At 37.6% G+C, this 72,089-nt stretch overlaps 2 protein-coding genes across 5 annotated transcripts; both read right to left on the bottom strand.

Annotated features, from left to right (window-relative positions):
- Window positions 1-2,521: 2,521 nt before the first annotated feature.
- On the bottom strand, window positions 2,522-46,465 carry NAB1 (NGFI-A binding protein 1). 4 transcript variants are annotated; one of them, XM_082630750.1, is made up of 9 exons: window positions 46,377-46,460; window positions 41,469-41,617; window positions 35,557-36,394; window positions 24,874-25,007; window positions 22,407-22,458; window positions 11,405-11,494; window positions 9,020-9,179; window positions 6,597-6,713; window positions 2,522-5,037 (listed from the first exon to the last, which is right to left on the bottom strand). In XM_082630750.1, exons 2-9 carry the CDS (start codon window positions 41,489-41,491, stop codon window positions 4,949-4,951), a joined length of 1,503 nt encoding a protein of 500 aa, XP_082486876.1. In that variant the 5' UTR covers window positions 41,492-41,617; window positions 46,377-46,460; the 3' UTR covers window positions 2,522-4,948. The 4 variants fall into 4 exon arrangements, with proteins under 4 accessions (XP_082486876.1, XP_082486874.1, XP_082486875.1 ...); XM_082630748.1 differs by having other exon boundaries at window positions 9,020-9,182; XM_082630749.1 differs by lacking the exon at window positions 46,377-46,460 and adding an exon at window positions 44,058-44,244 and having other exon boundaries at window positions 9,020-9,182.
- Window positions 45,106-46,364, bottom strand: LOC309809551 (uncharacterized protein). Its single transcript, XM_082630754.1, has one exon. The coding sequence runs from the start codon at window positions 46,341-46,343 to the stop codon at window positions 45,936-45,938; it is 408 nt and encodes a 135-aa protein (XP_082486880.1). The 5' UTR covers window positions 46,344-46,364; the 3' UTR covers window positions 45,106-45,935.
- Window positions 46,466-72,089: the final 25,624 nt, after the last annotated feature.

Below are 72,089 nucleotides of genomic sequence, written 5' to 3' on the forward strand. Positions count from 1 at the left end.
AGTCAATTCTTTTGAGAAGTTACACTGGAAAACTTAAACAGACAGCAATTGTATAATACAGTAAAAAAAAATTAGAGGCAACAGAAAAAGGATCATAACTAAACATTTGATATGGATGTTGAAATAAAACTAAGATCAGCATTTTTGTGATTCATTTCTGATGAATCACAAAACTCACATTTCTCTTGCGAGTTTTATGCAATTGCTACAAAAATGTCATAAAAATTTCCTTTAACTGAAGATGAACTGGTAAAGAATAGACCTTTAACCTTATTGGGAGCAATACTTGGAAGTAGATTATTTAGCTGTCAGAATAATAAAACCTTGGAAACAACAGATACAACCAGAAGACCCAGAATTCAACAGGATATTGTTTTAATACTTCAAAATGTTGTGGCCCTTAGAAGACAGGAAGAATATGAAAGAATAAAAATATAAAGGATCTTAACCAATTTTGTAAATGGAATCAACCATTATTCATAGTTCCCTTAAAATTGCTATTGATACTATGTATAAAATAGATAACTAATGAGAACCTACTGTATAGCACAGGGAACTCTACTCAGTGCTCTGTGGTGACCTAAATGGGAAGGAAATCCAAAAAAGAGGGGATAGATGTATACATATAGCTGATTCACTTTGCTGTGCAGCAGAAACTAACACAACATTGTAAAGCAACTATAATAAAAAATTTAAAATAAATAAACTTATGGATAGAAAAAGATTTATTTATAAGTTGAACTTAAAAAGTTAAACACAGTAAGTTTTTGGGTTCTAACTTTATCAGTTGATTGTGACCTCACAAAATAAATTTCTGATTAGCTCTGCATAAAAAATTTAAAACACCATAGAGGTGTTTGTTTCCTTTTTTAAAAAATTTTGTAGGTCAGTAGAAACAAAGGCCAGAGAAGAGGTTTTAAAGCTTTAACTACTGCATACTCAGAAAGTAAGAAAAACACTGGCATTTAGCTTTTGATCACTTCTATGTAAAATAAGAATCATAGAGTCACTAAAGAAACAGTCGACAGGAAGGATTTTTGAGATTAAACATATTTACAATAAAAACAAATTTCTGGACATTGGATCATTCTTTTATTAACTTTGGAAGCCCACTTGAGAATCTCATTTATGAGAACACCCACAGATAACAAATAAATAAGCCTGTATTCCCTGAAACACCACCCATGCACACAGCTGGACCATAAGTTGGTTTTTAGTTAAATAGCAGCTACCATATTTGGTCTTATGCTTCAAGCTGTTACAAACACAACACGTTTGCTCAATTCTAACTTCAGCTTTTTACTGAATTCATTTCCTATAAGAGATAGACCTCCTAGTTTCATTAGGTTAATGTCTTGTTGATTTTCTTTTGAAGACTCAGTGCAGTATTAAGTGAAGTCACCAGCAAAATGGGTACTGTGTCAGTAATACTTAAAAACATTTGAGTAGCCAAGTGAGCAGACCATATGTTAGGAAATTCCTTGCATGCTTATTTAGGTTTCAAGTCTTTCAATACCATCAACTATCATTGTAAAGGTACACTAGGTGCTCATAATCATCAAATCTTAAAGCTTTTACCCAAGTGGTTTTACTAATTAAGGACAGGAAAAAGCACTTTTCCCCCCTGCCTTCTGATAGGTTCAACGGGACTGTCAAAAGAATGATTATTCATGGCAAGCATTATTTTCAAGCATTCAGCTTAATAATTTTTTAAAAAGTGACCTCAAGGTGAAATGTACTACCATTATGACTTTATAAGCACACCCCACCTCTTTCTGTTAACTATTCCAGTCCTGGCTGATCTCGAGTCTCACTCACTAAATGTGCTTTCTTTCACCTATAAAGTATCTACTACCATAATGCCTACTGCACACAGAATGCAGTTAAATGTCAGTTCCCTATTCATCCCTCTGTAACACACTGAAATTTGGATTTTATCTGAGTGGTAATAGTTCCCATTCAACTAGGTATTGGGCTCCCAAAAGGCAAAGACCATGTCTTATGTTTCTTCTGTGGCCTCCACCCTCACCTGAGTGCGTGGCTCAGCACTGAAGCTCTTTACTAATCTACCAAACTCATCAATTACAATTTTGTTGCAAAGCTTCTGCTCATTCTCTACCACAGGTTAGTTGAACTTCATATACTTAGCCCTTAATACTGAAACCAAATCACATTAACACTTTGCAAATATTAACATATCATGAATGTTAAATCCTAATGTTCTCCCTTTTATTTATCAATGTAGTTGGTTAGACATGGTGGGTAGTTTTCAAAATGTCTTTGTAACATTCTCTTAAGTGAGAAGAAAATAAACCAAATTCTCTCTCTGACAGACCAGAGTACCTGTCTGCCAAAAAACTTTATAAAAATGAAGGTAGCTGACAATAATATTTAGTCTCAAGGTATAATAAGCCCCTGGCCCCTAACACTCAAGCCCAGACCAAATGAGAGAGGGGAGACAGGTAGGCTAATACTACTGTGAGGAGTGCTACGCAGAAAGCTCTATAAACAGAGATAAACGTGGGGCACACAAAGTCTTTATTGCCACAGGAAGCAGCTGCACTCATCCCACCTCACCAACAGCTTTAATAGTCACAGAAACGCAGACTTCACGTAACAAAGTACAAAACAGACTTGGGGAGAAATGGTCCCTTGGACTATATTGGTTGTAATACTGAGGTAACCAATTGACCTTGTTCAGTGAAAATACCTCTAACACAATGAAAAAAAATCAACTAGTTATAACATCCAATTCATATATACAATTCAAATAAAAATATATATTATTTGCTTCAATGTATAGCAGGTTTAATACATTAGTGTTTACAAAATAAAAACTGTATTCTACTGAAATTTTTCTTGTGCTTCCCCCTTATCACTAAGCATGAAAGACCAGAAAAGTATGATACTAAGGAAACTTATTTATGATTTAAAGATGCAGTTTGTGCGGTCATGAAAGATAAATATTAGTTGTAAGATTACCACATCTTTAAAAATTTTTGCTTATTAAAATCTACAAACTTGAACCATAAGACACAATTAAAAAAAACCCCACAGAATTTCTCAAAATAGATTAGAATACGGGAAACGTTTCATGAAACTACTGAGATACTAACCAGTTCTATGGCTAATATTAAAAACTGAACAATCTATGTAAATTGTATTCATACTATTTCTACGCACAGTGAACAATACAATCACAATAATCAATCTCAAGCTAGCAACAAAGTTGCAAGGTCCATAAAAAGCTTCTTCAGTGGGCAAAACACTATGATACAATTAAAACATTTAGGAAGGAAAAAAAGCCTTTTAATAGTATAAAAGTTGTTTACTGGTGTTTCTACTGTAAAGCTATTCTACAAATCAAAATGAAAAAGCAATTATATACGTGACAGTGATCAGAGACTACAGTGCAGACATTTCATCTAACATTTGGCTGATGAATTTTAGTATAATAGATTATAATTTAATATTTTTTACATAGTTATGACCTAGAGCAGAACCGAAAACAACACAAAAAACACATATTCCAAGTCAATACACTCTTCTCAGCAATATCTGGGTTTAGATGAATCTGGAGGAAGTAGGTAAAGCTGTCAAACATCTTCTCTTAAACCAACAGAAAAAATGTAAATTGGTAGAAGTAGTATTTGTTTTTCACTATGGATTCCAATGTGAAATTCTAGTAAGTATGCAAGTATGTTATTAACATTTAAGCACACCCTCATATATAGGCATACAACCCATTAATTAAATAGGGAGAATTAAAACAGATTTTCAAGTTAAAATGAGTTTTAAGAAAAAACTGCATTCATAAATCTGAAAAGTATACGAAAATGAAATTGTAAAATAAATAATATGTGTCAACTAAACCTCCATAGAAATATGCCTGCAAATGTGGATGCACTGATTGTCTAAATTTGTGATGGTCTGCATGGGAAGACGTTCCCCAGGGAGAGCCATCTAGCTTCTCTGACTCTGGTGTGTAGAGAAGAATTTCTGGATATAAAACAGTACTTTACTATATATTATAGCCTTTGTTAACAGTCACCATCCTTATCACATTTAGGGTTAACTTACTATGTCTTAATCTATATAACACATTCTGAAATAATAATTTTAAGTCAAGGCTTTTACACATCTGTCCACTTGTTTCTAGTTCTCTGTCCAACTAATAGCTTCCTATTTTTGTTATACCTTAAGTAGCTATCATAAAATGTAACCTGGGTCAACTAGGTAAGAGAGGTTTTTCTACTCTATTGCTCATTTTTTGGACCTTACTCCAGTATTTATTAACTATGTGCCTAATTAAGCCAGTAAGAATGACATTTGACTACTAAGAAATGACACATTTCCTATTAAACAAAATCAATTTTATCAGATATTAAATCTACAACATTTTCCTGACTTAAATTGAGTATTTGCTTTCCATTTTTCCAAAGTCATTGCAACTTTGCCAGTAACTACATCACTTAAACTTTCTTTTTTATGACTGCAAAGATTCTAAACTCTGACATACAATAATATTTACGCAAAACACACTTAAAGTAGACAATGAAATTTCAAGTAAGATAAACTGTATCCACACCTATTGGCCCAAACAGGTCTCAACATCTAGATTTTACTTCTATAAATTATACAAATACATTGTACATTCTTAAATAATTAATGCTTACAATATTAATTTGTAAGCCTTTCCACATAAAATGACTTACAGAGGAATGTGGATCAGTATTTCTGTTACAGATTATAACATTCTCTTAATTTTCTTTTGTGGCTGTAGTTCTGTCTTCCTGGTTTCCACAGATTACTGTATCAGTCCTTAAGCTTTGGCTATGAAATCTGTTTGTGCTGAATGAGGCAACATTGGTTATTAAGGCTTATTTCTATGATGGAGCATTATCCTTAAATCTGATGCCATTTCCAGAGAACAGTGGGAGAATCATAGCTATCTTGAATCTTCAGGCTCTGTTTTGATGACTTTCTTTTCTAAAGTAAAAGCTGAGTGAGGGTAGTCTTTTAAAATCCCCAGGCTCTCTGTATAGAAAGAGAAACACAAAATGTATTGATACTTTAAATCAATGGTCACAAAAAAACAAACTCAAACAAACTTATAAACAAACCCCCAACCTCCAAAGCAAGCAGTATCAATTATTCATGACTCTGCAATTCCATATAAAATTTTTATGTTTACAGAGTTGAGGTTAAGAGTTTGGATTCTGGATTTATATTCCATTTCTGCCAATTACTAGCTGTATACTCTCTGGGCAAGTTACACACCTCTCTAAGCCTTAGTGTCTTCATCTATAAAATGGGGATAGTATCTATACAGGGTGATATGAGACTTAAATCATAAAATGTATGTAAAGCACACAGCATATAGAACCTACTGAATTTTATTTAATGCTTGGTCCAAAGTGATACATAAAATATATAAAATAAAACTGGTCACTCGTATACAACAAAGTTACTGTCTAAAATATTTACTATCTATCAATGAAGACATGAGGCAGAGAAACAACTTCCATGTTTAAACATGGAACTATTTTTAAAAGTTTCTCTAGCCATGAAACCTTAAGGTGGGAGAAATAGGGATAAAAGAATGAAGATTCTATTTTCCTAAGGACTCATTCCTTGGAGTTACATGAATAATTATTTCAACCTCAAACAAATACTACAGAATGACAATAAAATGTAATATTTACATGAAGTACTAATACTGGGGGATACACACACACACACATACACACACACACACACCTTAAAAAGGATTCTAGAAAAGTAACCAACATTAATAGCTTATCTGAAATTAGGCAGTTCACTTTATGAATTCCCTTTCTATACAGAAATTCAGCATAAGAAGAGGAATAAAAATAGTAGCTACCATTTACTGAGTTCCCATCAGCCAGGCAATGCATATAGGCTATCTTGTTTAATCCTCATAACTATTCTATGAGGCAGAAATTATTTCTATTTTACAGATGAAACAACTGACTTCAAGTAACTCCTAAAGTTACTTTAACTCAAAGATTGGATGATACCAGATTCTTTCAAATGGTGTTGGTGTCTAATACTTTAAGTCTGTATAACTCATTTTACTTGGATAAAAACATGAAAACACCGAACTATAATAAGGAACAGTTTGTCCTTTTATGGAGTTCAGTTTACTTCTGAAATACAAATATCATCCCCCAAATGCAGCTGCAGGAAAAGTTGAGATTTTGGTACACAAGGTTTTCTTAGCAGGACAGCAAACAGTCCATATTATGAAAGGCTGGAAAAGGGAATTACATAACTGAAACCAGCCATTTATTATCTGGTTCAGTATTGTGTATAAAGTCACCATTCATGTAATAGCTAATCAAAATAATCTCAATCTTCAAGAGCTTTTCCCTGTCAGTCCTTTGGAATATCATGTTCTCAAAAAGACTGGCTATTAATATGGCAATCTATTACTTCCAAGGGGAGAAAACGGACTAGTAACATTATTAGTAATGACCCTTTTTTAAGGAGGGGGACAGTGGAAGTTAGGAGATTAGAATGGAAAGATGCTTTATTCAACTATTACTCCCTCTAATCACATTCCACATTCTCACCTGATGAGTGGGACTTCGCCTCACTGGAGTAATGTCTACTCAGCTCCCCATCCACCACAAAATGATGGATTTGTCTGTTCTGTAAATTAGGCATTCGGAGGTTCAAAGGTCTTTCGCCTAACGAAAAGAAAAAAAAGCAATATGAGTAATTAAATACGCATCATGGTTTTTCTTAAAAATAAGTTTTCACAAATCGCCTGAACACTCCTTAGGAAATAAGTAAGGAAAGTCAACAGGCACTGGAAGAATTTAAATAGCTGGAGAAATATCTAAAATAATAGTTTAGGAGGAAAATGGCAACTCATGCTAGTCTCAAGATTTACCATTCTGCCAGGATATTTTGAAGAGCTAATCACAAACTAAACAAAAGACTGAGATTTCCAGTATGCACTCCAACTCTGGCAGATAATGCATCACCTCTGTAGGGCATTTTCTTACTAGTGCAACCATTTTACCAAGCCAGGTCATTAACCACATAACAACAAATACTACAGAGACAGAGATGGCTTCAAGCCAATTGCCCATTACTAGAACAACAACAACAACAAAACCTATGGCAAATCCACGAAAAAATATAATTAGAACAGATATGGTAAAAAAGGTTTCATATGCCAAATCATACTCTATCATAAACCTAAATCCATCATACTTAGCAAATTGTTGCCCTACACTGGATTATCCTGGGGTCACAAATTAGAGTCATCCAATCTTTCATTAATGCCTATGCATCTTAACTCCAGTTTTTTTTAAAAAAAATTAACTAATTAATTAATTAATTTTTGGCTGTGTTGGGTCTTCGTTGCTGCGCGTGGGCTTTCTCTAGCTGTGGCGAGCAGGGGCTACTCTTCATTGCAGTGCGCGGGCTTCTCGTGGTGGCTTCTCTTGTTGCAGAGCACAGGCTCCAGGCACAAGGGCCTCAGTAGTTATGGCTCGCAGGCTCTTGAGCCCAGGCTTAGCAGTTGTGGCGCACGGGCTTAGTTGCTCCACGGCATGTGGGATCTTCCCGGACCAGGGCTCGAACCTGTGTCCCCTGCATGGCAGGCGGATTCTTAACCACTGCGCCACTAGGGAAGTCCCTTAACTCCAGTCTTAACTGTCAAGGATGACTGGAGAAGTTAAACAAGACTTCTACTAAAAAGTTTCTGTAATATTTTAAAAAGGAAGAATGTTCTTTGCCAGTACTCTGATCTGCTGATGTGTAATGTTTTACTCTATAGTTGAAGAATGTTGGTTAAGATGGTATTCTTACTTAGAAACAAATCTTATTTTTTTGACTACAGTAACCACTCTCTGACAAAAGTATAATAATACATAAAAAAAGGTCCTACAAAATTGTTTTTCTTCAAACACTATCACTATTTGAAACTAGAGGATCTATTTCTATACCTATATGCTATACATCTCCCTACACTCAAGTGCAAGCTCCAAGGGAGCAGGGACTTTATCTTATTCACTGCTGCATTTTCAGTGCCTAAAAGTGTGCCTGGCACATAGGAGATACTAAAAAAATATTTGTTGAATGAGTGAATGACAATGACTTGAGATTTTCTTCACATGTGGATACAAAAAGAATGAAATAATTTTTAAAGTAGTAAAAATGCTCATGAATCAAAACTTTCTACACCTGTGTTTAAGAGAACAATTTCCGGGCCTCCCTGGTGGCGCAGTGGTTGAGAGTCCGCCTGCCGATGCAGGGGATACGGGTTCGTGCCCCGGTCTGGGAGGATCCCATATGCCGCGGAGCGGCTGGGCCCGTGAGCCATGGCCGCTGAGCCTGCGCATCCGGAGCCTGTGCTCCGCAACGGGAGAGGCCACAACAGTGAGAGGCCCGCGTACGGAAAAAAAAAAAAAAAAAAGAGAACAATTTCCAAAGTATACACCACACAAAATATTTTCATAGGGACTACAGGCCAATGTGAAGCCTGAAAGACAAAATTTCTACAAGTCTCTCCATTCTTATACTGTCTCTTCAAATCTCTGTACTCTGTCGTAGTACTTTAGAAGCAGTCACCACATTCTCTTAGGAACCAAATGTTATAAATTTCAGACAAATCTGTTTATGAAGTCTAAAAAAATCCAAAGTTTTAATCTTTTAAAAAACGATAAACATCTCCCATGGAATCCATTTCTTCAGGAAAAATGATCTGTACTGTTTACATCTCCCATTCCCATCCACCCTCTACAAAATACATGTCAATCACATGTGCCAGCTATTGTTTAGGGATAATAAGGTTAAAAAAAAAACTCTACAAGTTATATTTGCAGGAAGAATTCTTTCCTTTTTAGAAAAAGGGACAATTTAAAAATAAATTTTGATAGAGAACCTATAAAATATCAAGTTTAAAAAATCAGCAATTTTTTGTTTCCCTTGGAAGTGCACAGAGTAGCTGGCTCTAAAGGTGTGGGTCACTCTAAAGATGTACCTTGTCCATCAGCATTATCAGAAGTCAAGCCATTAGGGCTGTGCTCTTCTGAGCTTTGCCTGTAAAGTCCTGCACACAGTCTTCTTTCAGCATGCTGCAGTCTGTCATAGCCAGCTTGGGTGCAAAGGAACTCCATCTGCTTTGCCATCACCTTTTCAGGCTGCTAGTAAGTAAAGTGAAAATAAAGTAACTAAAACATTCTAGGTTTTTTAATGGTTTAAAGATGCCAATTTCAGACTGCAGCAAATATATTTAGTAGTCATTAAAATTAGTTCATACTTCATGTGGTATACACGTTCCATAAATATGCACTGATGTCTATATCATCATGTTAAAACACAGAATGTTAGATTTTGTATGAAAGGAGAAAAGCTTTCTGCGCAATCCTGTAAAGAGAATTCCATTCTAGCTCAAAAGCAAAATAACCTTAGCTTTGTTTTCTAAGATACCGAGTCCTTTTAAAGATTTTTTTAAAAAGGAACCTCAGAGCAACAGCAACATCTGTTATAAACTGCTTCTAAAACACAGGGTGAAGTCTTGGCATTTTTATTTTAGGATCTGGCACTACACAAACTCTGATATGATGACAGTATATTTGGGGGAGAAAAGGTGTAAAACGGCTGTATAGAAGAACAAGACAAACACACCTCCCTCTAAAATTAAGCAATGCAAATTATGCAGAAAAACACCAGTGCCAATGAGGATCTTCACCTTCATCATGGAATGAAACTGCAGTATTTTCCAACCCATCATAAAAAGACGTTTTAAAGTACACAATTAGTTGGCTGACATATAAATTTATCTCTACATGTGTTCTCTAAGTCCCTTCTCTATACACTGCTCTTAATTACCTATGTGTGATAATACCTATAATAGTCAAAGCAGTGATATTCTGCCAAGGAGGTAATAGTCAAAATACACAGACAGGAATCACTGCCATGCTATATAGAAGAGCAATACAAGGCATCTACTATATAAAATTATATATATGTTACAAACAATCCTGATTCACAGTAGTAAAAATCAATAGGTGAAATATATTAACTCACAGAATAGGATGAAAGCTTATACTATTATTCTGAATCAAATAAACAAATGGATAAAGAAGATGTGACACATATATACAATGGAATATTACTCAGCCATAAAAAGAAACGAAGTTGAGTTATTTGTAGTGAGGTGGATGGACCCAGAGTCTGTCATACAGAGTGAAGAAAATCAGAAAGAGAAAAACAAATACCGTATGCTAACACATATATATGGAATCTAAAAAAAAAAAAAAGGTTCTGAAGAACCTAGGGGCAGGACAGGAATAAAGACGCAGGTGTAGAGAATGGACTTGAGGATACGGGGAGGGGGAAGGGTAAGCTGGGACAAAGTGAGAGAGTGGCATGGACATATATACACTACCAAATGTAAAACAGATAGCTAGTGGGAAGCAGCCGCATAGCACAGGGAGATCAGCTCAGTGCTTTGTGACCACCTAGAAGGGTGGGATAGGGAGGGTGGGAGGGAAGAGCAAGAGGGAGGAGATATGGGGATTTATGTATATGTATAGCTGATTCACTTTGTTATAAAGCAGAAACTAACACACCATTGTAAAGCAATTACACTCCAATAAAGATGTTAAAATAAATAAATAAATAAATAAATAAATAAATAAATAAATAAATAAATAAATGAGATCAAAAGGAACCATAATTTTAATCCATTTAAATTTGTTACTAATTAATTAATAAAATTTCAGTAAGATTTCTGAGGGGGGAATGTATTTTTCATCCTCTTAACATGAAAACACAAAACTTGGCACTACTAAATCTGACCAAAAGCAGTCACTAGTGAGAAGATCAACAGGAATAAAACTTACAGTACTTTCTAAAAGGCAAAAATGACTTTTTAAAATGTTAATTTCTCTGTACACGATTAAATAACTTAGCAGCAAAAGCACCTGAAGCTACATATTAATTAATTTTTCATTATACATGAATTGAAATGATTCAACAATAGTTACAATGTTGACTATTAATATATTATTGAGAACTAGAACTATTTTATCTCAGAGTTGTATTACACACATAATCAACATGGCTGTTTTCCTGGTATCAAGTTGCTTCTTTCTTAAGTAGAGAATCTGTATTAATTCCTACAAAACTTCAAAGAATAAATAAGTAGCAGATGTCGGGTTCTGCTCACAAAGCAAACTAAACCTAGTTGATACTGCTATCTCACTGATACAGCTGTGGATCAGATGACATTGTAAAAACAACCAGAAATAAATTCAGTCTTTGGATGAAACTGAATTTAAAACTGAAGCTAGTCGAAGCAGCCATTTATTTTTTAACCTACAGATGCTGTTATGAAATAGTAACTGGTGGCTGACGTTACCTGTGAACTAAGAGCAGCGAGTTCCTCACTCTTAGCTTTAGCCTGCTGGAAGAGTGTCTGCACGGAGTCCTGGAAATCTGGAAACCCATCCTGTGGGTCAAAGAATATGTCCTTTTTACTTTAAAATAACCATATTATCAAAAACTCAGAAAATAAAGTAGAGAAATCCACCTTAATCCTATTACCTGAATAATCGTGATTAAGATTTTAATGTACAATACTTGATTTCAGTCTCTCAAGGTATAATTACCTTATTTCTACAGTTGTAACCTCAATAAAAACATAAATGAAAAAGATTAAAAAGTTTACACATCCACAGTGTTTTACACTGGAACATAGATTTTATGATCATTGATAATAATGATTATATAACATTTCATCTGGTGGTTTGACAGTTTAATCACTATCTTCATATTGGACTTTTAGATTATTTGCCTTATTTTTGGTTTTATGAAAAACACTGCAAAAATATTTTCATGGAGACAGCATTTTCCATAGTTTAGATGATCTAATATAATAGGTTCCCAGAAGTAGAATTAGTGCAAAGGGATGAACATTTTTATGTCCTTTACATATGTTACTCAAGGGCCTTTATTGCTTTATTGTATCATAAGCAATATATGACAGTTTTCCTTGCCAGTACTGGGTGTTGTTTTCCTAATTGTTGCCAATTTATACTTTTGTTTTGATAATCAAAAAAATTTTTAATTTTGTATACTATAGTTGTATATACTTATATTTTACTTTGTGATTACTTCTATTACTATACAATTCAAAAAGACATTCTCCTTTAGAGATTTGAGAAGTACTCAAATCTACCCTCTAGTTTTCTAAAGCTTTATTTTATTGCTTCTTTTGTTTTTTAAATTTAACTCTCTATCCCATCTGGAATTTATTTTGTTATATGTAATGTGGTAAAAGTCCAAGGTAAATTCCCAATCTGAATTTCTGCGGAATTCTTCCATGCTGACTTGTGATTTCTCCTTTACCAGTTCAAAGGACATGCGATAGGGCTTTGGAATTAGAAAGACCTGCACTTGTGTTCCGATTCCACCACCACTTACTAGCTACATGACACTGGATGAGTAACTTAACCTTTCTGAACTTTAGTTCCTTCATATGAATAATAAGAATAAGAGAACCTATCTATTAGGGTTGTTGTGAGATAAAGTAAATGAGATATTGCCTTTAGCATATAATAACTGCTGAGTATCAGTGTGTATTCTTATATATTCTTATTTATATGTATTCTTATATTAACTAGTATATTCTTATATTAAATATAAGCATATTCTTTTTTTTTTCTTTTTTTTTCTTTTTGCGGTATGCGGGCCTCTCACTGTTGTGGCCTTTCCCTTGCGGAGCACAGGCTCCGGATGCGCAGGCTCAGCGGCCATGGCTCACGGGCCCAGCCGCTCCGCGGCATGTGGGATCCTCCCGGACCGGGGCACGAACCCATATCCCCTGCATCGGCAGGCGGACTCTCAACCACTGCGCCACCAGGGAAGCCCGTATAAGTATATTCTTATATTAAGTAGAGTGTACTTGGGGCACTGTACTCCTGCACAACACTTCAACTTAAGTTATTTCCATTTTATACCATACACACACACACACACATATATGCAAATCCGTTTACTAATTTTATCAAGGTTTTTTTTGGCCTGTTTAGTGCTCCACATGAAATTTATAACTACAAACATCATGATAGCATGGTTTTACTAACTTTACTGAAACCTACTCAAGGAACCCTCAAAGACATTGTCATTAACCTCCAAAACATTTCTCTCCTTGTTTGATAAAGCTGTATATTTGTAGCAAAGGGTGAATAATGAAAAACTGAAGTTGTTATATAATAACAGAGCAGAAAAAGTTGTAATAATAACAAAATATGTACCTTATTTGAAATATGAAACACTGGTTCAAAGATTTTCCCCATTGGGGTTTTTTCAAAAAATTATTTCTCCACTGCAAATCTCATGTTTTCAAATACTTCATCTACCAAAATTCATTTCCTAGGTAATAATTAATTTCCCATTTTTTAAAATTCAAAGACATGAAATAAATAATTAGAATCAAGAGCAAATAAATTTAACATCTTGAAATAGTCTTATGTAGCTCCATGGTGGGTTATACAATCAGCCTTTTTAAATTATTAAAAATAGCCACCTTTCTAGGCCCCTATAAGACCAAGGACCCTGGGCTTAGAGGAATGTATAGAATATAATCATTAACTGAGCTAGAATGAATTTTATACAAGTGTATGTACTTGAAATCTAAATGAAAAGTGCACTTTTCTTAGTCATTCCATTTTTCTCCTAAGAATTTACTTAGGCCTAAAAATCCAGCTTTATCTTTAACAAACTCTCCTTTAATTTAAGTTCTAAAGTTCAGTGAGGCAAGCTAGTAGGAGATTTAGAAAACGACATCAATAAGAGCAGCTATCATTTTTCAGGTGCCTACAACGAACCAGTTCCTGACTATGTTCTGTAATTTACTTATATTGTCTCATTTAATCCTCACACAAACAACCCTGGGTTTCCCTCATTTTATAGCTACAGAGATTAGCTTCAAAGCCTATGCTAAAATCACAAAATTCTTGAGTTGCCACCTTTATGAGACTCACAACAGTAAATAGGGGCATTTCTTTTATTTCCTTTACTTTAGAAGACAGATCCAAAAAAATATTGCTGTGATTTATGTCAAGGAGTGTTCTGCCTGTGTTTTCTTCTAGGAATTTTATAGTATCTGGTCTTACATTTAGATCTTTAATCCATTTTGAGCTTATTGTTGTATATGGTGTTAGAGAATGTTCTGATTTCATTCTTTTACATGTAGTTGTCCAGTTTTCACAGCACCACTTACTGAAGAGACTGTCTTTCTCCACTGTATAGTCTTGCCTCCTTTCTCGTAGATTAACTGGCCATAACTATGTGGGTTTATTTCTGGGCTCTCTATCCTATTCCATTGATCTCTGTGTCTATTTTTGTGCCAATACCATACTGTTTTGATTACTGCAGCTTTGTAGTATAGAACTACCATATGACCCAGCACTTCCACTCCTGCTTATATATTCGAAAGAAACAAAGACACTATTTTGAAAAGATACATGCACCCCAATGTTCACAGCAGCATTATTTACAATTGCCAAGATACAGAAGCAACCTAAGTGTCTACCAACAGATGAATGGATAAAGAAGATGTGGTATATATATATACAATGGACTATTACTCAGCCATAAAAAAGAATGAAATTTTGCCATTTGCAGCAACATGGATGGATGTGGAGAGCATTATGCTAAGTAAGTCAGACAGAGAAAGACAAATACTGTGTATCACTTATATGTGGAATCTAAGAAAATATAACGAACTAGTGAATATAACAAAAAAGAAGCAGATTCATAGATATAGAGAACAAACTAGTGGTTACCAGTTAGTGGGGGCATAATATAGGCGTGGGGAGTAAAGGTACAAACTCTCGGGTATAAGACAGACTCAAGGATATATTGTAAAACATGGGGATATAGCCAATAATTTTATAATAACTCTAAATGGAAAGCAACCTTTAAAAACTGTATAAAAAATAATTTTTAAAATAAATTTAAAAAATTCTTTAAGAAAATTTTTAAAAATGGGGGTTACCACAGTACCCAGCTAACTTCAGAACAATTTTAAAGAAGCAAAAAGTTCTTGAAAAACACTCAGCACAATGTGTGGCATGCAGAAATTAACCCAATAAATGTTTGTTACTGATACTTACTAGGTTAACCCAAAAAGCCACCAGATTTAATCAGAGTAAAACAATAGCATGCTGTAAGTGATATTACTATATCTCTGTGATACAGGGGGAATAAGATAAATTTTAGAAATATTTACATAGTATAGATATCTTAGAGAATGAGCTAGGCATTTAACACTAAAACCACCAAGAGAATATTGACTATATTGGTGGGGAACTATTTTAGTGAAAAAACAATGGAAATCTAGAAACACTTGTTTATTCACTCAATCTTGTTTGCCTAACAGGTTCTATCCTCTGAACTCAGTGATGGGGATACAATGACTCCTGCCCTCCCGACAAATACAGTGTAGAAAGGGAAATGGACAAAGTGATCCAGAGCACAGGGGAGTCACTGTGTCAGGGAAGGCTTCCCAGAGGGCATGATGTCTTGGTTGAGACTTGAAAGAAAAGAGATCTCTAGGGAAAGAGAGCAGCTTTATATAAAGGCCTAGAGGCAAAAAGAACAAGATACCCTTGAGAAACTGGAAAATACTTAATACGGTAATATAGGTAACACAGGGAATACACTAAGAGGGAGTGGTCTGAGAAGCTGGAAACCCAGGGCCAAATTCTATGAGGCCTTGTAAGTCATGTTAAGAATTTTAGATTTTATCCTAAATGCAAACAGAAGTCCTTGAAGGTCTAGGGAAAAGACTGATCAGATCTGCATTAGAAAACCCAATCAGAATGAGATGGGGACAATGTACTGGGGGAGGGGCGTCCAGGATGGTGGTTAGAGGGCTGTAGTGAAGACAGAGACTAGTGGCCTAGTCCCACACAATGGCAGATGCAACAGAGAAATACAAGAATTCCTGAGATATGGCTTAGGCAACTGTGAGTTTGGTGATAACATTCACTAGACTCAGAAACTCAAGACCAGGAGGTTTGAGGAGAGAGCAGAAAGTTGATGAATTTCGCTGGGGACATACTGAGTCCGATCTGCTGCTGGTGAGACCTCCGGTAGGCAGATGCACTGACTCTGGAACCTGGGGTAAGGTCAGGGCTGGAGAACCAGATTGGAGAGTTCCAGCCCATGAGGCCCTGAGTGGAGTGAGCCCAGGCCAGAACCCCCAGGAGCTCGAATATCTCAATATTATCTTTGATGGAGCTTGCAGAAGGAGAAAGGAGTGATCTAATCTTCTCATGTTAGGAACCAGAAGTGTAATATCAGGCAAGAAAATTAACCTCATTATTTCCGGTGTTCCCAGTTTTTAAATGGAGATTAAAACACAGCTTAACTGCCCAATGGAGATTTGTGGGGATTAAATAAAGTAATGCAAATAATAAAGTTTGAAAAAGTATACACTGCTATACAAATATATGGTTGTACCATTATTAGGATTATTAACCATGAGAATATTGAAAAGCTGGAAGGGGGAACTTCAAGCTCTACATGCGAAAGTTTTTAGAAAATGGACACTGCTCCATCATTAATAGAGAGAAATACAAGCATGCAATAAGAAATAAATAACAATAAATAACACAGATCAGTGGTCTCTCTGCAACTGGGTACATTACTCATTCCGATTTTCTCTCAATCTTCGACAGTTCATAGTGCATGGGAAGACTACTGGACTGAGTAGCTGTTACTTCATGACATATAAAGTAGGTTTGTACCCCAAAATATAGGACTTAGAAATAAAAGTGAGAACATTCCCAAGAAAATGGTCTCTTTCACATTATGTTTGCTACAGGACTCTTTTTATATGTCTCTGAAGCCTTTTTCCCAGGAACCAGCTGTACCATGCTATGAGCAATTTATCTTCTTGTCATATTCTTGGCTGCTGCCATTAATCACAGTGTTCCCTTATGAGACTCTGAGGCTAAGCACTGAGAAAATAAAAGATATAGGGTGGGATGCTGTTCATGACCTAATTACTCTCATCGCATTGGTCTCCACCCCCATTCCTCCTCATCCTTTCCACCAAATACTAGCAAGTTGCTTTAAAACACTGCTTAGCTATCTTTAAAACAACTTGTTCCAACAGATGTTCTCGGCCTCACACGTGCATTTTCCCTTTCTCTACTCACACTTTCTATATGAATAGCAGATTGTAATGCTTCTGTTTTTCTGATCCAGAGGGGAAGAGTCTACATCAGATTAGACCAGCTTTCTTTTCAACAAGCTTAGTAACAGCGTAGGTGGGTATTCTGACCCTCTTCCCTCCCCCTTCCTCACTCTGCCACCCCCAACCCACTGGAACTGCTAGCAGATGTTTCCTCTAAGTCTTTCTTTTTCAAGCCCCGATTCTCTGACTTTCTGGGCTCTATTAAGAAACTTCATTTCTTTCATCCAGTTATCTCTGATTACTTTGCGCTCCCAGCCCACACATGATGAAGAATGCTGTCACCTCTCATCTCTTTGCCTAGTCTCCAGTAATTTCAGTGAACGAAGAAAACTGACAGACGAGAAATGAACAGTAACCGTCCATTTAGTCAGCTACCATCGCCAGGGCTGAGACTGGTTGTTTTACACATCCTTCCTCTCTTCTAATACTTATTATACTGGAGGCAATGACAGGGTTTATTCATAGGAGATGTTCTTGATGAAAAAGAAAAGATATCAACTGAATCCACTTATAACTAATTTTAAAAAAACTGAGAGGGAGACGAGAGCCAGGGACTTTGGCTCTTGATTTTTCATCTCCTTTAACTAGTAGTCAAGCCATCTTAAATATGTTCTGTCACAGGTAGAGTATAAATAAGTCAAACTAATTTTTCTTGATTTACTGTTTATCTTCCCAACACACTGTTTTTCTTCATTGTAAAAAATAAGTTATGTCAAATGGTGATATCTTGTATTGTTAAATTTTCTACTCAAAATGTATAATTGTTGAATTTCCTTGCATTAGAAAATAACTGTGATTCTTTCCCCCTTCTTCAAAGACTACCAATCCTGTGCACACTTTGCCCTGCTTACCATACTAGCAGGAGGAAAGGTATAATCCAAATAGCGTTTTTCACACCTAAGATGCTTTGTGAATGCTCATTAGCACCCAGGAGAGTGGTATTGCTTTGAAGTTTAGAAGTCAGACCTAGACTTGAAGCCCTGGCTCTGCCACTGCAATGTGGAAAGTTGGGCAGGTTACCAAGCCCTTTCTGAGTCTTTCCTTGGCTGTAAATGGAAATCATAAAGCCTCCATATAGAGTAGACAGGTCTGTGATGATTTCAAATGCCTAGCAGGGACAGGCATACAACAGATTCAATAAAAACAGTTATTTCAAAAAAAAAAAAAAACAGTTATTTCTACAACTGACCCAGAGCTGGATTTGAGGCCTCTGATCAAAAAGAAAAGAGTAAGCATAATCCATTTGCAGTTTAGCTGAAAGCAGATTCACACAGAAGGTTGTATTCCAGGTGGACAAGCTATTCATCTAGCCTCAGTAGGATATTCCCAAACCTCACGTACTGACATATAGGGCTAAAGAGGCTTTTCTTAGAGGCTGCATTCCAAATGACAGGCTACCCTAATAAGGCCTCCTGAAGTTAGCAGGCTTTTTTCTCTGTGACTATCTCATATATTCTAGGAACTATAAAGTTCAAAATCTCTGTTTTTTAATGTCTTACATGCCCTGTAGGAAGGAGCACTATTCAAGGACAAGAGATTATCCTGAGTACTTCACAACATATACACTGATACTAAACAACGACAACAACAATGACAATCAAATAAATAGTTAACTGTCCTTAGGGCAGGAACAACCTACTATACAATAAGAGGAGAAAAATAAGACAAGGATTTTAAAATTTCATTTCACCCAACCCTTCACAAACATCAGAAAAATACATCATTTAGCAATAAGTAAACAACTACTGAGCTTGAACAAAGCACTAATTTTTTTTAGTGTATACTCATGCACTGAAAACGGCATACAAGAAAACGTTTCTCTTTCCTTTACACGTCTATTTTGAGTTATTTCTATGTCATCTACTGGACATGACATTTCTTTTTGTTCTCTGATCTTAAAAATGATCTTTTTAAGACTGAAAAAACTTAGCAACTTGGCATGTATGCTCATTGGTTGCTGTCAAGGATTTTGGAAAAATAAAGATGAAAAGGAAGAGAAAAAAGTACTCATTAATTTGAGCCTAGTAATTAGGAATCTTATACTGCTTTACAGTGGGCTAAGCTTAAGTTTATTTTTATATTACTTTTTCTTAATAGAGAGTTAATAAGCTAAGAATCACAAAACAAATAATCAAATAAGACAAACAGTATGTTCAAAGAACTCTAAAATCTTTGTAGTTTTACTTATGACTGTCCTTTGTGTCAGCCACATATTCTGGACAAACTGGTCTCATTGTTCTCTAAACACACAGAGTATTTTCTTACCTCTGTGTCTCTGCCCATGCTGGTCTTTCTTTGCAACTCCCCTCCACCCTCGACCCCACATCCCTACCTTCTGAAATCCTACCCTTCTTTTAAAACCCAGCTCAGATGGTATCTCTTCAATAAAGCCTCCTCTAATCTCTCCTCATGCCAGAAATTCTCCTTCTCCCCAGTAGACATAGAGAAGGTAGACATAAATAAAGCACTAACGCTTGGTGAAAAATCTTCTTAGGGGAATAGTAACCCTATACGACCAATACTAACTACCTCAGTATCAGCTTCCACAACCAAATGAACAGCTCCAGTATCTTGAATGTGACTTAGAGTATACCACAAGAGAATTTAGACAGCATTTATGCCAATATTGTGTATTTTGCAAAGGATTACACATTACACTATATACATGTGTAGGTATACACACATGTATAACACACACATTTTGCAGATATTGATGCTCTGCAAAACACAAACTTTTTTAAAAAACTAAGCAAAAATAAGACAAAATTAAAACAAACCAACAAAAGTAAACTACTGTCCTAAATTCAAAGGTAAAGTCGCTATTCATTTCTGGGAAACAAAATCAAGAGTTTAGTATAAGAACATTTACAGACACCTGGGGTTGATTAGTCACTTGTCTATTTAGGAAGAGTTAGAATTGTTATTCACAGAAAAAGGAAACACTGATTATCTTAACTCTAAATCTGCAACTGTTCAAATGGCTTTGTGATGTCTAGTAAAGTAACAAACTAATCATATAGAACTATAATTCAATTATCTCTAGTGGAATATAAAGGACTAGAAGGGTCACATCTAATGCTATAACCTAACACTGTGAGCTCCTAAAAAGAAACTCACAACACTGTAACTGGATACAAGAAACAATTTGTTTACATTTCAGATCAGGGCCATTGAGAGGGTCAGAAAGACTTATCAACACAGCCTAACAAGAAAACACTATAGCTCCAAGAGTCCATGAGATTCATGATTTCAAACTTCAACGTTCACTAGTGACCTCTGAAGCTAGACAAAACAGGGCTTAAATGTGAGAACAGCTTGAGTCATGATGACATGGAGAGCCAATGGTGAGAAAGAGGCGGACGTAATTTCTAACCTAGTAGCTGCCTACTTTTACTGGCCATTGGGTAGGTTTTGTACCTTCTTTCCTCTAAATTCTCCAATGGCACATGCCTTTTAGCAGTTTCTTTGTTTATCCAATTTCCCTTTCAGTGGTAGAGTCACTAACAGCTAAATCCACAGGGATACTCTCTTACTCATTATCTTGAGATGCAACAGGAGAAAACTGTTTCACTAGTTAGCTCTTTCAATGGCCTTAGATCATTTCAATAAATTTTTTGAGTGGTATCTGAGGCTAACCCATCTTAAACATTATTCCAGAGCTAACAGTGAGATAGATTACAAATATAAGCACAATTTTTTAAAAGGTGCTCGTTTTGGACAACATTTTTCTCTTCTTTGAGAACTACTGCTTGGGGCTAAAGCTTTCAGAAGTCAAAGATGTTTACCCATGGCCATTCATCATTTCACCTAACAGATTTTATTAAGTTCTATTAAGTGCAAGGCACTATTATAAACTAAGTAAAAGTAGTGGATAGACAGATAAGAGCTCTATTGTCATCTAATGGGGCAGACCAATAATAAATTAAAAATAAATATATAATAGTTTCAGACACTGGTAAGTGCTATGAAAACAAAACAAGCCAGGACAAAGAGCCTTAATGTGATGTTGGGGTAACAGTGCCTCTCTAGAAAGGGAAGCAGGGAAGTCAGAGGAAACTCTCTGCTATAAACTGAAGCCATGTGAAGATCTACAGAAAGATCTACAGAGGGGGAACAAACAGAGAGGGCTGAGGCACAAATGAGTTTGACGTGTTCCAGGAACAGAAAGTCGGTCAGTGGAGCTGGGACACAGTAAGAATGGGGAAGTGTGGTAGCAGGTGAGGTTAGAGATGCAAGCCAGAGTCAGATCATGCAGGGTCTTAGATGCCTCAGGAAAAAGCGTAGATTTTATTCTAGGCACAGTAGAAAAGGGATTTATGTTTTTAAAAGATTAACTCTGGCTTTGGTATAAATGAAAGATTATTACATACAAACAGATGCTACTAACAAGTTACTAGTAAGAATAATTTGATGATGGAAATTTAGGGTAGTTAAACATAGCTTGTTTTCTTTAACTTGAAATTAAATAATGAATGGCTAAGAGTACCGACCCCCATCCCCCGCCCAAGAAAAAAAGGAAGGAGTTTCCTGACTTCAAACTTCTGCTCTGCTGCAGACTGGCCTTTAAAAAAGTACTCAATCCAAATTAAGGAGCAGTCATTCTGAAACCAGTTCTGAGAGCCCTAAGAAAAACACATTTTTCTTGCTCAACTCACCTTACGACTCGCAGGTCTAAAATCAGAAGGACTGCCTCAACCATGATCCCCTAAAAGAGGCTTTTAATTACAGTAAAGTCCCCATAACTTGCAGCCACTAAACTGTCACTTCTCTCAGATATTTAATATAAAGAAATTAAACCTTAGCTCCTCTCAGTCTATTTGATAAGATGACTAATGATGTAAATAAAATTATAAAAGGAATAGTTTAACCAGTAAAGAGTTTTAAATCTGTAAGAAACATCTATTTACAAATCAACCTTTGATAAACTGACTGGACATCAAGCTCATCATTGTTGTTTCCTTCTAAGAACTTTCTGAGTATCTTAGTTCAAATTACTATAGATACTTCAAAGCAACTTCAAAGCAAATTCTATATAATTTTTAAGATTCTACAATTCACATTTTTTCACTAGTTGATGGGAGCATTCTTTTTTTTTAGTTTGAACTAGTAAGCAAACATTATTAGCAAAAGAAAATATAATACATAATCATACCTCCACTTTAATTCTCTTCGGGGATAATTCATCTCTTTCTCCACATTTTGATCTGAGGGGAATGGGGGAGAGGGAAAAACTTGAGAAGGTAACAAATTTTTTCTAAAGGCACCTCAATCTATAAGCTTCCACCAAAACATATAACCCTGGAGCCCTGCCACCAGAAATAAGACTTCATAATGAACATTAAAATAGTGAAAAAGAGACTTTTTATCATTTCTAAATTAACACTGGGGAAACAGGCAGACACAGTTATATTACACATTTTAAATTTATTGCACACTATCTAAGAATGCCTCACACAGAAAGTACTCAATAAGTATTAATGAGTACCACATAATGAAAAAGGAAAAAAATCAAGGAGGACTGTATCCCATGACACCCTTCATGGATCAGTATAATTTAGGATAAAGTGAAAAAAAATGGCCATTTAAGACGAATGCTTAAGGCTACATGAGATTAAAATGCATTTTGTCTATCAGAACTATAAATGCATTTTCCCTGGACCTAGGGATCCCTCTGCTGGGAATCTCTCCCACAGAAGCACCTACATATACATGAAATATAATTGCCAATTAAACGATGGCAAGTCATAAATTTTATACCTCAACTTGAAAGATTGTTAAAATGTGGAAAAATACACCTCAGAATCAACAAAATATGATACGTATGATGTTATTTACTGTGGTATTACTTATAATGGCAAAAGACTAGAAACAACTCAAGTATCCATCAACGTGGGACTAGTTAAATGAATCATGGTATATCCACACAAGGCAGTATCATGCAGCTGTATAAAATAATGAGGAAGATGTATATGTACGAATATAGCAAGATCTCCAAGACACGTTAAACTAAAAGCAAAATACAGAATAATGTAGACACATGCTACTTATTGTTTTTTCAAAAAAAGGTGTAAGTGAGAAAACATATTTATATTTATTTACATGTGCATAAACAAACACTAGAAGGATGAAAAAGAAATTAATAAAAACTACCTACAATGAGAAGAGGAACAGAGTAAAAAGAGACAGAAATGAGAGTGCAACTTTTTTGCATTAGCTTTATACATAGTTTTGGCTTATAAATAAATAATGTAAAAGTCTTGTGTATTTTAAAATGATTTAACTTTAAAAATATATAAATGTAAATAAATACTACAAAAAATAACTAAAAGTTGTTGAAAGCAGTCGCCTCTGGGTCGTAGTATTCAGAAAGAAAGGGGATGGAGCGGGGGAACTGCTGAGTTTTGTGATAAGCCTTGTGTACTATGTGACTTCATAAATCATGTACACGCACTACTTTGATTAAAGAAAATTATTTAAGTAAAGCAGTCAGAAAGAAAATATTGTATAATACAGCGAAGAAAACAAAGTCACAAAAATCAGCTCTTGATCACTCAACTCAAAAAGAATCTTGTACATAATCCTATAATATTGCTGTATATTCTTATCCTGTTCGTTTATTTTGCATAATTTTACTTGTTCCCAGTTTGTAAGTATATGGGCTCTTGAGATAGAACAGACAACAAAGCTGCTGTGAGCTGGGGAAAATAATGGTGATGACAGCAAGTGCCTGTATCGGTGGTTTTCAAACTTGAATATACACAAGAATCATAGGAGATGCTTGTGAAAGTTTGGACTCTAAGGCTCCATCCCCAGAAAATGTGATTTATTAGAGCTGGAAAGGGTGCTCAGGATGTGGTGTGTGTTTTTTTTTTTTAACACACACTCAGTCACACTAATGCATCTCCTCCGAGAAGCAGTGGCAAGCACAACCGATGGTACACTGGCAATCAGGGTCCATGTAGAACAAGTGAACAAAATCAAAATGGTCTGCTATCTATAGACAATGCTTAGGCTTCAAGTGAGGATAAGATGAAGAATAATAAGGTATGTTTACATTAAATTTTAAAATCACCACTGCTTTTCAACATGGGATTTTTTATTTCAAACACATGTTCCATATTGCCCTTGCTAGTAACCTAGTATTTTCCAATTTTCCTTTAAATACTGGGCAATGGAGTCTTTTTATCCATTCAGCTAATCTCATTAGATCGCAGACACCTTGCAAAAGGAAACACGTTGCTTCCGCAGAGAGTTCAACAAGTTCATGTAGTTGGTAGGGTATATAAATAAGTCTATAAATGATGACTAACTAAATCCCATCATCACACTCAAAACCAAAGAAAGCATCTGTGTGAGAGAAGAAATGTCGAGAACCACACCAAACCAATGCTATAGTCCTAGGGAACTATCTTTCAAAAGACAATAAAAGAGGATTAAACCAATCAATGAAAACCACTTCAGCAATAATGTTTTGAAAAGTCACTTCACTGTTTAATCTTATAGGACTACAATCACACTTCAACTTTTTCAGATATGCTTATATTCTATCAACAGATGGTGTTTCAAGCTCTACTTCTAACAAACAATGCAAAAATACTGCCAATTAGTTAAACACTTACTTGGTGGTTCTGTAAGTATATTTATAGGTGACTTCTCGAGAAATCTGCCTAGCCAGGGCAAAAAGTTCATCTCTTCTCGTCAGTAGAGCATTATCCTTCACACAAAGCTGAGCAGCCGCTTCATTAACAGTGAGCTGCATGTTCAAAACAAAGTTTTAAAAATTATAAACATTTTTATTTCATCAATACAGAAAATGTTTCACTTAAGAATATAAGAAGTCACATCATTATATAATGAAATCATAATTTATGAAAATCAGGATAGCCTATACTCCTAATTAGTCCTACTGCCTAATTTCAGAAGCAAATCAAGTTATCTACCTCTCTCAGAACTCGAACTAAGCAAAACAGTCATCCTGGTTTTATTTATTTATATGCTTTATTTATTTTTAAGTAGGAGAGTTTATAGAAAATAAGCAAAATAAAAAGTTAAAAAATGTTCTGCATCTTATTTTGCTTATGAGAAATCAAGGGATATGATTATATGATATGCTGATAATATTTCCTTAACTACAAGTGAGTACACATGGTCTTACAGATATTTTTTTTAATGTGAACTGACGTGAAAATTCTTAGGAAGAAATAAAAAATGATTTTAGTTAAGTATTTATAAAATCACTTAGTAAAAGATAGCATTATCACAAATGAGGGTTATAATGGAAAATCAAGGTCTTGGAGTCACTAAATCTCTAAGATTCATCTAATTCTACTCTTTCATCTAAGTGCTAAATATTGCCAATATAGTGTTGCTAGTTGACCAAACACCTGTACTAAAATTTAAAATATCAAAGGTTATCCTAAACTGAAAATCTATAATTTGCTTAGTAGACTACAAAATGTTTTTCACGTAATTTTGTCAACTTAAATAGATGTAAGGAACTGCCAAGAGGTATATCAGACTTTTTTAAAAAGCAAGAAATATGCTCATTCCAGGCATGATTGACGGCAAACTGATGGGATTTGATGGCAGAGAGACTTAGGATGAGTCTTGCTCCATCATTTACCAGCTGTGTGATTTTGGACATGTAAAAACTTCTCAGAGCCTCAATTTTCTCAGAGGCAAAATGGGATAATATCACTACCTCCAAGGACGGTAACAAGAAGTAAGTGAGAAGAGAGCTGGCACAAAGTGTTAGTGTTAGTTCTTGTTTTCCTTTGACAAAGAATCAGGCATTTACCTTTCTCCCTACCCAGGTATCCCACTTTATTCACAGTTTTTCTTATTAAAATTTTTGAAAATACAGAGAAGCAAAAGAAAATAATTGCAGCATGCAGTCCTTCCATCCAGAATGACTATTAATATTTTAATGCATATTATTCCAATATTTCTCTGTGTACATATATACATGTGAATGTAGATGTGTAACTTCCTTTCCTTCACTTACGTATGCTGCATTTTTTACTTTTTCATATATTAAGGCAGAGACTTGGCTTGTTTACATCAGTATCTGGCATGGTTAGTAAGCTTAATAAGCACTGATTGACTGATGAATGAATTTAAATATCCTTTACAATGTAATTTTTACTACCTAGACATACAATATTACATTGTAGAAAATAGCAATACATTATTTAAATCAACCTCACTCTGGACATTACCCTCATTTTTCACGTACTACAAAGAAAGCTGCAAAGAGCATTCTTAAATGTGCATCTTTACACATATATTCAGTTATTTACTTGGAATAAATTAGTACAAAGAGACTTCTTGGTCACAGAATATACTGAATTTTAAGAGATTTACATATTTCATCAAATTACTCTCCAAAATATTGTTTCAAATCTTAATGCTACAACAATTATATGAAGAGTTCATTTCCCAGAATCTTGACCAACACTGGCTGTTATCTAAAAGCTTTACCAATCTGATGTATTTACAATGACGTTTGGTTATAATTTGCATTTCTTTGGCTGTAACACTGAAATTTTTATGTTTTTGACTTATTTTAAAATCTGCTTGCTCATGGTAGTTTCTTCTATTGCACTATTTTGTTTCTTAGGGACTTAAGGAATTTGTTATGTATGAAGAGCATTAACTCTTCATCATATGTAGTGGTTTTGTTTTTTTATTTTTTCATAGTTTGTCATTAGCCCTATAGTTTTGTCTTGAGTGCTATGCACAGAAGCTCCCTTCTCACCCTAATACATATAAATGTTCTCCTATAATTTAGTCTAATGGTTTTATTTTTTCCACATATTTACTCCATCTACAATGTGTTATGGTATACAGTATATGGTATGATATAGGTATCTAATATCCTCCTCCCCAGATTTCCAACTGTAGGTTACACTGGCTTATTCTCAAATACAGGCATACCTCATTTTATTGTACTTCGCTTTACTGCACTTTGCAGATACTAATTTTTTTACAAATTGAAGGTCTGTGGTGACCCTGTGTTATCAGATGATGGTTAGCATTTTTTAGCAATAAAGTATTTTTTAATTAAGGTATGTACATTTTTCAGACATAATGCTGCTGCACACAATACACTACAGTATAGTGTAAATATAACTTTTATATGCACTGGGAAACCAAAAAAAAATTGTGTGTCTCACTTTATTGTGGTGGTTTGGAACCAAACCTGCAATATCACCAATATGCTTGTAATGTGGCTACTGGCAACAAGGTTACAATAAGCCTAGGCTTCTTATTTTAAACCCATAACTGAATATAAAAACATAATAGGAGGAATTTATTTTCAGCTTTCTCCCCTCCTCCTAAAGAATCCTCAGTAGATCAATTTCTTCCCTAAGTGCTTTTGACAGGCACAATGGTACAGGAATTAAAAGTAAATATACTTCAAAGAATAATTTCCTAAATAAATTAACTTCAATTTCAGCTTAGCAATAGCTACAATGATCTTGAAAGATCCTTCTCAAGTTGCTTTTTATGTAGCTGTTTCTGATTTGTACTCATAAATCTAAATTAGTATGGAGAAATTCTGATTGTCAGTAAGATATTTTAATTGACAACATTCAGAGGTACCAGCTCATTCACAACTGCAGAAAATAAAACAACATTCTAGTATTCCTTCCATCATCCTACCAGAAACCAAGAAAAAAAAACATAACACAATCTTTGTTATTGAATTCAGGCTCCAACAGACCGAAAAACTATACTGAACTCTCCAGGCCCTCAGAGAGCCTTCTGGTAGAAAAACTGAGGCTGGAGAAATAATTATAGCTCACCCCAGGTTGTAACATGAAGCTGATTCATCAAGCTTTCCCCTCAAAAATGTATTTTCTGTATCTTCTCAATTTCATGCTCCCAGTTGCTAATAATTAAATCAATAACTATTATGATATATTTTAAATAGAAAAATGATACAAATACTCCAAAACCAGTAGTCATTCACTGCAGCACCAAGCTAGCTTTTTAAAAGTTCTAAGTTTCTAATTTTGTTAAAAGTATAAAATAAGATATTCTCCCTCATTGGTTTACTTACTTCCTCTACTTCCTCCTTTCATGGCTAAAAATACCAAAATTCCATTCATATCTTCATGTAAAAGAATTCTTAAAGTTAGCTTTCTATTATTTTTAACTAGATTTTAAAACTTTCTCTACTGGTAGTCATAATCTTTAACAATCAAATGACTGTGACTTTCAATCAAGTTTCAAGTAAGTGTTAGCATAAAAATACCACATGAATGCTGTGTGATAGGGAGGCTCTAAAGGCAATCAAGACTTTCATTTCTAGCACAGGGAGGGCTAGGTACCGTGACCAGCCCCTCTCACATTTCTCACAGGAAAAATGTTGGCTAAAATAGAAGGAAAAAATATCTTAAATGCATCAATAAGCCAGCAAGACAGTAAGAACAATTCAGACCAAAATGAATGAAGACAGTATCTCAAAGGAGTAAGTTGAGGACAGTTGCTAAACCAGATGAACTTCAATCTTTACACCCTCATTGGGCTGGTGAGTGTGGGAAGAGAATAACAGGAAAAGCCGAGTATCCATCAAAGGTGAGGCTGAGGAGTCTATGAAAAACAATACGAAAGTACTACAGCCTGATGCAAAACAGAATTAGAAATATACCCATACCCCACAGGAGAATGCAAGGAGAACTACCTGTCTTTAACCTTGTTATTAAATAGGAGAGAACAGAAGATACTCTCCTGAGATTTCATAACCCCAAATCAGCTCTTCACATGGATTTTCAGCCCTAATTCACACTAAACAGCCTGAGAATTAATTTTCATAGGGTCCCAGAGTTGTTATGTGCAGAGTACAGGTGCCTGGTAGAAGCAAAAACAGCCTCTAGGAGAATCCATTTTCTTCCTAGGCCTCAAAACATTTCCACAGTTCTAAGAAATATGAGTTCATAGAAAGAAATCATAAAACATCCAAAGAAACAAGGAACCAAAAGTAAAAACCAGCAGAAACAACAGACAGCAGAAACAGACCCTCAAAGATTTCATTTAAAGAAATAAAAGGAGTTGAAAATATGACTACAGAGTAATATAGTAAAAATGACTAAGAAAAATTGAGAAGTCAGAAGGAGAGAAGAAATTGGGGCATGGTAAAACAGAAGATTTCAAAAGCAGACAATAGGCAGATAACCACTGGCTTCTAAACACAACAATGAAAGCTGAAGGCCAAGGAAATTATATCTTCAATTACTAACAGAAAATAACTGATAATATAGAATTTGATACCCAGAACAAGTAGCAATTAAGAATGAGGGCAAAATAAAGATATTTTCCAATGGGGTGAGGAAGGACAGAGTTTGCTATCAATAGGCCTTCATTAACAAAATTCTACATAATGCACTTCAGGCTAAAGGACACTAATTCCAGATAGTAAATCTGAGATATAAAGAGGAGGAAGGGAAGAAATACAAAATAAAATAAAGGAAATAAATTCAAAACATCAGTCATTATAATAAATGTAAATGAACCAAATGATGCAGTTAAAAGCCAAGGAATGTAAGAGAATTTTTTAAAAATCCAATTATTGGTATTTACAAGAGATGTATCTAAAACATGGATTCAGAAAGACTAAAAGTAAAAGGATGGAAAAAAGAAGTAACAAGAAATTACTAACAAGAAGAAAGCATATGTATTTATATTAATATCAAACAAAAAAAGTTTTTTAAAACAAAATGCATTATTAAAGATTAATAAGGTTGCTGCATAATACATAGAGAAATAGACAACTCCACCATCAGAGTAGGTGATTTTAACACACAACTCTTAGCTACTGATAGAGCAAGCAGACAACAGCAACAACAAAAAAGTCTATAGAAGGTTTGAAAAACAGAGTTATTTAATAAGCTTGTTAAAACAGACATATACAGAACACTCTACCAACAACTGCAGAAGCACATTAAAAAACACTGACCACATACTGGACCATAACTCATATCACAACAAATTTTAAAGGGCTGGCATCATACAAACCATGTTCTCTGACCACAGTGTAATTCAGTTAGAAATCACTGGGAAAAAGAATAAAGGAAAAAAACCCTCATATTAGGAAATGAAAAAAACTTAATAACTCATGGATCAGACATCATAAATAAAAAGAGAAATAATCAGAATTTAAAAATAATAAAATAACCACATATCAAAACTTTGGGAATAATGCTAATTCAATACATAGTGAGAATTTATGGCCTTCACTCCTTACATGAGAAAAGAAGAACAGCTGAACATTAATGAACTCAGGACGAAATGTAAGTTAGAACAATAAAATAAACTGTAAGAAAGTAGATGTAAACACAAACACAGCACAACTAAAAATATCAATTAAGCCAAAAGTGCTTCCTCAAAAAGAAGCTGGAAAGCTTTTCTGTAAAAGGTCAGATAGTAAATATTTTAGGCTTTATAGGCTAGTCTGTGTTACAACTACCCAATGCTACATCATAGCTCAAAAGTAGCCACAGATAATACATAAACAAATAGGCATGGCTGTATTCCAATAAAAGTTTATGTGCAAAATCAGGAAGTGGGCTAGATTTTGCTCACAGGCTCTAGTTTGCAGATCCCTGAAAAGATTAATATAGTTGACAAACCTCTGGCAAGACTGATCAGGGAAAAAGAGACAAATGTACAAACAATATTAGGTCTTAAAAATGATAAATGACTTTATGCCAACATGTTTGAAAACTTAGATGAAATGGACAAATTCTCAGAAAAATGTGACTTATCAAACGTGACTCAAGAAGAAAGACTACCCTAAGAGTCCTATAATCCACTTTTTTAAATGATCAAAAGGAAATGTCCAACATTTCTTTTCAAGTATTAGATGTTGAAATTGATCCACTCAAGCTGAGAGTTAGGAATTCAGCATCATAACTCACTAGTAATATGTTCAGGTCTAAGAGGTTCCCGGATTTGGCATTCCCCCTCTCTCAGAACTAAGAATGTTGGGCTTCTCTGAAACACTCAGCCTTGCCTTCTCAACACTACAGTGGTATCTGACCTAAACTTGGCATCACCATGTATTCTGTGGGCCTAGGTCCTTATGTTAGTACCCCGCTTAGCACTCCAGTTCCTGTAGCATTTCCACTAGGTCTACAACTTACCCACTAACTCCACATTCTCCTCTTCTTCCCCTTCTATCTTTGAGTTCCAGAGCTCTTCGGCTGGACGTTGCTATCTGCTGACAATAATGCCGACTTGTCTATATGCTTTTATTTCTGAATATTACAAGCCCCTACATTCTCCACAGCCTTGCTATTCTCAACTTTCCGTTTCTCTCTCTTTATCCATTCATTGCTTTAAGATTTGATGCATACTGCTTACCTAGTTTACCATATACTCTGCCAACACACCTTTGGACAGATGGAACTCTGCCTGCCTGGACTTCCTTCTAGTACTGCTTCTGGGTTTGTCCCTTAGCACCTGTCCCACACCAATAACTAGTGTGGTTCTAGGCCTCAGCCCCTCACACCATCTTCATAGTCTGACTCCTATGACCAGGCCATACCTAGCCATGTTCTAAGACCATCACTGATTCTCTAGCTTAAAAACAGTGTGTATAACAATGATTCATTCTACAATTCTTTACTGTGAAATGTAAAGAATTATACAATATATTGACAATGGATACTTGGAAACAAGTATAAAAATGCGTATAAGAATAAGAATTTCATATGCTTGTGAGTTGAAAAAATTTTTTCAGGTATAGGTAACTTCCTGATTTTCATCTGCTCCTGACCTACTTATATGTCTTGAAAGAGTGTTCAGTGTTTATATGAAGAAAGCTCTCAGAAATACTACCAAAAGTGAATTAAGAATAAGTCACATATTTCCTTATTTAGAAACTGAGGACAGATTAGTAACATTCTTTAATCTTAGGAATTTAGAAAAACTCAAAAATCTTTCTCTCATTGTAAATAGTCAAATGAAAAAATGTGAAATTATCGCAAGTGTACACTTGACAGTACCTTCTTTCTTTTAATTCCCTCAGGATTTTGTGATTTCCATCAAACTCTTGAATGGTTACTAGTTTGAAGAAAGTGTCCTGATTCATAAACTTCTATCCTAAACTATATTATTAGACCAGACCCACATACTTGAGTTACAAATAATAAGTGGTCGAAGTTAAGCTTCACAAGCCACACTTTCCAAAACCCCCAACCCCACATCTCAGCCGCTGGCATTCATTTTGACTGTTCCCTTATTTTGGGAAACCCACAATGGTCTCATTACTTAAATACCACCTGTGCCTATTTATCCAAAGAAGCAAAGAGCCCCTTAGCAAAATCAAAGTTGAAATAATTCACTTTTAAAGTAGGTTAGGATTTTTTAAGTGAGGTTGATAGGCTTTATTAAAGTCATCTCTTTAACATACTTTTGCTTTAATAAAAAGACAGGCCCTTGACTGTGTTTCATCTGCTCTGTTTTAAAAATTATATGAAAACTGGATTATAGCATGAACCTAAAACTGCCAACATGTTTTGCCCTTTGTTTCCTATTATTGATGACCTTGTAGTAGATTTCTCTATTGGTTCATAGGTAATGAAAGTGTCGAAGTGTATCTGAATTATAATGCTACCTGTATTTTCTAGATCTACTCACAAGTTCTTCTGAGTCCATTATTGTATGGCAACAATATATAACAATTACAAAAGGACATGCCCCAAATAGATCAAATCACAGAATCCCCTGTGACTAATTTTGCTAACCACTTCTCTGATATTAAGCACCAGTATCCATTCATATCTAAAATAATTTATTTTAAAATATCAGATGGTGAAATTGCTGAAGACAAAATTAATATACAAAAATCGGCCGGTGATAGTAATTTTATAAAGCAGGAAAAAATTTTATTTACGATTATACACCTTTGTATCTTATATACTTGTATATATATGCAAAATAAATATGTTTATGATACAGACATTTAATATACATATATAATACACAGTATTTGACCTAACAAGAAATGTGCAAAACCTATGACTAAAGAACTAAGAAATTACTGAGGAATATAAAAGATCTAAGTAAACACATATACTATATTACTGTACGGGAGTTTTCATTATTGTAAATATATCATTTTTTTCCAAATTAATCTATACCTTTAAGGCATTTCTAATCAAAACACCAACAGAAATTTTGGGGAAATTTGACAAATGCATTAAAAATTTCATTTGGAAGGAGAAATGTGTAAGATTACCTAAAAAAACAGAGGCTGCAGAATAGTACTATAGAAGGGGCACTTGCCTTTCCATATATTAAAATACATTATTTAGCTACAGTAATTAAACTAACTCTATACTGGTGAAGGAATAGAGAATTAGACAAATGAAATCACACAGGATAAGATAAATGAATATTACTATATAAAATTAAACTTCCACACGGCAACCAGTCTGAAAGGTCAAAGGACAAATGATAATCTGGGAAAATGTTTACAACATAAGACAAAGGTTAATATCCTTAAAATATAAAAAGTTCTTACCAATATTTTAAAGGTTAGACAAAACAACCAAACAACTCCAACATTAAAACAAAGGATATGAATATAAAATTGGATGTCTATGAAACATAAGAAAAGATACTCATACTCACTAAGGAAAGTTAATTTAAGCAATGATAATTTTTTCATCTCTTAGACTGACAAAGATTAAAAATGATAAATGCAAGAGAGTGGAAAAATGGACACTTGCATACAACGATAGTGAAAATGTAAATTGCTGCAGCTTTTTTAGAAGGCAATTTAGCAGTATCTACTAAAATATTAAATCTACTTATTCTTTGATCCCATAATTTTACATGTTGGGACTCTATTCTATAGGAAAACATGCACAAGTCTGTAAAGATATATATGTGTAATGTTCACGTCCTACCATATATAAAATTTTAAAAACGGAAACAACTTAAGTGACATCAAAAAGTGAATGGTTAAGATAAATAACAGCACATTCATATTGTGAAATATAATATAACCCATAAATGAATAAGGTAGCTCTATATGTAATCACTTAAAAATATATCTAATAGTACACTGTACTTTGAGTATATTGTTAAGTTTAAAAAAAAAGAATTTGGAGGAAGAGTGTATGAAAATATGATCCCACATTTGTATATGTAAAGAAAAGAATCTGAATGTTTACAGATTCAATTACTTCACATCCTTTTGTAATGACTGAATACTTTTTCAATAAATATATAATATTTTTTGGGTTAAAGTATAAGTCTGGGGGGAAGATCTAATGTTTCTAACGTGAAATACTGCATTCAACTGAACATTTTTTTCAAGGAGAGTTTCTCTTTCTTCTAACGGATAAATGGCTATAAATTTTAGCTATGAAATCGTTTTTTAACTTTTGAAATGCATTTATTTTTCAAGCATTTATTGGGTACATTAGATTCTGAGGATATAAAAATGAATGAGACATTATCTCTGCCTTGAAGAATCCCAAAGTATACTGTGAGGGATAGACCAGTATATATATATAAGTACAATAAAGTGTTGAAGTTACTGTGACAGAAGTGTATATTATACAGGGATAAAAACGGAAAGGAACGGTCACTTGGGGGAAAACATATCAAAAAAGACTTAAGCTTATGCTTGAGTCTTAAGGTCTTAAAGACGCTTGAGTCTTAAATATGATGTGTTGGCCAGACAGACAAGAAAAAGGGAGTAAATGAGAAAGACACATACGTATATGCATTCTTCTGCTTAAGCAAAGTATTTCTGGATAGAGTGCTACAAAAATAAAATGAGAATTTTTAATGCCAAATGTCAAACCAAAACAATATTCAAAGCTATAATAATTCTTCTAACATTCATCTAAAATAATTGTTTTTTATGCTAGCTGAAAATCACTTTAAGTTGTGGTTATTGTTTACAAATTTTTTTTTCTAAAAAAAGTCCACAAAAATGATTTTTGTTCTACTTAAAATCTCATTTTATTTCTTAATTAAAAGACAAACTGCCTTGTACATGCAAAGACTTTATGCTTTCACTGCTTAAATTCTGATATTTTTCTAAAAGTCACCCTACACTGTAGTTCCAAAGCTCAACATGTTTGAATTCAACACAAAAATACCCTAACACACACGATAGATATGGTCTATTTTCACTAAAGAGTTACATTTTGCTAAACCTAAATGTCTTTAATACTGCTCTCAGGTAATGTATCTCCTTAGCTGCAAACTATTACCAAATTAATCTCTAAGAGACACAACACACCACATATGGACAAAGAAAAATGTGGGCTTTTTACCTCATGAAGCGTGAGATGTTTCCCATCCTTTCTCTTGGAGTCAAATCTGCCATATATTGCACTATATTTTCGAATTTCCTCCTCTTTGTGTGGATCATCATCACTCATCTCAAAGATGTGACCAATCATTTTGGCCAACTTCTTGTTGGTTTTTAGCAGCTCTTTCACTTCGTTTAAGTCACTTTTCGGCAGCGTGGGGGCCATTCGTTCCACACACTCGGCTACAGAGAGCGCGGCAGCAGCATCCAGCGCCTCGCTACTTTCTTTTGGGGAAGCTGGAGAGCCAAGGTCAGCTGGGGAGAGGCTGTGCTCGCTCTCAGTGGCATGGTGGCCTTGCCAGAGTCGGGACTCACTGATACTCTGCAGCGCTAAGCTCCCCACCACGTCTGATTTCCCCTGTCCCAAGCTCTGCACACAGGTGGTGGCAGCACACTTGGGGATTTTTAGATGAGGTTCCCGAGCATTGCTGTTCCTTTCATAACTGCTGCAGGATATTCCCAGCCAGGTTGGTGATCCCTCTGGTAATTTATAGATGGGTATGCTACTGACAGGCAGGGACGTTAGTGGCTGATTGAAAAGGCCAGGGTTTGTTACCCAGTCTCTCAAAGCCTTCTGTAGCCTCCTAACATGAAGGGGCTTGCTAGCCATGCCCACGAGTGCCATGATTTCCAAGAATTCCTCTTCTCCAGCTTCACAGAGTTGCTGGACATCATCACCACCTTGTTGGATAAAGGCATCAAAATAAGAAAGCAGATTGGCTTTTTGTAATATTCTGTACAGCTGCAACTCCCCCAGGGTCCTGGGTAGGGCCGCGGCCATTACTGTGGATGGGCTTAACCTGCAAAAAAAAGAGGAAATACTCATCACACTTGCTCCAAACTTCTTAAGCCTATTTGTTAGACACTATAGGATTTACGAGTTCAGTATGGGAAGAATAAAAAACAAGCAGCATTTGCATAGCAACTGACTGTTAAGGAAGCATTCTCTCTACGCATAAGTTATCTTATTTTACTCTCCTATCAACCTTAATGGTCAAGATTCAGTAATAGTTTCCATTTTAAAGAAAAAAAAATATAAAGGCTCAAAGAAGATAAGTAATTTGCCTGAGATCTCACAACTAGCTAAGCAGAAGTCTAGGGACTCAAACCAAGGCTCACAGGGCTCTATATCCCATATTTTTGACTATTCACTTTGCTGCTTCCATGGTGTGGACACAGAGGCAAAGTGAAGGATAATCAAATTCAGAAGGGGGTAAGAAGTATACTATGCTACCATGCACTGAATACTTATTTTGTGTCACACTGTATGACAAATACTTTATATTATGTCTAATCCTCACAACAGCCCTGTGAGATAGGTATAGTTAATTCCCATTTTATAAAAAAAAGTAGCAAGATTAGTCTGGCAGGCAGAGGATGAGAGATTTCAGTATGAACTGGAGTTGATAAGATAGAAGGTGGTATATTTAGGAACTGAGAAAAAAAGAGGCAGGAAAAATTCAGACAAGACTTGGTGATCACTTAGATGTAAGTGATGAAAAGGAGAGGAAATGTCTAGAACTGCAACAGGCATTGGGGATACAGAAAATCAGGGATGATGGAATTCCCTTTCAAACACATGGCACTTGAACATGGCGCAAGGTAGAATGCTTCAGTAGAACTGTCCTGTGGACAGACTGGAGCCTAAATGTGTCTCAGGGTTAGAGACAGAGGATGAAGCCAAGGAGGGTGGGAGATCCCTCCAAAGAAGCAGCAGAGAGCCTAAGACAGAGACAAGGAACTAATACTTTTAGAGCTCAAGCAAGGCAGAGAAGTCTGCCTTTAAAGAGACAGAACAAGACCCAGCAAAGCACTTCTTGACCTCTTAGCAGCCTTTAAAAGTTATTCACAGTTGCCTGGAGACCTTCCACAGACAAAGAGGAGTTGGCCAAGTACTTCCATTTAAGAGAAACAAACTTGTAATCAATGCACTCTTAGGATTAAAAGGACCCTATAGCCCTCTAAGGGCAAAAATTATAGTAGGCCAAAAGAATACATACACCAAAGGAAAATGAAAGCTCCACTCTCAACTCAGAAAGTAAGGAGCAACTGTTAACTGGGAGATAAGACAAGCAGAGGAATATTAGGAACACCAGATCACCAAACTTGGGACTTCTGCTTTATGCCATCAACCAGAATTCTACCCAAAATTCCAGTTTCAGTCATCCCATCCAAGGAGAATGCATTTCCCTACCACCCTAAGGACTGACTCCTGGGAAGCCCCCATCTCCTGGAATCTCTGTGTCATCCACAATCTGCTCTAATCAATTACTGACCTCCTCAAATTTTATGGTTCTTTATTTTATAAGGGCATTGCCAGGTGACCTGATGACTTCCCAAGATACATAAAAAAAGATTGAATCTGAGCCCACTAAACATCTGCTGACAGCCAGGAAATCATGTGGGGTGCTTCTGAAAAAATATAATTTCCTAGGTCCTTGGGTTGCATCTCAGCAGACTCTCATGATTTGGCAAATTTGGCAAACTACATTAGAAGATCCCTATTTAGTACACTCTCTGGGCAGCATGAACTCCTACAGGTTTTGAGACCACCGTCATGTTCATGCCACCTCAGTTCTCTGGAAAAAACATTCCTGCATCTTCTGAATCACCCATAGGAGGATCTGCTTTGTCCTCCCACTCTAGGGGAGACTTTTTGGGGAGAGAATCTATCATCCAGCTGGACACTAACCCACAAAAACAAGCTCTTGGGAGTTACAGACACAAGTTAAAGTCTGTATTGAACAACATTATACCAAATGGAAGGGTTTCTAGAAAGTGTCTGAGGTAGAGGAAAGGAAACCTACTTTCCCTTCATACACCTAATGCAATAGCTCCACAGGCTTTCAACTCAAGAGTATACACACAAAAAAAATATCTATACACACATATAAATATATATGTATGCACATACACACACAAAATCACTTTTATAAGAGGACTGTAACCTTGCAAGATTTATGGTGTCATCAGTTATCTCACCATATATACTCCCCCAAATTATGGAATAAAGTAAAAATTACATGAGAAAATCTAGAACAGAGTTCTTGAATCTTTTTATGAGCAATAGGAGAACAAAGAATATATGATGGACAAATGTAAAAGAGAAACTTACGGAGAACTAAAAACCCAAACTTAGGTTTTATTCTTCTGAGATAAGGCAATGATTTTAGAAAATATTAATTTTCAACTTTTATCCTTTCTCATCTTTACCCAAAAAGAAAGGAAACCCACTAGTTCCTAAGAGGAAGCCCTTATGTTCCGGTAAGAAAGTAGTTATGATTATAATATCCCCATAAGGACTGACAGGACCCAGTGTACATTTCCAAAGTCAAGACACCAGATGAAAGATAAATAAGTGAACTATTTAGACTCCCAGGAGGCTTTCTAAAGGCCCACACTTACTGCTGGGAAAGGAGTTTTCTCCCTAAGCTTTTTGCTTTAAGAGAATGTTTCAGTTTCCTACAAAGCCTGTTGGGATAATTTAAACAACCACCACTTCATACATTAACTTGATTTGATTTAAAAGAAAATTTTTATGAGATTTTCTGTTTTTACAAACTCTGTATCTATTCGTGCTTCGACATGCAGGTCAAATAAATCCAAAGAAAACTGCATCTCTCCAATCTGAAGTAAACATAAAAGGATCCTAACACAATGCTGTATAATATAGGAAGCTGCGAGTAGAGTAAATCTATTCAACTGCAAACTCCAGTTACCTGGCCTGTTCAAGAGATGCTGGAACAATCATGCTGGGTGTGACCTTTTTATAAATTCCACAATTAAGAGAAACCAGTTGCCTCTCCCGTTGCGGAGCACAGGCTCCGGACGCGCAGGCTCAGCGGCCATGGCTCACGGGCCCAGCCGCTCCGTGTGGCATGTGGGTTCCTCCCAGACCGGGGCACGAACCCACGTCCCCTGCATCGGCAGGCGGGCTCTCAACCACTGCGCCACCAGGGAAGCCCGGTTACCCATTTTTTAACTGCATTCAAAAGCTAAACCAAGGGCCTATATATCGCAAACCTCCACTTGCACCAGCTTAAATGTTCCTCAGTCTGGTCAGTTCCAGAGGAAGAGGAATTAAACAATGGACTCCTTTAAGGCCATTTGTTGTTGTTTGTTATTCAGTGATCTATTTTAAATGGTAATGATTTGTTCCTGAACCTTTTAAAAACAAACTCACTTTGGCTCCTTATGGGGTAGGATCAGTCATCTGCCAGATTTAAACTATGCTAAGTGAAATAAGGAGCTGGTTTGGCTCAGAAAACTTGACAGGTCAACTCCAGCTTTGTCTTCGAACCACAACACAGCACTTAATATGAATATGGGAAACAAAACTTCTCTGACTTTCTCCAAGCTGGGACGTGGGGATTTAGAGTAAGGCAGAGTCTTTAATGGTCACAAGGGAAAAGAAGAACCATTCCTTCAAATCAGCCTCAATCTGCTCCAAGAAGCTTCAGCCTGCCTTCTGTCCTGACTCCTCGATCAAAACTCTCGAGTAACTCCTGAGTGATCACCAGCTTTTCTCTTTAACCTCTGTAGCTTGATGTCACTCCTTGAAACACTCTTCACCTGACTTTTTGCTATATTATGTTGCCTTCCCTTACTCTATTCTAAGTGCAGGAATTTTCCAAAGTTTTGTATTAGATCCCGTTTCTACTGTCTTTCCATATTCTCCCATGATGATCTCGTCCACTCCCAGCCTTCAATATCACCTAGAGCAGACTGACCTCCAAACTGCTATCTGTAGCTTGGGCCAGTGGTTCGTGGAGTTCCCGCAAAGTGTTCTCAAATCCAAACATACACCAAGCACTGGCTCACACATATACCCCTACTTTGCAAATAAAAGTAAATACTTTGTGATTTAATACAAACTCATTTAAAAGTGTAACTGAATTCACAGTTGTTGCCATTATATCAACAAACACTAAGCAAAATTAATGAGTACTTGCTTTTTTTTTATAGTTTAAAAAGTGATCTTCATACCTGAAAAGTTTGAGAACCCAAACTGTTTTTCTGATAATTCAGCATTTTAACTACCATGTGGAGATTGTCAAACATCTCAAATTTGGTAAGTCCAAAAGCAAGTATGTTATCTCATTTTCCTCCCTTCTTCCAGATTCCCAAATCTACTCTTCCCAACTCTCAATTCTTTTAGTTGCACCACTACTCTTCCAGTTTCCTGGATTAATAAAAGTAGAGATTCCTTTTTTTTCCTAATTTTTATTGAGGTATAGTTGATGTACAATATTATATAAGTTTCAGGTGTACAACATAATGATTCACAATTTTTAAAGGTCATATACCATTTATAGTTATTATAAAATATTGGCTATATTTCCTGTGCTGTACAATATATCCTTATAGCTTATTTATTTTATACATAGTAGTTTGTACCTCTTAATCTCCTTCCCCCTCCCCACTGGCAATCACTTGTTTGTTCTATATCTGTGAGTCTGTTTCTTTTTTGTCATATTCACTAGTTTTATTTTTTAGATTCCACATATAAGTGATATTATACAGTATTTGTCTTTCTCTGACTTATTTCACTTAGCAAAATACCCTCTAGTTCCATCCATGTTGTTGCAAATAGCAGAATTTCATTCTTTTTTATGGCTGAGTAATATTCCATTGCATGTATATACCATATTTTCTTTATCCGTTCATGTTTTTGTTTTCCTCTTCCTTCCTCCAATCTGCATGTCCTTAGGCCACAACACCACCCTTTTTCTTTCTCTGCCTCAAAAGCACCTAATTCTGATTTTCCCCTTGCTTCTCGCCCCAACTTTGAAAACAGCTATCTCACCTTCAATACTTCCCATACTGCAATGCCAACTTTATCTTCCTAAAGTACAGGTGTGGCTCTTTACTCACCTATGCAAATCTCCCCACTTCATGGAGGAAAAAATCCAAACTACTCATATAGGCATCCCAGACCTGTCCAGCCTCCTCTGTGGTCCTTCACCTGCCCCTATGCTCGTGCCAAACACTGGACTTTCCTCAGATGGTTCTTCACAGAGAAACTGTTAAGAATCAGGATACAGACGAGTAAGCACACAGTTAACCACTCTGATAAATGCTATGCCAAATGTTAGCTTCAATACATAAGGAGCCATGGAACAGAGAAGCAGACTGCCATGGTCCTGTAGAACAGGTTACCTTAGGCTACAAGCTCCTTGATGGTAGGGACTAGTTCTCATTCATCTTTTATCCCCCTCTACTACCAGCAAAGGGTTCAAGGTAGAACAACATCTCTCTAAAGGCTTCTGTTGAATGAAACCCAACGTTTGAGTCAGAATCTGATCAGCAGCCTCCTTTTATATTCCAAAAGGAATAACCTGTGTAAATTAGGGTCCAATCTAACAAAAGCACATCCTGCTACTTTACCTACAATCTTTTTCATTCTCTCATCCTCAATACTTCCCCTTTTTATAGCCTGTGTGGTGGATTCCCATAAGATGGCCGGATGCTCTCCTTTACAGGAACACACGTGGTTGCGGCGACAACAGACATCATGTTAGCCCAGCCCCAAAAGCAGCCTTTTAAGTCAATTTCAGGCACGAGAGATCCCAGGTCTCTTTCCTCTTGGTTTCGACGAATTAAAATGTTATCCCCTAATAAACATCAATCCTATAAATGATCATTACACTCAAATGGATTCATGAACACTACACTTGAATCCTCCTCTTCATGATGCAGGAAATATATATGTATACACTTTTATGAAGTCCATGGCATTCCAAAGAAGAGAGACTGCCAGGAGTGGGGAGAAACCAAGGGCAAAATCCTAGTAAAATCTGACTTATTTATGCAGAGGACTATAAATTCCTGCCTCCCAACACAGCCTGAAATTTTTACTTTAAAATTATCTAAGTTAACAGCAACCTCTTAACAGACTTCTAAAAATATGTGAAAAAACTTGGGAAGCGTTAGCTCATGAGTCACTTACAGATTAAGGTGAATTAGTTCCACCAGATTGTTTTCCTCTAACACCTAGATGAGATTCAGTACACGCTAAAGGGAATGAAAGCTAGAGATGGGAAATGGCAAGGAAGGAGATAGGAAATCTGAGGCGAGTGACCACGTTTAGAGCCTCGGAAGTATTGCCAAGGTTGGGAGAATGTAGCCTGAAGGTATAGGAGCCTGGGGAAAGGGTACAATGGGTACACTACAGGTTGAGACTGGAAAGGTTTATGACAAGCCAGAATTTGGCTTAGGGAAGGATAAGCCTTAAGCCTAGGAAGTGAATTCTTCTCATTTTTGTCCCAGTCCCAGAACTCAACCTAAAATAATTAAATGTAGTTTAGTTACATCATGGGTTATTTAAGATAGCAGGTCGACCCAGGTCCTCACTCCTGTGTATGTGTTTCAAGTACCAAACAATTTAACTAGGCATATTTATTAATAAGCATGCGGGGATATATCTTAAGTCAAGATATTTTTGGATCTTATTACTGTAATAGCTATGAATTAAACATATAGCTTCTAATGAATTAACAGTAATTTAGGAAACTTAAAGTGTTCTCTCCTACTGATTTTTTCTGAATTCTGAATGAAGCTGGAAAAAATTTCTTATAAACCTCAAAATTTTAATTAAAGTTTCAATGTATAACCCTAAATTTATCTAAATTAGAAAAAAATCAGATTTATTTTGCAATTAAACAATAACTGTGCATTAACTTAGCTGTGATACCAACAGGTAAACACTAGTATTTCATATAATGGCTAGAAATTCTTCAATCAACTAACAGTCAAGTTATTCAACATACATTAAGTGCCATTTGAGCATGTAGTATGCACACAGTACATATAAATTTTATAATTTTTTTCCCAGAAATTTATCTTTAAAAATTATTAAATTAACATACTGTACAAGTTAAGGTGCAACTCTCTAAATACAATGTATTGAGAAATGACAAAACTACTACTTGAAAGCTTAATGGTATGTTTTAGCTGTGAGAATTCTGACAAGACGAGGATTGCTACTTTTCCCCCCAAGATCAACTTCTCTAATTTCCCACTTGTTCCATTGTTAAGTTTAAGGGAGTATATTCTACTACTGCACTAGTTTTTGAAAATGTCAGATCAAAAAGGAAATTTGCATTTAATATAATAACTGTACTGTTCTTCATTCTACTAAAAAGAATGAACGAAGCAGTTAAAATAAAACTAAATCCAAAGCAAAGGGGCTAGGAACCTTGTATTATGCTTAAGTGGGCATTATTTATTCCTTATTATTTTTAATAAACTTCACATGAAATATGCATACACAAGATGATTATACAAGCAAGATCTTAACCTGTTCAAACATATTAAAAAATGGTCATTTCCATGAAAGTAACATAAAATATATCATGCTTCTGTGGTATCCAGAATACAGCTTCACACTTAAAGGTAAATTGTACAAAGCTTTTATTTCCAATAATGCACATGAATAGCACCAACAAAAACAACCTGACTTACCATAATGGAATAGATGAACCCCAAGTCTTAGGACAGAGTCTAGATCAACAGACACAAAAACCTGACATACTTCTGTTTCCATGCAACCATCTTTTACTTTAAATTTTTAAGTTCATGCAATAAATTCTTCAAAGGTCTCCCCCACTTTGTCATACATTATCATTTCTTCTTTCAGAGCAGCCACGGTACAAACACCCGAAATCTTTAATAATAAATCAATATGCTCTTAATATGTGATTAAAAGAAAATATCTAATACTTTAACTGATTCTCCAAATAGCAACAAGGAGAATGAAAATATATTAACTTTTCTACAGGGCAATGGATATTTACTAGTCATCAAAAAAGAAAAATTTTTAATTAATTTAGCTGAGATTATTCAATTTTATTAATACTTCTGAAACAAGACAGGATGTATTCACCAGATATATCAAATTATTTATTAGCTATATAAGCTCACTAAATTTCCTTGTATCAGCTATAGTATTCCTAAGGATTCCTGTCATGTTCATTACATCCACAATTAGCAGGAAGAATGAAATAAAAATCTACACTGCCTCCATGTTTTTATTATTATTACTGATTTATTCACATATAATAGGAAATCACCAGAGCCAAGAAAAATGAAATTTTTCCAACACCAGGATGGCATATTAACTTTTGTGCAAGATGTTAAAAATAGTAAAATTAAAACAAGAAGGCTTCCAATGGTTCCTTAACATTTTCTTTCAAGACTTGATTTTCCAATAACTAATACTCAAACAGGAATAAAGAAGGCTGACCTTGCCAGACATGTATAAACTCTCAAGAGAACACTTACATGCAAGGTAATACCTATAAGGACAACATAATTTTTAAAACTTAATGAAAATATTAAATGTTTCAAATGCTGGAAAATGGAGGAAAAAAGGATATCCCCTTAATCTAAGCCACTTTTACTGGCACTTAGATTAGACTAGAGGCAGCTTTTTAGGTCTTCTGGAAAATATCAGTCCCCACCCAAAATAGAGAAAGTAAATCCTCTGCATCCTTTCTCCCAATATTCCTTCTTAAAACCCACACATAAATCAGGACGTATCATCATCTGGTATGTTTTAGAGGGGAAATTTTTCAAAAAAGTGAAAATCTAAGAAGGTATTTCATTGCATGCGCAGTTCTCTAACAAAACAGCCTAGCATTTCCTACGTGACTAATCTTTTTAAAATTCAGTTCCTATGCAATCTAATATTATCTATTAAAACTGCCAAAATATTTTTAAACAAGATCTGAGTATCTCCCTCTCAGCTCTGATCTTTGCACTCCTTAAGTTTGCAGACACGTCACTGGCAAACCAATTGGTAGTGACAGGTTACTCCAAATCAACTCTTTCGGAAGGAAATTTTAAATTGACATCTACCCCCAAATTTTCCATGCCTCCCGGATCTCACGTAGTGAGGAATTAAGTATATGCAAGTCAAAGATTCCTCCTGATCACCTGCTGCAAAACCTGGTCTGCGGAACCTATAAATGCAAATATATTCCAATTCAATTATCCTTTCCCCCGAGATCTTACAACAATTAGGCTCACTCCAAGTGTCGTTTCATATCTTGTGCCTTGTGAACCCTGACAATGCAGCCCGTAAGCATCTGATTGCACTTGCAACGTTTCTCCATGAATAAGGTCACAGACTACTGCATCCAAAGCTTGTATGTCCCGCATGTGTTTGCAAATTCCACACTCGGCCTTAACGAGCACGAGTCTCTCGCTTCCATCGCACCTCAGTGCCAAATTTCTGTAAGCCACTTCCAAACAAAACTCTCCTTCCGCTTTCAAAAAGAAAACTACATTCCAAAGGAGAGGATACCCAGGACGAAAATTAAGGCTCTAAGTGCAACACTCTTACAAAGTAAACAAACCAACAAAAAGATTCTGCCCCTGCGGAAGGTGGCTGCAAAACTCTGGGGCCGGCGCGCGCACCCACCGCGCACAACAGACCACGCAACCCACCACCGCTCCGCGCTCCGCGCCCCGCGCGACGGCCCCAGCCGGGTCAGGAGAATGGACGCTGCGCCCCCGGCTTTCTGGGAGGAGATGCACAGGTCGGCCCCGCTGCCTCGCTCGCCCTCTTGCTGCCCCTGCGCACCGAATTTCTCCGGGAATCGCCCACACGAGCCCGATGCCTCCCTCTCCTTCCGGCGGCGGCCGCGCGGGGCCAGCTGCCCTGGACGCCCGCCGCCCCAAGTGCCGGCGCGGCCCGGAGACTCCGCCACTCCAAGTTCGCCCGCGGTCGCACGAGCTTGAACGCATCCCGCAGTTGGCGGACAGCCAGTTGGTACGTACTAGGCCAGCGGCTGCAGCGGTCTTGGCGCGCTCTCCCCCAGGACGCCTTAGCAACTCCGAAGTGACGGCCCCCGGCTCTCTCTCCTCAGTCGGCTGCTGCGGCCGGGACGCCCCCGCTCCCATCGAGGGGGGAAGGAAAGGTGGGGGGCGCTCTCTCCCTGCTCCCCCCACCCCAGCTCGGGCCCGCCGCTCCTTCCCGCCCGCCAGCCCCGACGGCGCTCGCTCGTCCGCGGTGGCGGTGGCAGCGGCTCCTCCCGGCGCGGGCGGCGGCGGCACCTCCCCCGCCGCGTCCTCCCCCCCTGCTCCCCGCCTCCCCTCCCCTCCCCTCCCTGCGCGCGCTGCCCCTCCCCCTCCCCCGCCCGCCTCCGCCGCCTCTACCCCCCCCGCCCGCTGTCACATTGGGAGATTCCGCTCTTGGTACATTCGCCGCTTTGGCTCCCGCCCACGCGCGGCCGAGTGACGCAGATCCCGGCGTGGGCAGCCGCCGGGCGGGGGCGGGGGCGGCGGCCGCCGGGGCCCGGGCTCGGGCTCGGCCTCGGCCTCTTCCCGCCGCCCCCTCCGCGGAATCCGGAGGGCGGCCCATTCACTCGGCAGCTGGGAGGAACCAAGTGGGCGCCCGGGAGGGGGCGGCTCCCGCGAATCCTGCTCCCGGCGGGGGGAGGGGGCGGGAAGGAGGGAAACGGGGTGGCGGGAGGGAGGGAGGGAACGCCGCCTCGGGCCTGCTCTCCAGCTGCTGAGGGAACTGGGAAGGTTTGCAATTAAAAAAAAAAAAAATTTTTTTAAATGTGTGAGGTTCCCAATATAGTGTTTCAAAGAGCACGCCCCGCCAAATCCAACATCCCCCGGGAGGCTGACTTTAAAAAAAAATAGCACGCTCAGCCCACTAATCTGGGTGCCCGTCTCGCCTCTGCTCCCGCCCGCGCCGGCTCGAGGCTGATGGGCCAGGTGCGCCCCTCCCGGCCGGCCCAGGCATCCTGCGGGAAGTGGGCTGCGACCGCAGGGAGTGGGGGTGGCAGGTGCGCGGCGCTGGGAGGAAAACTGGCAGTTCCAGAGTATCTCAGCCCCGCCCATCTTGCCCTGTCCCCACCACCGTCCTGGCGTAGGGAGGAGGGGAGGAGTGGGAACCCACAAACCCGAAGTGCGGCGTTGACAACTGTCTTGTTTGCTGGGTAACTTAATTCCAACCTTCTCAACCCTCCTGAAAACCTGCTTGTTATTTTACTGGTTAATATTTCTCTTTCCACGGTGTAAAAATCCGACAGCGCTAGAACAGTCCTGGCGTGTGTTTGAATAGAGTTCCCAAGGCACGCTATAGAACTTTTGAGTTTGGTCTGCATGAACTTTTTCTAACCAAAGAAAGTATTAAAACACCTCCAAAAATGTACCTAAAGTATTGCCAAAAAAATTGGAAATTTGTTTTAGGGTCTATTTTTCCTTTCTTTGCAAAAACGGGAAAAGGGAAGAATTCCTCGAATTTTAGTATTGCGTTCTTGAAGGGTAGAGAGCATCTAGTAAATCTAAAACTACTGCAAATACAGGTAAAATTCTGTTTAAACGTACATATACAAACTCAGCTTTATAGGAGGCCAGTCCCACATCCTGGCTAGCCTCCCAGAGTGTGCCTACTTTGCTGATGGGGATACAAGGCATCCTTTGAGATGGGAAATTCTTCATACCACACCTTTATGTTGCAGCAATGGATGGGGATGATAACATTGAAAGAAAAAAAACTCATTAAAGTACTGAATCTTTCTTTTTCTTTTGCAAAAACATGTTATAGGAATGAGTAATGCCACAATGGAATATATATAATTAAAACTCTTTCTCCAGTATTAGTGAAAGGTTCTGTCTGGTATAGTTGTGTTGATTTTCATATGAATAAGCATGCTTACTTCCTTGAATTTTTCTTCAGCGGAAGAATCACTACTGGAAGCGTATCTTAGCCTAATTGTCTCGGTTTTACAGCTGTGGACCCTATTCTGCTAAAGAGAAAGTTAACTTCGGTTGTAGTAAAATAAAGACAGCTTTTTGGAAAGATATAGGTTAACAGATTTTCAAATGAACAAATGAAATCTGCAAAATTATTTTCTTCCAGTTCCTCTCTGGAATCCTGATGTTTTGCAAACATTGTTCTGAACAGCTGGAGAAAGATAATTTTCTTCCATAAAGATGTACAATCAGTGATTCATAAGTCATGAAATGAGTAGTCTTACCTGGACTGTTGAGCCTCCCAGTAAAATTGTTTCCAGAGTTGGAAGAAATGACATTAAATCCTCTTCCCAAACTTGTATCTGTCTGACCAGCACTGGACATAATGCTGAAAAGGAAATGTGTCAGGGCAGATGGTTTTTTTTCTGACTTGTAACTGATTATTTCTACAGTTAAGCACTGAAATCTCTCCTTGTTTGTTTTCTGAGCACATTTAGGTAGTATATTTTTCCCACATTAAGAATGGCATTTTTGGCCCACTTTGAATTGCCTTAAACACCCATGGTGCTGGGAGAAATGGGAGGAAGGAAAATAAAGGAAAGATAAAAATTTTAAGCTTTTAGCATCTAATTCTGTATGTCTGTATGACAACAGTGTAGTTAATATGGCTGCTTAAAAAGAGAACGGAGGCATTCACCCGTATCTGAGACAGCTCAGATAAAGAAACATTGATTCTTATTTACCTCCTTACCACTTACTTTCATCGCCAGTGCTACCCCTGAACACCACCTCCTCTGCAACACACACACAGTCTTCTGCCATTCCCAGGCCCTGGTGGTTTGTTAAGGAACAGCATTCCATCCTGTAAGGTAATAATTATGGTTTCTGATTATTCTGTATTCCATTCTATCCTGTAAGTATGTCTTACACTTCCCTTGAATTCAGTAAATGTGTGTTTAATAGGATCTTAAAAAAATAATTATTAAAAATACTTCGGTGATTAGTGCATTTGCAAAAATAAGGGGTTTTTGGACAAAAAAAAATTCCACATTGTGAAACTAAAAATAAAGTTTTTAATTAAAAAAAATGTAGAAAGTTGATAGTGGTTCTGACATTAGAGTGAAAGTTTCCCTGAAAGAGCATTAGTTTATTACTTTTAGAAAGATTTCTTTAGAATGCTTCAGTGATTCAAAACAAAAGAACAAATGATTTTAAATGTTCTTAGAGTAGAGAAGGAATAACACTATGGCTTGTGACCTACAAGATCTAAGATATAGTATAATTCTATCCTGTTGTTCTTCTGTTGCCTTAGAATAATTCCATACTTAACGAATTTTCCACTCTATGTGGTGGTGGTCCTAGAGTTAACTGAGTCCTGTGTAATATTCATAATATCAGAAATATAATTTAAATTTCTCTTATTTTACAATATGAAATTTAAAGTTTTGGATGTGTATGTAGATTAAATAGATTTTTTAGTGTATAGAGATTTGACTATTTTAAAATATAGGGAGATTATAAACAAGTTTCTTAAAGCTATGCTAATAGGAATATATATAACTGATGATTCCAAGAGCCATGACTTTAAAAACATTTGCTCTTCTAAAAAAATAAACAAATCTGCATACATTGCATTTTATTACAAGACACTATAGAATTTTTTTAACATCTTTATTGGAGTATAATTGCTGTACAATGGTGTGTTAGTTTCTGCTGTGTAACAAAGTGAATCAGCTATATGTATACATACATCCCCATATCCCCTCCCTCTTGCGTCTCCCTGCCACCCTCCCTATCCCACCCCTCTAGGTGGACACAAAGCACCAAGCTGATCTCCCTGAGCTATGCGGCTGCTTCCCACTAGCTATCTATTTTACATTTGGTAGTATATATAAGTCCATGCCACTCTCTTGACACTATAGAATTTTAAGAGGTAAAGGATTGTGAAGTTCACTTAGTTCAACCTCCTTTGTATATTCAAAGTATTTTCAAATAATTTTCAGAAATTCAGCATACAACTAGTCTAGCTTCCAATAAGTTGGTTATTTGGAACTTGTATTGCAATCCCTGCTGGGAAAAAAAAGGAAATTGTTATATTCCCAAGATGGACTATAAATCCTTATAAAATGCAAGTGAAAATACACAATTACAGACTTAGTGGGGAGCTAGGTAGGATCTTAGGAATCATCTAATCCAATTGACTTCTACAGATAAGAACATTTATATTATACCTTCCTGATATAAAGAGCAGAAAAATACTAATATAGTATTAGGCAGTAAATACAGCTAAACATTTAATTGGATGAAGAGTAATTCTGGTTTCATTAACTGCTCCAATATAAAATAAAAATTTCTTAAAAAACTGGCATTCAGGGACAATAATCCTCTCATTTTGCAAGTAAAGATTCTTGGAATTTGAGAGAAAAATAAATAAATAACGTTAAATGGTTAAAAAATAATTAATTAAAAAAATAAAAGTTTGTCTTTAAGACAGAAGAGAATGTAAATGGAAACTTTTGAAAAGACTATCTAAAGAGAATTTCTGGACATTTCTTAGGGATAATGCCTTGTTTTTCTTCCTTCTCTATCCTCTCTAGCAGCAGTGGTTACAACTCAGCTACTCTTTTCTTCCCACCTTTTCCCATTTTTCTGGCATTCACTGTGCAGGACCTGTATAGTTAACTGTTCCATGACACTATTTCAGGCCTCAACAACACTAACTACTGTCCACTCATTCCTGGCTGTTACAAACCGAATGTTTGTGTCCCCACCAAATTCATATATTGAAATGCAAACCTCCAATGTGATGCTATTAGGAGTGAGCTGTTGGGAGACAATTAGGTCATGAGGTCGAAGCCCTCATTAATGGGATTAGTGTTCTTATAAGCGAGACCCCACAGAGCTCTTTTGACCGTTCTGATATGTGAGGACATAGCACGAAGACAGCCATCTATAAACCAGGAAGTGGCCCCTCACCAGGTACAGAACCATCTTCCAGTGCCTTGATCCCAGACTTCCAGATTCCAGACTGTGAGAAATAAATGTTTGTTGCTTAAGCCATCAGATGTATGGTACTTTTTTAAAAAATAAATTTATTTAGTTAGTTATTTTTGGCTGCATTGGGTCTTCACTGCTGCGCGCAGGCTTTCTCTAGTTGCGGTGCACGGGCTTCTCGTTGCGGTGGCTTTTCTTATTGCCACCGCACGGGCTCTAGGCATGCAGGCTTCAGTAGTTGTGGCATGCGGGCTCAGTAGTTGTGGCTCCTGGGCTCTAGAGCACAGGCTCAGTAATTGTGGCACACGGACTTAGTTGCTCCACAGCATGTGGGATCTTCCTGGACCAGGGATAGAACCTGTGTCCCCTACATTGGCAGGTGGATTCCTAACCACTGTGCCACCAGGGAAGTCCCATATGGTACTTTCTGTTATAGCAGCCTGAGTGGACTAAGGCACTGGCCATTAATAATTCTCAGCTAACTACACAAGGCACAGTGAAGAGTAGGTTAAAAAAAAAATGCTCAGCCTCTGGAATCTATCTAAACCGTCTTCCATTTGCACACTTCATTCTTGGCTTTCTTTCTTGTTCCTCACAGTCCCATGTTTAGCTTTTGCTCTTCTCCACCCAATTTGCTGGATTGACAGCAAGTCTGTGCTCACTCTCCCACCTTGTCTCTGTGCTTGTCTTTTTCTTCATATCTACCCTCTGCCGGCAGAGGACCCACCAGCTCAAGTCCCCCTTTTAAGCATTCCACATGAGAGTGGATGGAAGATTTTGTTTGTTTCCTTAACAAAGGTGTATGACTTGTTAACCAAGATGTGGAGCAAAGGAATAAGAAAAGAGCATGTGAAGGAGGAGAACCTTTCTTGAAGTAAATGGGCAAGAGTTGGAAGAAAGTGGGAAGAGATGAAGAGACAAAAAGAAGATAACTGCACTTGTGAGAAGCTGACTAAAGTGGACATAACTCTTCTGGAAGAAGTGAAAAACCAAAGAAAAAGTACCCGAGTCCATGGCTCTCCTGAAGGAGAAAAAAGAAGAGACAGAGAAGAGATCATCCCAACACAAATTCCTCTAAGCTCACCACAAAAGTGTGCTCTTGACCTGGGACAGATGGCAGTGATGGAATGGAGTATTGGGGATAGATGTGCAGGAAGAAGGGACAGAGAAACAGCGGGCATCCTGCTCTCTTCACTTGAAGAGAGCCTGTATATTATCTTTAAGTTGGATTGGAAGAGGTGGTGAATGTATCCGGTACAAGTGTGTATCAGGAAAAGGAAAGAAAAGCAGAATGGGTTCAAAAAACACCCTCTGCACCAAGTGCTTTCACCACACTATGGTTCACATATGAAGAAACTGAGTGTGTTAATATTAATGATTGGGCTAATTGTCACAACAAATTACTCAACACTGCCTTCTAGGAGCAGACACTTGGAAAGGATAATGCATGTATTGTACAATAAGAGACTTAGAACTATTGAGATAAAAGTAAATCAAACATGGTTCTGGGGCTCCCTGGTGGCGCAGTGGTTGAGAGTCCGCTTGCCGATGCAGGGGACACGGGTTCGTGCCCCGGTCCGGGAAGATCCCACATGCCGTGGAGCGGCTGGGCCCGTGAGCCATGCCCGCTGAGCCTGCGCGTCTGGAGCCTGTGCTCCGCAACGGGAGAGGCCACGGCAGTGAGAGGCCCGTGTACCGCAAAAAAAAAAAAACCCAAAAACCAAAACATGGTTCTGTTCACATATAATTTTCAAGTTACAGTTTGGGTTATATTGTTGTGCTTACTCAGATTTACACATCGTGACTCATCAGCCTGCCCAGGATTGGCAATAATATATGGTAGTCAAAAATTTTAAGGACCTTGATTTCTTAATAATAGAAACTATTGCTGCATTTTTTTCCACTTTCTACTGTAACAACAGTCTCTAATAGTGACAGAGTGAGAGTTTTTTCCAACTACAAATATATTCCTCAAATAAAATTTTCCAAATCTGGCTCTTATGCAAATTGCTGGTCAAAGGTAAATAACCTTTAGAAGGGTAATTTGGGAAATTGAGCCAGGAGTTTCAAAAGTGTTCATACAATTTGACCCAACAGATTCACTTCTAGGTTATTATTCTAAGTTTATTAACATTAAGAGGAAGATATTTATTACAACATTATTTACAAAGTTGAAAAAGCAAAACATCCGAGATGATGAATTGGTTAAGTTATAGCACATCGATATAACGGAATACATTTAATAACATTGGGAAATGCTCATGATACAATAGTAGTGGTCAAAATAGGACAGAGCAGAACAAACTATAATCACTCTACCTAAATATGAAAGGAAATTTACCAAATGTTAGCAGTAGTTATCTCTAGATGATGGTATTATAATTTTTTACACTTCTTTTAGTTTTCAAAACTTTAACAACAAACATGCATTACTTTAAAAATCAGGGGGGGGCTTCCCTGGTGGCGCGGTGGTTGGGGGTCCGCCTGCCGATGCGGGGGGCGCGGGTTGGTGCCCTGGTCCGGGAGGATCCCGCGTGCCGCGGAGCGGCTGGGCCCGTGAGCCATGGCCGCTGGGCCTGCGCGTCCGGAGCCTGTGCTCTGCAGCGGGAAAGGCCGCGGCGGTGAGAGGCCCACGTACCGCTAAAAAAAAAAAAAAAAAATCAGGGGGGAATTTTAAATGTTATTTTAAAGAAAGATCTTGCTTCAAAAGCAGTTTACAATGAAATAAAAATGAAAACAAAATTGTGTGTTTATCTATTTGAAGACAGCAACAAAAATCAGGAACTTATCCAACAAATATGTATGTATGGAGCCCTTCGTACGTTATTAGTCCTGTATAACTCTGTGTATTGTGAGCCTACCATGTGTGAGATGTGAATATATGTGTGTGTGTATATATATATCATTATGTATATGTGTATATATATATCATATGTGTATATATCATTATATATATATATATATATATATATATATAAAATGTTACAAATATAGTCATCCTTCTTTTATTTTTCTGATTAATCATTCAGGCAGGTATAAACTTGTATCTTCTTGAAGGTGCCCCTACTCCAGGGACGTATGCAGTCCCTGGGCTTTTGTAATTCTTTCATTGGGCTTCCACAGGCAAACGGTGACAGAATTGGCTTCTGGGCAGCCCCTGGTGTCACTGTTTCTCACTGCCCCTGTTTTGCCGCAGTAAACTTGGGCCCACCAGATGCAATGCTGGTCCAGTACTGCTGAGACCCTTGCAGCCTGTGTGGTTCTTTCGCGGAGGACAGAGGAGCCCGCTCTCCGTCTCCAAGACTGTGCTTGGCAGGGCTCTGCCCTTCCTTCACTTCACAAACACAACCATCTCCCAAGAGTGTTGGCTCCATGCTGGCCTTGGTCAGCTCCAGACTCAAAGCCGCTCCTATCCGCATCCCAGGAATCAAACTACCGGCAGTGGCTCTCTTTTAGATTACTTTCTGATAGATTTTAAGTTTGTCTTACAGTATCTTTTCTGGATTATATACATTTTGAGTCATTCTTCTCATTCCTGTTCTTCCAACCTCTCAGCTTGCCTAAGAGTCGAGGTTCATTTGCGTAAGGACTATTTACATTGCTGAGAAGGTTCCCGTGGCAGGCTGCCCAGATGCTTACGATCCAGATCCTCTGAGCACCAGGGTAGTTGCACAAGGCCCCTCTGTGTGCCTGGTTGTCGCCCTCCACTCCTACTCACACATACTATGGAGGAGTAGGAGTTTTGAAGAACTGAACGCTCCACCTTCCTTGTATGCTAAGGTCAAGAAATAGGCAGGTTACTTATAAGGTGGCATTTTTCAAACAAGAATGGACACCCAGAAACAGATGGACAGTGGGACGGCCATTAGAGGCAGGACAAGATGTTGTAAAGAAGTAAGAATAGTCTAGGCTTCCCACTCAGCACAGCAGTCTGACAGCTAGGTGTCCTGTCTGAGAAAGAAAGGGAGACTCAGGTGAGGCAGGTCCCCAGTGCTGCCGGGAACAATGTGGTTGCTCCTTTCTCTGCAGGGCCACACAGAGATCTAGGCAACATCACTTTGGATTTCATCCTACTTCCTTCACTAGCTTTCACCGCCCGCCCCCCCCCCCCGCCCCCGGTCAGGCACCCAGTGTTCTCCTGATGTCTGAGTTTGGTTTGTTTCCTGAGAAGGAAGAATATGATCTGATCCAGATATACCTGGAGGTGTTAATGTTGCAGTGTGCTACTTTTCTAAAGATGTGCATTCCTGGAGATTGTTTGAGCAACAACTAAACACCTACTGAAGGACACACACACTGTACTATACTCAAGAGAATTTAAAAAATAAATAGATAAGCCTCTGCCCTAATTCCTGGTCTAGAAAGGGGAATAGACATGTGAAAGAATAGTTGCTCCACATTGTAAGATGTTTAGTCACACAATGGAAAGGGTGATGATTCTGCCTTGTATGGGGCACAGGGGTGAAAATCATGAGGCTTACAAGAAAGTGACAGTTGGACAGGTCTTGAAGGATGAATTTAATAGACTCAGGAGGCACGGGCACTCCCCAGCAAGTAGAGAGGCAGTGAAACAGCGTGAAGCCAGAGCAGTGAATTAGGGCAATAATTGTAAAATGAAACCTAACTGGTTCCGAACGACTTCAGAATGAAATGTGACGAGGGCAGAGGCAGAAGATGAGGTTGCAAAGAGCAAATTATGGAGCATCCTCATGTGATACTCTAAGCAGTTGTGGGTTTTATCCTGTTGGTATAGTCCCCATCTTCAGTGAGTGCAAGAATCAAACTGGTAGTGTTAGACATCAGAATAGTAGTTAAAATTAGGGAAGAGGGAGGTGATTGGAAAGGGAACAATCAGGACTTCTGAAGTGTTGGCAGGGCTCTCTTTCTTGTTTTAGGCTGTGCTTATATGGCTGTTCACTTTGTAAGAATTTATTGAACTGCGTATTTATGATTTCAGTACTTTTCTTAATGCATGTTACACTTCTCAATTGTAAAAAAGCTTTCTTTTTAATCAAACTGGGTAATTTGTTCAAAACACAGATTCCAGGGCCTCACACTCAGACATTCTGAGTGTAGGCCTGGACTGGGACTCAGGAATCTGCATTTTTAAAATAATTACCTTGGAGGATCTAAAACCAAGAGGGACCCCTAGACCACACTTTGAGAACATTGCTAGGGCTGTTGGGGAGTCACCCAAAAGGTTTAAGCAAGAAATTAAGAACAACGATTTGCCTGTCTGAATGTGCTGGATTAGGGAGAGGAATAAGTTGAGGATGGCTTCCATCTTATACCCAAGAGCGCTTACAGGTCGTATATCCCATTCCCTCTTTGCTTTTGAAAGAGATGTGACAAACAAGGTGCTAATGTATTTTTTGAGATGTGTTTTCTTTTGGGGGTTTCTTAAATATGAAAAAATTTGACCCCAGTACAATAATTTCTAATAGTCAAATTTAAGGCATGGAACAAGCCCATGGGGTAGATATTCTGGGGCAAGGAGCAACTTTCTAGAATTTTTTAAATGAGTGCATGCTTAGCCTATGAGTAATAGTTGTTCAGCTACTGACCCACCATTGTTATGTCATGTACTTAAGGATAAGTGATTTACATGGATGCAGCTAAATTCTTTTTCTAGTGCCCCTTTATAATCAGAGGGGTATTTTTGTGACATAAAGCAGCCAACATGGTATTCTTCCAAACCATAATACCTATGGGAAAAAAAATAGACAAATTTTTTTTTTCCTTTGATGTTCACAGAGTTGGAGAAAGAAAGGGGAAACTTTACTTGGCCTTAAACAGAGAATGGGAAAGTCCAAAAATATGACACAAAATGTGCGAGGATTTTTCTCCTCATGACTGAAATACTGAGGAAATGCCGCAAGGTTTTTTAATTGCCAATATTATTACTTTGTAACCAGAGTCTGTCCATTCATTAGATCAGCAAAAATGTTTAAGTCTGACAACCCAAAATGTTGGCTAGGATTAAGAGCATAAGGACTCATATACGTATAAATTGATGTAATCACTTTGGAGAGCAATTTGGCAATATTTAATCAAGTTCAAGGTGTGCATACTCTTTGACCCAGAAATTGCACTCCCAGGTATATTCTCAGAGAAACTCTCTTACCTATGCCCAAGAATATTCACAGCATCACTGGTTGCAGTACTTAAAACTGGGAAACAACCTGTTGATATATTATATCAATAGGAGAATTTATGAGTAAATTGTGATATATTCATACAGTGGATATAGCTGTGAAAATAAATGAAATAGATCTACATATCTTCTATGGGAGAATCTCACAAATATGATGTTGGATAAAAGAGCAAGTGGCAGATAAATGTGTACAATATGATGACATTTATATCCAGGTTAAAAATTGTAAATACTATTGTTGTGTGGGAAATTACCTTGCTGCTACGGAAGCCTGTTAAGTATAACAACAGGCAAGCTATCCAAGAGATCACAGAACAGAAGGGCTTACAGACCAAAATGAGGTGCTTAAATCTCATGGTTTATTAAATCAATTGAAAACACACAGCAAGAAGCAAGGTGAAAGAGCTGGGGTAGTTTAAGATGACACTACCTGAATCCTCAGCCCTGTCCCTATCTTCCTCGATAAGTGTACGCCAACAAGGACCAGAGTTGATATTTGAGCAAAGCGACCCAACACATAGAAGGTGCCTAGTGTCAAAATGCACACTTGCTCTGCAGGTTTGGGAGCAAGTGCATCTGGCTGATAGCTGTATTGTAATTAGCCTGATGGGCAGTTATGGATTTTATTTTGCATTTGTTGTGCAGAGAACGTGATGAACCAATGGTCAGCCGAACTAAGGCCTCGTAAACAGTGAATGCCTCGTGTGCCTCCTGTATCTTCAGTGTGTCATGAGTATTTGATGATTCATGGCCTCATATATGTTTAGTGTATCATGACTATTAGGTATTTCTTGGCCTTTCCATTCATTTCTAATTATGTTCCTTATAGTTCATTATTCAAATGCTCTACTTACTTTATCTATGTCTAACATGTCTCAGAAGTTACTGACTTATCTTACGTATTTTGCAAAATTTGCCTGTCTCATAAGCTATTTGCTTTAATTCTGGTTTCACTTTTCTCCCTATGTATTCATTTCTCTTATTTTTTAAAGCAGAATTGAATATTCTTTGTTAATTGAAATATAGTTAACATATAATATCATGGTAGTTTCAGGTGTACTACATAGTGATTTGACATTTGCATACATTACAAAATGATCACCTTGGTAAGTCTAGTAACCGTCTGTCTTCGTATGAAGTTATTACAGTATTATTGACCATACTCCTTATGCTGTATATTACATCTCTGTTACTTATTTATTTTATAACCAGAATCTGTTACTGCTTAATCCCCTTCACCTATGTTGCCCATTCCCACCCCCTTCCCTTCTGGCAACAACCTGTTTGTTCTCTGTATCTATGAATCTGTTCTCATTTTGTTTTGTTTGTTTTTTAGATTACACGTAAAAGTGAGATCATATGGTATTTGTCTTTGTCTGACGCATTTCACTTAGCATGATACCCTCTAGATCCATCCATGTTGTCACAAATGATTTCATTTTTTATGACTAAGTAGTATTCCATTATATATATATACCTCATCTTTATCTATTCAACTGTCAATGGATACTTAGGTTGCTTCCATATCTTGGCTGTTTTAAATAATGCTACTAACATTAGTGTGTATATTTCTTATAGAATTAGTATTTTTGTTTTCTTTGGGTAAATGCCCAGTGGAGTTGCTGGATTGTGTGGTAGTTCTATGTTTAATTTTTTGAGGCACCTCCTTACTGTGTTCCACAGTGGCTGCACCAGTTAACAAGCCCAGCAGCAGCACACAAGAGTTCCCTTTTCTCCACATCCTCATCAATACTTATTATTTGTTGCCTTTTTAATGATAGCCATTTTGACAGGTGTGAGGTAGTATCTCATTGTGGTTTTTTGCATTTCCCTCATCATTAGTGATGTTGAGCATCTTTTCATGTGACTGTTGGCCATCTGTATGTCTTCTTTGGAAAAATGTCAACTCAGATTCTTTGCCCAGTCTGGTGCTTGTTTTTTCGATGTTGAGTTATATGAGCTATTTATTTTAGATAGTATCCCCTTACTGGATATATTGTTTGCAATTATCTTGTCCCACTCAATAGGCTGCCTTTTTGTTTTGTTGGTGGTTTTCTTTGCTGTGCAAAAGCATTTTAATTTGATATGGTCCTATTTGTTTATTTTTGGTTTTGTTTCCCTTGCCTAAGGAGATCCAAAAAATATTGCTAAGACTGATGTCAAAGAGCATACTGCCTATATTTTCTTCTGGGAGTTTTATGGTTTCAGGTCTTATATTTAAGTCTTTAATCCATTTTGAATTTATTGTTATATATGATGTGAGAAAGTAGTACATTTTCATCCTTTTGCAAGTAGCCGTCCAGTTTTCCCAGCACCATTTATCAAAAAGGCTGTCTTCCCCATTGTATATTCTTGCCTCCTTTGTCATAGATTAATTGACCATATAAGTGTGGGTTCATTTCTGGGCTCTCTATTCTGTTCCATTGATCTGTGTCTGTTTTTGTGCCAGTACCATACTGTTTTGATTAACATAGCTTTGTAGTATAGTTTTAGGATGCTTGATACCTCCAGTTTTGTTCTTCTTTCCCAAGATTGCTTTGGCTATTCTGGGTATTTTATGGTTCCAATACAAATTTTAGAATTATTTGTTCTAGCTCTGTGAAAAATGTCATGAGTATTTTGGTAGAGATTGCATTGAATCTGTAGATTGCCTTGGGTAGTATGGTCATTTTAACAATATTAATTCTTCTAATTCATAAGCATGGTATACCTTTCCATTTGTTTTTGTCTTCTTCAATTTCTTTCATCACTGTCTTATAGTTTTCAGAGGACAAGTCTTTCAGAATTGAATACTTGTAAATAGTTCAGTAAACAGACATTGTAAATATATGTGTAACATGGTTAAAGTATAAATAAATGCTTGGAAAGAGTAATCCCCACGTTCAGCATTTGGCTCAAGATGGTGAAGAGGGAAAAAAAATGTATTCAGATGGAGTTCACAGGGCTTTAATTACATTAGTAATGTTTTATTTTTCAATATGGATGATAGATGTATGAGTATTTATTATATTATTCTTTAAATTTTTCACATCTGAACTTTTTCAAAATAAATTTAAGAAAATTTTGAAATCGTAAATATCTGGTGTCTTACATGTAATAGGCATTTAATACATATCATTTTGATTTTAATAAAGTTAAAGAATTTGACTGGACTAACTAAATTGATATGTCATCCTTCTATTGCTGGTACATACATATATTTTTCAACAAATATTTGCTGAGTACCTACTATTTACAAGGAAGGCATTGTACCAGTTGATATGGACGATGAAAAGTTGAGTGAAAGAAAATTCTTACTCTCAAGAGTTACTCTCAAGGTTGCAATTTAATCAGAGAGTTGAGACTCCTGAAAAAATAAGAACAATACCAGAGCATAATATAAGTGCCTTTAGAGATGTACAGATTGTGGCTAGTCAGTCTAGGTGTGGCTAGTCAGTCTAGGATGAGATCAAAATGCCTTTGAGAAGTGGCATTCAATCTGGGCCTTGTAAGAAGTACATGTCAACAGGTGAAAACAGTGAGGAAAGCATTCCAGGAAAAGGAAATACAATGGACAGAGAAGTAAAGTGTAGGGCATGCTCACTCCGTGTCAAGGGTGGGTATGGGAGAGTGGCACAGAGGGTGTTAAGAAGTTAAGTCAGAAAGGGAGAGAGAGGCATGGACATATATACACTACCAAACGTAAGGTAGATAGCTAGTGGGAAGCAGCCGCATAGCACAGGGAGATCAGCTTGGTGCTTTGTGACTGCCTGGAGGGGTGGGATAGGGAGGGTGGGAGGGAGGGAGATGCAAGAGGGAAGAGTTATGGGAACATATGTATATGTATAACTGATTCACTTTGTTATAAAGCAGAAACTAACACACCATTGTAAAGCAATTATACTCCAATAAAGATGTAAAAAAAAAAAAAAAAAGTTAAGTCCGGACATGAATCCTTCTATACAACATTAGCAGTGGTTACCTATGGTTGAGATTATGGGTAATTTCAATTTTTTTCTTTGTAATATTCTGTATAGTCAACATATTCTACAGTGACCATATATTACCATATATTACAGTGACCACAAAATTGATTTTTGTTGAAATAGCTGGACAATTTGCGTATGGAGCTCTGACCATCTGGAAAGGCAGGGACAGATACTATATTTTGCTCTTTTTGAGATTTATCAGGATTGCCTGGCTAAAGCCCATTAACAGAGAACAGCAATGAGGCCCTGAAATAAAATTATCTTTAGGAATGGGCAGACTTAGGTGTCCTGTCATAAACATGAGAGCCTAGGCATTCTTGGAGGAAGCATAGCACATGGCTAAGCTGGAAGCTCCTTGGGACCCAGCCACCCTGGCCCAATGCTGTGCATTAGGGGAAAATGGTAACTATTGCTGAGTATGTGAAGGACTTGAAGAGAGCTGTAACTGCAGATCCACAGGTCAGGGCCCTACCATGGCTGGGCAGGGGCCAAAACCAGCAAAGGCATTTACACAGAATGGACTATGTACTAATGAAAGGGCCTAGATCTTTCCCTCTAGACCTGGCATTGGAAACACAACTCACACTTGTCCTTTGGACTAAACCCCTGAGGTCTTTAGACAGTTTGAGGAGAGTCTATATTAGACTTTCTGCTGATAGGGCAAGTAAAGTTCTAAGAAATTTATTATAAAAATAAAAATATGACTATAGCAATAAAATGGCTTTGTGAGTTAGGCCAGAAATATTGGTCTATGTTATGCAAATATTCTGCATTAAATATGTGTTAATTTATAATCAGATAGATGTTACTTTTATGAGTCCTATTCTAAACACAAAATTAACTTAAAAATACAGATGAACTTTGATCCATAATCAATATAAATGTGGCAAAAATATTAATATAAAGATTTCCATAGTTTAATCTCTTAAAATGACTTGATATTGTAACTGGTCTCTGACAGTGTCTAAATAAGGTTTGTTACCTTGACGAAAAGGACTTTGCTGTACTGTCAACATAGATAGCCTGGTTCAAAATTCAACATGATCATATCAAAGTTGGTGGTTCTACACAGCCAGAGGAGGGAAGTTAAATCGTGTATAATCTGCTTCATCTGGCTGGACATGTAAGCATCTTGGAAGACACTGTTTCTTCCTCATCTAGAACTCTGCAACACTCATCCAACACCTTTGAAAGAATTTTAGTTAGTCAAACCCTAAAAATTGTTGAGATTTTTGTAGCTGAGGCTCATGCTTGGCTTCTCGAAATATGAAACAAATAAAATCTGCAAAGTAGTATTATAATTTCTTAACACGGAGATTTTCATTGAGAGCAGTGTTAAAGGTGAATGAATCCTTTCACCGGTGTACATTAGGGAAACATGGTACACTCTTCTTATTTAACTTCCACTAGGTAGAGAGCTCCTAGGAGGCAGGGGCTGTGTCTTAATGGTTTTTAAACCTTCAGTATTTGACCTGGAATAGAGCGTATAGCAGCTGCCCAATATATATATGGTGAATTACTGGTTTTTTGAGGAAGGATAGTTGGCAGGGTTAGGCGCAGCTGCAAGTGATGCTCTGTATCATTCTGGACCGAAAACGTACCTTTTACTATTTGGATATATCGTAGGATTACTTCTGTGTTCTAAAGTTCTTGAGAGTTTGGATAATTGAACTTGATAAAAGGACTACGATTGTGCTTTGTTGTCATATAACTTGTGGAGTCAGTGCTTTAGCAAAGACTTTTTAACGTTGCACAGAAGAGAAGTGAACTTCAGGCCGAGGGTGGAGGCAGCCCCGTCTCCTGAGGGACTAGAACCAAGAGCCAGGAAGCCTGCAGGAAGCGGGGAAGCACGCTCTCTTTCTCCTCTCTGCTTTTCTCTCTGTAGATTTCTTTCCTCTTTTTCTGCAGGTGTTTTTACTTCCTCAGGGCGCATAGCCCCAAGCACTGCTGATCCACAGCTCCCCATCTCTCATCTTTTCTGTTGGAGAAACCAGGACAGACTGAAATGAGCATTTTTGTCTCAATTTCAGACTCCAGGGAGAAAGACTGATCTGCCCAGCTCAGGCTAGGGGGATACTCTTCACTCAATAATTTGTGTGATAACAGAGACTGAGGTTACAGGCATTACAGAACTGATTTTATATTTTCTAAGGAAAAATGTGTATCGTATATATCGCTAGTTAAAATCACGTTACACTGTTGGGCTCTAAATTCTCAGAAGCCTGGGAGGTTTCCTTCCTTGAAGGGTGAAAAAGTAGTGAACAGATGGGCCTCCCACCATCAGGCCCATCTCCCTGGGGGCCTAGAACACATCTTTGGACCTCTGCTTTCAGAGGAGACTGACCAACCATGCCCAGGATGTCACAGCTGACAGTCAGCTGGCCCCAGTGCCTCCTCCAGTCCATTCCCGATGGCTAAGTGTGAAGAGTAAACAATCTGCAGAAATTCGGTGGTGTCAAAGGAGCTAGCCCAAAGTCATGCCGTGATGCTCTGATTTTAATGACACCCAGGAACAGCCCCAGAGGCCAGTGTGCAGCTGCCAGGGGAGCAGCTGGTGGGCTTCCCGTTGGGCTACGGGAGGCTGGGCCCTGGAGGGGTGGGGCGGGGAGGGGTAGAGAGGAAGAGCGTGGCAGGGGCGCGCGGAGGCGGCCCTCCGCGCCGCAGTCTTGTTTCGCTCGGCTTGTTAGGTTGGCACGCGGATTGAAAAATGTACGTCTAAATCTATTTCTGGCTTTTAAATGTGTGAAGGAAACACATAACTTTATTATTTTATTTTTGTCAAGTTAAAGACAGAGCCAGATGCCCCTAAAGCGTATGCATTCTGTAAGGAGTTTCTATTCTTTGGTGGAGCATCTTTGGAAGCAAAAAATCAAAGACAAATAGGTCATCTCCTCTAAGTTTTCTGGAGGAATATTGGCAATAAAAAGAATAGAGTCAGCACTGGTAACTAATGGAGATGAAGGAAATAAAACCAGGGAAGATGTTGAAATTTTTTTTAAAAGAACTTGTAAAGGAAAAACAATGAAGTAAGTATTGATGTAATATGAATATGTTATTATTTGCTAAAATGCCCAAAATACTGCAGATATAAATAACCTTTTAAAATTTAGTGAGAAACATATGGACAGTTGCAGAAATTCCCTCGCCAGAGGAGTTTGGAAATCTTCAAAGCTTAATATCCTTTTGTGAATGGTCAGAGTGATTAGGAATGAAAGAAATCTGGAAAAATAAAAGCACATTAGCAATACAACAGATATATTCCTGGGAGGGGTTGTTATGATAAATTTAACTTCAACTGTAGTGCTTCACAGTCAAAGAAACTCTTATAAAACAAAATACTGTAAATGTGTGTTTATTTTGTTCAATAACAAATGAACTGTAACATCAGGGGAGCAGCTGGTGGGCCGCTCCCCAAAAATACTGTAGATATGTGTGTTTATTCAAAAGATATTTTTTGAGCATACGCTATGTTCCAGGCACTGTGCTAAGCATAGGGAATATACTGGTAAATAAGTTGGATGCTGTTCCTACACACATATCCCTGCCTAAGCTTTGAGTTGATCAGAGAAAATAGCATAATCACCAAATCAAATAGCTGCATGGGACCTAAGAGATCAGTTAGTCCAAACTTTTATTTTACACAGGAAACTGAGGCCTAAAATATTGTATAAATGAAACTGGCTGTGCTCTTGGCCTCTCTATTTTTGCTCTCGAAAAGAAGCATTTCTTGTCCTATAGGTCCTTCTCAAATCTCCAAATTGTATGCCATGTAACAAATGTAGACATTAATCTATTTCTATTATAGACTCTAAATATTCCTATGCTTTTCTGGAAATGAAACAGGAAATCAAATTGAAAAAAAAAAAACCCTAAAGTCCAATTTTCAATATCTAATCCAGTTTTTTCAGGAAGTGTTAGCCATGTGATTCTATTGCCATCAGAAACAGTCATGTCGTGTGATACTGACCATCTGTTTAGGAAATGGCAGATAGGCTTGGAAAATCCAGAGTAATAAGAACTCAAAACCATCATTGGTTAGAGAGGTTATCAGTCCAAGAAGATGCCACTTCGGTCAGATGTGGATGAAGCATTATTAGATGGGCCATCTGGATTTCACGCCTACCTGTGCTCTAGACTTGTTGTGATAACTGTGTGTCCCTTGGTTGTCTGACCTGCAGTTGTACTGCACTGTTAGCACAATGCTTGCCACCCACAAGGATGTTGTGACAATTGTTCAAGTAAATGCTATAAAGCAGTCTGAACAATTCAAAAGAAGGGTGCTGGGCTTCCCTGGTGGTGCAGTGGTTGAGAGTCCGCCTGCCAATGCAGGGGACACGGGTTCGTGCCCCGGTCTGGGAAGATCCCACATGCCACAGAGCAGCTGGGCCCGTGAGCCATGGCCGCTGAGCCTGCGCATCCGGAGCCTGTGCTCCGCAACGGGAGAGGCCACAACAGTGAGAGGCCCGCATACCGAAAAAAAAAAAAAAAGAAAGAAACCATTCCTAATCCAAGGTCACAAAGATTTATTCCTATATTTTCTTCTAAGAGTTTTGTAATTTTAATGTTTACATTTAGGTCTGACTCATTTTGAGGTAATTAGTTTATATAATGCAAGGTCAGAATCCAACTTCATTCTTTTGTGTGCAGATATCTAGTTCTTCCCGTGAATTGTCTTGGTTAGCCTCCTTGTAGAAGATCAGTTGACCATAAATATGAGGGTTTGTTTTTGGATTCTCAGTTCTGTTCTGTTGATCTGAATGTCTATCCTTATGCCACTACCACCCTGTCTTGATTGCCATAACTTTGTAGTAAGGTTTGAAATGGGAAAGTGTGAGAAAATTTCTGCAAAAAATCCAGCTGAAATTTTGATATGTATTATATCGAATCTGTAGACCAATTTTGGAGTACCACTACTTTAACAATATTAAGTCTTCCAATCCATGAACCTGGGTGTCATTTCCATTTATTTAGATCTTCTTTAATTTCTTCCAGTGATGTTTTAAGAGTTTTCAGTGTGCAAATCTTTTATTTATTTTGCTCAATTTATTCCTATTTTTATTCTTTTTGATGTTACTGTAAGTGAAATTGTTTTCTTAGTTTTGCTTTCACCTTGTTCATTGCTAGCGTATAGAAATATACTGACATTTGTATATTGATCTTGTATCCTGCAACCTTAGACATTGTTTGTTAGTTCTAGCATTTTGTTAGTAAATTCCTTAGGATTTTCTATATAAAAGAACATGTCATCTACAACTAGAGATAATTCAACTTTTTTCTTTCCAATTTAGATGCCTTCTATTTCTTTTTCTTGCCTAGTTTCCCTGTCTAGAGCCTCTAGTACAGTATTGAACAGAAGTGGCAAGAATGGATATATTTGTTTCCTAATCTTAGGGGGAAAGCATCTGGTCTTTCACTATCATGTATGATTGAAGTTGTGGGCTTTCTGTAGATGACCTTTATCAGGTTCAGGAAGTTCCCTGTGTAGCTCTCTTTAAATGCCATTGATAGGCAGGGCTGAATTGTTCAAACTAATGAGATCTAAAAGTTCATTTGGGACTTTATGTCCTTTTCAATGTTGTAATAAGATATGGAAACAATATGCCCACTAGAGCCAGATTATCTATTTTTTTTCTGGAAAAGCCTGCATGTTTCAGAAGGAACTTTTCTGTATTTCTCTTTTCCTATCCCCCAAGCATTCTTCCTTATCTCCCACCACATGAGAGCAAACAACTGATTGTGGCAGGTAAATATAATAGCTTCTCTCCATACTCTCCTTATGCTTGTAGGATGCAGTGTATTTGTACACAAATTTCAATAGCACATATTCTATGGATGATATATAAAATAAGCTGCAGGAAGTCAGTAAAGGTGTCAACTCCAGACCACCATCTCAACAGACTTCTAAGAAGACAAGACATTATCAAATCCACCTTAAATTTTAGTTCTCAGGGGATCTGGCAAATTAGGACTTGCTCCGCATCCTGGAAAAAGAATTGCTGATTTGATGGTGATTGTGACAATGATAAAGATGATGATGATGCAGCCTCATCAGTTTACTGTATAAGAACTACCAGGTGCTAAGTGGTACCTTTAAGAGGTGGAAGTCAAAGAGCCAATGTAGGACTGGCCACCCAGGTAAAAACAATCCCAGCCAGGGAAGACACAGTATGGCAGAATTAATTGAATGGCTTCGGTTCTATTCTCTAACTTCTATTCTCAATTTTCCACCTTCCTATTGCAATTAGACTGCCATTTTCCCTAGTGGCCAGTATTCATCTCTCACTCTCAACTTTTAGCACTTTGCCTTTTGCTCTGTGTAGTGTCTAGGGACAATAAGTACTGCCCTTGGCTGCCCCATGAACCTCTCCCTTAAATGGCAGAATAGAAACACTGCATGTCTCTTGTGTCTGGAACTGACCCTGCACGCACCCCAGGTTTGACCTTGCTTAGCCTTGCATTATTTATGTACGACAATTATAATCTGAAAAGCAAGCCATAACATTAAAAAAAAATCTTTAAAGTCCACATCATGTGCTTTCAGAGCCAAGTAACAAATGTGTAGTACTCTAAGTCTTAATAGCAAGACCAATTCTGCTCTTTGAATAGCCAGCTCCGCTACCTCTGATAGAAGAGAGATTATTCTTTGCTTATTTCCATTCTTTTTTTTAGCATTCTCATGCGTTTTATTTATTTATTTATTTATTATTTTATTGGATTATAGTTGATTTATGATATTGTGTTATGCGTATTTCCATTCTGCCAACTCCCAACATTTTAGGCAAGAATTGTCAGGATAAAAAGAACTTTAAAAGAACAGAGAATCTTCCTTTGCTTTCAGATGAAACTACAACCCAATCACAGATTAAGTTAGAAGTTAGGTAATTGAGAATTATTTCTTCTGCATAAGGCTGACATCATTTATCCCTATCTAATAACTTCTGCTTGGTGGAAGGGAAGGAAGAAGGAATGATGGAAGAAAAAGGGGTTGGGCTACATGAAAACTCACAACAGTACTATACCTTTTTCAGGTCTCAATGAAGGAGTTTGGGTGTTTCTCATGAAGTGCCACTGATCCCTGTGAGAAATATGTTTGTAGTGCTCCACGCCTGCTCGGAGAGTCCTAGAACTGCTAAAAACTGATGTTAAGAACTAAGGAACCACCTAGAACAGCTGGCCAAGGGTGAAGAACTGATAGACAAGAGGAGATGAGATTTGATTTGTAGTTTGGGTCACACTAAACAGTGAGGCAAAACAGTGGAAAGGCAGGATTATTTTTGCTAAAGCCTTGATGAGTTATCACACTAAGTTGTGAGCAAAGTGGAGAACAAGCTCAGGTCTTAGGCTCTGACTTAGCTCTACGATGAGACATCATGTCCTCGGAGGCTTCTCATGTGGCCTCACTAAGAATCCCAGGAGAGGGATTTTCCATTCAGCTACTTGATAATAAAATTTAAGTCCTGATTTTCAGGCAGTTAAAAGAAAGGACAAAGCTAATGTCCTCGTAAAAGCCTGAAAAACGGAAACAATTAAGGAAATAATCATGAAACTCTAAGAACCATTTCCAAGATTGAATCATAAAAAATGTAGACTAAAAACGTATTAGCGATAATCATGGTGATGAGGATAAAGAAGACTGTACCGCAAGCAGAGAAATCATTCAATTCCCACATGGCTGTCCTAAGAGAAAAGAGACTCTGGCCTAAAGGAAATATTAAAACTTTTTTTAAATGTATGATCCTGTTGTTTTTTTCAGAGTATTTGCATTTGGAGGTTTATTCTGAGTAAATTTCCCCAGAGAAACGTTATGCTCTCTTGCTCTGAGGATACAGAGGGTACAGATAGTGTCAGAACAAGAAATGAAAATGACACTCAGAAATTAAATAGGGGCCAAATGGAAATACTGTGCAGGTGAAATGTTTTTCAATCATGAGTGTATTTTCCCAATCTCTCTGATAGGGGTAATTTAGTTTGGGGTGAGAGTGGGGATAGGGTGGGTGGGTGGAGCTGGGGGGAAATTGTGGTACCCTTAGAACCACAGGACTAGAAAGGGAAAGGAAGAGTATAAAAGCCACCTTTTGTTCCTCCATCTGATTACTCTAAACAATTTCCAAATAAATAATACCTTCTCAGGAAAAAAAAAAAAGAAAAGATTACTGAGCCTCCAAATGGAGTCTAACTCCAGATGACACAAAGGCCTTGGGAAGACCCTAGCGTAGTGGACATTATTTAAAACTGAAGTGGAGTGGGTTACCTTAGGACTAGGAATTGAAATGTTCATAAATCCAATTATTCAAATAGTCTAGAAACTATCTTTAGGAAAAAAGTCACAAAATGTATTTACAAGGCACAGGTAAGATGATTAAGGACAAATTTGTCTGAGAAACAAGTCTCAGAGTTTAGAATTAGGGACTCAGCACATGGCTTCTGCATCTGTGAGAACCAAGGGGGCTGCAGGAGGGATCCAAACGTACAGGTTCCTTCCACCCAAAAGAGGATGCACTGCAGTGAACATTTCCTCTGGTGTTTTGAGGTTGTGAGCAGATCTCCAAGATACGTATCTACATGTTATCTTACAGTTTATGAAGTCCCTTATTTGTATGTAAGAGTTTACTGTTCAGGTGCAACTTGAGACAGGATTTGATTTTAACACATTTAAGTTTTAACACATTTTACTATACACTGAATTATTGCACTGCATGATAATTAGACATAAATACTAACTTTGTATTTTTCTTCTTCTCATTTTGCCATTTCTTAAACATGCAAAACTAAGGTCAATGCTTATGTCCCTAATGCCAAGTACAATTTAACTATCGTACTTTTTGGTCCTAACTTTCTCATCACGTACCTGCTTATTTGATTCAGTATCTGCCCCTCAGTACCTGAGTGCATGCTCCCGGCCTGGTATTCCCTGTGCCTAAGTATTTTATCCCAGCATCCCTCTGCCCCATCTACCCATATTCCAGGATTTGGGCAAGTGCTTTCTGCTCCCATGCCTGCTCATTGTGTCTTGGGCAATGAAAGGCTTGAGGTGACAGGAACTCTGGGCCATGACTTAAACTGCAGCCTTCAACAGAAGGGCGACAGCAATGTCTCTATGTTGTGGGTGAGGAAGAGAAGGACCAGGGATGGCAAAGTAGAGAGTAAAGAAGGGAAGGGATGGGGTGGGCCTAGAGAGAATAGGCTGGGGATTCCTGGATACCTTAGATTCCTCTCTAAATTATAGTAAAGTGCCAGTGGCGCCCCAGCACCACGAGGCCAAAGCAAGCAAGAGGAGACCTCTTTGCGATGTGGTAGTTGATGCGATATGTCACTCAGGTCGCCTTCTAGGAATGAAGGCTTTATTTCTCCAAATGCCAGAAGTGCTGGTAGCCGACAGCCTTCAGCTATCTGCCTTCTTTAGAACTGCTTGGGCTGAAGAGAGCTGCCTTGCCCTCAGTCACAGCCCCTTCTGTAGCACCCTTGTGTCCAATGACTGGTCAAAATCAAAGGCCATTCCCTTCACCCCCAACAAAGAACATCTCTGAAAGTCCACCTCAGCCTCACTATGGTGAGGAAGGGGGAATTAGTGTTTAGTGGACATAGAGTTGCACTTGGAGATAATGAAAAATTCTGGAGATGGATGGTGATGAAGATGGTTGCACAATAATGTGAGTATACTTAATGCCACTAAACTGTACACCTGAAAATGGTTAAAATGATCAATTTTATGTTATGTGTATTTTACCACAATAAGAAATTCATAAATTAATTAAGCAAATACAGGGGTAGGATCAGATGTGCTTTCAGTTTCCCTCCAGTTCTAAAGGTCCATAATTACATTAAGTTACCCTTTGCAGCCAAATTTGGGTTAGTGTGATTTCAGGGGCCAGATTATACAGCAGTTCTCAATTTTGGCTGCATACTAGAATCACTTTGGGAGCTGTAAAAAAAATGATGCTTCAGTACCCCCATACTGATTTATATGTAATTGTCTGGGGACCCAGGTTTTGGTATTTTTAAAAGCTCCCAGTGATTCCAATATGCAAAACACAGTTGAGATTTACTGGGCTAGAAGAACGCCAACCCACACCTTCCCCACCCACTTGCTATTACTGCTGAGGATTTGGCCACTTGCTTATCTTTCTAGACTCATCTTTCCAACTCCCCCCCTCCTACACATACCCAAGGTACAGCTGAACCAAATGACTTGTCATGTATCCTCTCCCATCAAACCCTGTCTGACTTCTGTCCCTTTGCTCCTGTTTCCTCTGACAAGATTGCCCTCATCTGACTGATGTCAGCCCCGGTGGACCACTTCTTTGAGCCCTCAGCACCCCTCACTAGGCTGTGCCAGGTACCCTCCTCTAAACTCTGGAAGCGCTTCATGTGTAGACCCTTATACTGCTGCCCTTATCACAGTGGTGGGAAATCCAACTCCCCAGTGCTGGGATCCAGTCTTTCTTCCTGAGTTCCCAGGTATGAAGAAGGACACTAAGGAAGTTATCAGTAGATATAGTTGAACAAGTAGGTTTCTTTAATTAGAGATAATTCATCCCACAATTGAATAGCATTTTTTGAAGTAAATGCATTAGGAAGAACTAGCATATAAGTGTAAATAAGACAGTTTTCATTTAACATTAATTGAGCCATTATTGTGTGTCTGGGATTGTGCTAATACTTAGAATT

Source organism: Mesoplodon mirus, assembly GCF_964341445.2.
Source record: "Mesoplodon mirus genome assembly, chromosome: 8".
Lineage (NCBI taxonomy): Eukaryota > Metazoa > Chordata > Mammalia > Artiodactyla > Ziphiidae > Mesoplodon > Mesoplodon mirus.

Excerpts from the sequence above, each read along its gene's own strand:
- NAB1 (XM_082630748.1), bottom strand. The coding sequence starts at position 41,491 with ATGAAGTGGGGAGATTTGCATAG. Across the intron at positions 22,459-24,873 it reads TATACTTACAGAACCACCAA|ATCAAAATGTGGAGAAAGAG; the intron begins GTAAGTGTTTAA and ends CATTCCCCTCAG. Across the intron at positions 11,495-22,406 it reads CGAAGAGAATTAAAGTGGAG|GATGGGTTTCCAGATTTCCA; the intron begins GTATGATTATGT and ends TTTGACCCACAG.
- LOC309809551 (XM_082630754.1), bottom strand. The coding sequence starts at position 46,343 with ATGCGTTCAAGCTCGTGCGACCGCGGGCGAACTTGGAGTGGCGGAGTC.